This window comes from Pan paniscus, chromosome 1 (assembly GCF_029289425.2).
Source record: "Pan paniscus chromosome 1, NHGRI_mPanPan1-v2.0_pri, whole genome shotgun sequence".
Lineage (NCBI taxonomy): Eukaryota > Metazoa > Chordata > Mammalia > Primates > Hominidae > Pan > Pan paniscus.
The window spans coordinates 1,720,230-1,791,429 of record NC_073249.2 but is presented as its reverse complement, the minus strand read 5'-3'; the positions used below and the strand labels follow the sequence as shown (position 1 = coordinate 1,791,429).

The 71,200-nt window shown below is 48.0% G+C and overlaps 1 protein-coding gene and 1 long non-coding RNA gene across 6 annotated transcripts in view; both read right to left on the bottom strand.

The window, feature by feature from the left end:
- Positions 1-29,377: 29,377 nt before the first annotated feature.
- ZNF496 (zinc finger protein 496) lies at positions 29,378-63,188 on the bottom strand. 5 transcript variants are annotated; one of them, XM_008968288.6, is made up of 10 exons: positions 63,050-63,188; positions 61,577-61,692; positions 60,815-61,241; positions 60,309-60,492; positions 54,756-54,832; positions 54,300-54,407; positions 41,664-41,796; positions 41,039-41,146; positions 39,733-39,846; positions 29,378-32,506 (listed from the first exon to the last, which is right to left on the bottom strand). In XM_008968288.6, the coding sequence occupies exons 3-10, from the start codon at positions 61,202-61,204 to the stop codon at positions 31,749-31,751; spliced, it is 1,872 nt and encodes a 623-aa protein (XP_008966536.4). In that variant the 5' UTR covers positions 61,205-61,241; positions 61,577-61,692; positions 63,050-63,188; the 3' UTR covers positions 29,378-31,748. The 5 variants fall into 5 exon arrangements, with proteins under 5 accessions (XP_008966536.4, XP_034806230.3, XP_054948991.2 ...); XM_034950339.3 differs by having other exon boundaries at positions 60,815-61,194; XM_055093016.2 differs by lacking the exon at positions 54,300-54,407.
- A 4,610-nt stretch (positions 63,189-67,798) lies between these two features.
- The window catches only part of LOC134731166 (uncharacterized), a 12,405-nt gene continuing 9,003 nt past the window's right edge, over positions 67,799-71,200 (bottom strand). The window contains exon 3 of the long non-coding RNA XR_010113301.1: positions 67,799-70,364. This is a non-coding gene — a long non-coding RNA (uncharacterized LOC134731166). The remainder of the gene's footprint in view (positions 70,365-71,200) is intronic.

The following is a 71,200-nucleotide window of genomic DNA, read 5'->3' as shown; positions in this document are numbered from 1 at the left end:
TGCTATCTGGGAGGCAAGGACTAATGTCAAAAACCTTAGAAGACTACCTAGTGTAATACTGTTCTGCAGCTGAGCTAGTGCTCCAGCCACAAGATGTAGTTCCCATTCTTCCTCCCTTTTCCAAAGGCAGAGGACCCTCACCCCATGGCCACCAGCACAGGCCCACGGGCAGTATTACAAGACTGCTGCTGATGTCCCCTGAAGGCCCAAGGGCTCTCCATCCAGCTTGTGGCAAATTTTGCCTGACCTAGACTCACCCTTCAGGGCAGCAGGCTCCCCTGTGGTCCAGGGCACATCCAGAAATGCCATCTGTGTTAATTTATTCTTACATTGCAAAACATAATCATGCCTTCCCAACAGTGCCCCAAAGTCTAAACTCATCCCAGAATTAACTCAAAAGTCCAAAATCCAAATTCTCATCTATGACAAAGCAAGTCTCTTCCACCCATGAACTTGTAAAATAAAAAACAAGTTAGTTACTCCCAAGATACAATGGGGGCATAGGCATTGGGTAAATACTCCTGTTCCAAAAGGGAGACATTGGCCAAAAGAAAGGGGCTCCTAGCCCCATGCAAGTTTGAAACCCAGCAGGGCAGTCATAAATCTTAAAGCTCCAAAATAATTTCTTTTGACTTTATGTCTCAAATCCGTAGCACACTTGTACAAGGGATGGGCTCCCAAGACTGTGGGCAGCTCCACCCCTGTGACTTTGCAGGGTTTGCCCCCAGTGGCTGATCTCACGAACTGGTGTTGATTGCCTGCAGCATTTCCAGACACAGGGAGTAAGCTGCCAGTGGATCTACCATTCCAGGGTCTAGAGGGTGGTGGCTCCCTTCTTACAGCTCCACTAGGCAGTGCCCCGGAGGGGACTCTGTGTGGGGGCTACACATTTCCCCTCCACACTGCCCTAGTAGAGGTTCCCCATGTGGGATCTGCCTCTGCAGCAGGCTTCCACCTGAATACCCAGGCTTTCCCATATATCCTCTGAAATCCAGGTGGAGGCTCCCAGGCCTCAACTCTTGTACTCTGTGCACCCACAGGCTTGACACCACATGGAAGCCACCAGGCTTACAGCTTGCACCCTCTGAAGCAGTGGCCTGAACTGTGCCTGGGCCTTTTTGAGCCAAGGCTGGAACTGGAATGGGTGGGATGCAGGGAGTTGTGTCCCAAGGCTGTGCAGGGTGAGCCCTGGTCATGTTACATAAAACCATTTTTCCCTCCTAGGCCTTTGGGCCTGTGATGGGAGGGGCTCTTGCCAAGGTCTCTGAAATGCCTTTGAGGCCTTTTCCCTATTGTCTTAGCTATCAGCACTTGACTCATTTCTACTTATGCAAATTTCTACAGCATGCTTGAATTCCTCCCCTGAAAATGGACTTATTTCTTCTTTTAAAAAAAAAAAAGGAATACACATGCAGAATGTGCAGGTTTGTTACGTAGGTATACGTGTGCCATGGTGGTTGGCTACACCTATTGACCCATCTTCTAAGTTCCCTCCCCTCACCCCACAGACCCCAGCAGGCCCTGGTGTGTGTTGTTCCCCTCTTTGTGTCCATGTGTTCTCATTGTTCAACTCCCACTTATGAGTGAGAACATGCCGTGTTTGGTTTTCTCTTCCTGTGTGTCAGTTTGCTGGGGATGATGGCTTCCAGCTTCATCCATGTCTCTGCAAAGGATATTATCTCATTCCTTTTTATGGCAGCATAGTATTCTATGGTGCATATGTACCACATTTTCTTTATCCAGTCTATCCTTGATGGGCATTTGGGTTTGATCCATGTCTTTGCTATTGTAAATAGTGCTGTAATAAACATACATGTGCATGTGTCTTTATAGTACAGTGATTTATATTCCTTTGGGTATATACCCAGTAATGGGATTGCTGGGTCAAATGGTATTTCTGGTTCTACATCCTTGAGGAATCACCATACTGTTTTTCACAATGGTTGAACTAATTTACAGTCCCAACAATGTAAAAGCGTTCCTATTTCTCCACATCCTCTACAACATCTGTTGTTTCCTGACTTTTTAAAAATCGCCTTTCTAACATGAGATGGTATCTCATTATGGTTTTGATTTGCATTTCTCTGATGATCAGTGATGTTGACCTTTTCTTGTTTTTTGGCCACATAAATGTCTTCTTTTGAAAAGTGTCTGTTCATATGCTTTGCCCACTTTTTGATGGGGTTGTTTGTTTTTTTCTTGTAGATTTAAGTTCCTTGTAAATTCTGGATATTAAACCTTTGTCAGGTGGGTAGATGGCAAAAATTTTCTCCCATTCTATAGGTTGTCTGTTCACTCTGATGATAGTTTCTTTTGCTGTGCAGAAGCTGTTTAGTTTAATTAGATCCCATTTGTAAATTTTGGCTTTTGTTGCAATTGTTTTTGGTGTTTTAGTCATGAAGTCTTTGCCCATGCCTATGTCCTGAATGGTATTGCCTAGGTTTTCTTCTAGGGTTTTTCTGGTTTTGGGTTTTACATTTAAGTCTTTAATCCATCTTGAGTTAATTTTTATATAAGGTGTAAGGAAGGGGTCCAGTTTCAGTTTTCTGCATATGGCTAGCCAGTTTTTGGGCTTTTCTTTTCTACCACATGGCCATGCTGCAAATTTTCCAAACTGTTATGCTCTGCATCCCCTTTAAATGTAAGTTCCAACTTTAGATAATTTCTTTGCTCATGCATATAAGCATAAGCTTTTGGAAGCAACCACTCTACTTCTTGAATGTTTTGTTGTTCAGAAATGTCTACCACCAGATACACTAAATCATCATTCTCAAGTTCAAAGCTCCACAAATTTCTAGGGCAGATACACAAAGCAGCCAAGTTCTTTGCTAAGGCATAATAAAAGTGACCTTTGCTCCATTTCTTAATAAGCTCCTCATTTCCATCTGACAGCCTGGACTTTCATGTCCCTATCACTATCAGCATTTTGGACACAACCATTTAACCAATCTGTAGGATATTCCAAACTTTCCATCATCTTCCTGTCTTCTTCTGAACCCTACAAACTCTTCCAACTTCTGCCTGTTACCCAGTTTCAAAGTCACTTCACATTTTCAGGTATCTTTATAGCAATGCCCCACTCCTCAGTACCAATTTTCTGTATTAGGCTGTTCTTGCATTGCCATAAACAAACATCTGAAACTGGTTAATGTATAGTAAAAAGAGACTCAATTGGCTCAGGATTCCACAGGCTGTACAGGAAGCATGATGCTGGCAACTGCTCAGCTTCTGGGGAGGCCTCTGGAAACTTACAGTCATGGTGGAAGATGAAGGGGGAGCAGGCATGTCACATGGCCACAGCAGCAAGAGAAAGATGGGGGAGGGGCTACATGCTTTTAAATAACCAGATCTCATGAGAACTCACTCACTATTGTGATGACAGTACCAAGGGGGGATAGTGTTAAATTATTCATGAGAAACCACCCCCATGATCTAGTCACCTCTCACCAGGCCCCACCTCCAACTTTAGGAATTACAACTGAACATGAGATTTGGGTGAGGACACAGATCCAAGCCATATCACCATAAAAAACCCAAGTCCTTGAATTGAGGACCCCAAGAGCCTGCTTGGTGCTCTACTCCCCTGTTGCCAAGCTGGTACCTAAGGTGCAAAATAAAGTCCCCTTTACTTTTCCCTCTGCTTTTCTCAAGCAGGAGTCTTGCCCCATAGCCGCACAGATGGTAATGTGCTGAGTCTCACCTAAAACCAGAACATCTCAGAGTCTCACCATGACATACTGCCTGGGTATCATGCTCCTTATTCAGGGCCCAAGGGCTCTTCAGTTAGTGGGTGATGATTCCTGGCAGGCCTGTGTTCTTCCTTTCAAGGTACTGGGTTCCCTTCTGAACCCACGTGTGTCTAGAAATGTCCAGGAGCCAGGGCTTGGAAAAGGGGCCTCACAACTCTGACTGGTACCCTATTCTGCTGTGGTTGAGTTGGTATCCAAGGTGAAGACAAAGTCCTCCCACTCTTCCCTTTACTCTCCTCAAGTGGAAGTAAGGGTTCTCTTTTAGAACTACAAACTCTGCAGCCTGGGTGTGGGGAAGGGGTAATGCCAGCACTCCCTTAATCACTTTTAGAACTACAAACTCTGCAGCCTGGGTGTAGGGAGGAGTAATGCCAGCACTCCCTTAATTGCTCCAGCTGGTGTCTCAGTGGGTCATGTGCCCCCACAGCCCACTGGCTATGAGCCCAGTTCAGCACAGGAACTTGCCTAGGAGTTGCAGCCCTTGTAGCCTAGACTGCCTTTCAAGTTTATTTAGGGCCCTGGAGCACTTTAGCCTGTGGCAGTGAGGCTTGCAGGTTCTGACTGCTGGGACTGGCGATTTCCCTCTGGCTAGAGCTTGTTTATATGCTCCTTCCATTGATGGGCATCAGCTGAGTTTTGTTCCATTTTGTTTTCTGCTCTAACGGCAGCACTGAGTTCCATGCCTCACAGTTGTTGCACTTTGCCTCTCTCCAGTGCACAGAATCACTCTCCACACCATGCCACAGCTGCTTGGGAATGGGGGAGGGATGGTGTTTGTGATTCAAGACTGTTTTTCCTACCTCTTCAATGCCTCTTTCAGCAATATGAAGTTAAAACCAGGTACTGTGAGTTCACAGTTGATTTTTAGTTCTTATAAAGGTGCTTTTTTTTGTAGATGTTAAATTGGTGTCCTCGCAGGGAGAATGATTAGTGAAGCCTGTTCTGCCATCTTGCTCTGCCCTTCCCTTAATTTTGCTTCATGCTTAATTTTTACTTATGTTTACTTATAGTTTTACTACACTTAAATGTGACTTATGCTTAATATTACTAAGCAGATTAGTTTAAAAACTCTATGTAGTCAAATATATTAATATTTTCCTTCATTGTTTCAGGATTGGAGACATAGTGAGAAAGTTTTCCATGCTCCCATTTATACAATGATTCATCTATGCATTTTATTCTGGCATTTTTTTTTTAATTAGAATGGAATATATGGAACCTTTGCTATTTGCATGCATTTACTTTTATGGTTTATAATATGATTTAAGCTTTATTCTTATCCATATTACTATCTAGTTATTCCCACATGACTTGTCTTAATATGTCTTCCCCCATTGCTTTAGATATCACCATACATTTATTCGTTTTTCAAGTGGATCTATTTTCCTTTTTCTAGATTGGTTAATCTCTTTCACTGGAAAGTCTATTATTTTTAATAAGCTAATGGTTTACATTTATAATATTTTATAGAAGGTTTTTTCATTGATGTTAATAAATATGAATGATCTGCTGTTTTTTTTCTTTTGATACCATCTTTGTTAGTATTTGGTACCAACGTTCTATTTACTTCATAAAACATATTTGGAATTTGATTATATAAATGTATCCAATTATGACATCTACCCCAAAAATACACACATCTATTACATATCAATAAAAGGTAAAATTTTTTTTAAGTTTGGAAGTTTTCCTTTTTTTCTTTTCTCAAAAAAACCAATTTTATAATATTGATTTTTTTAAACAATTAAGGATTTCTTTATGACTAATATTTACTCTATTTTAGAAGTATTTTGTGTTACATAAAAATAATTTTATTTTTGTTTAGTTTATACTTATTCATTTGAGATTAATAATCATGCCTTTGAAAATTTTTAATGTCTAGGAAGTCTTATTTAGCTGAATATATCCATCAGTCCTTAGGGGTATGGGCTAAATTTTCTCCCATAGGCAAAAATGTGGATGATTCACATGGAGAAAAGCAGCTCATAACAGTCATCAAATAATAGTGACATGGAAGAGGACTCCTCCAAGGGAGCTGTGCAGTTGGCAGGCAAGCTTATGAGGATCACACTGAGAAGGGCTCAGCAGGCATGAAGGCCTGGAGTGCTTTTAGGCACTGTTGCAATGGAAAGGAGGGGGTTGCTCTCAGATGTCCCATGGTTTCTTCAGCTAGTGGAAGTCCTCAGAGGAGAACAGAAGATGGTCCCCACATCGTAAGGTGTGTAGGCCAAGTAATCCCCACATCGTAAGGTGTGTAGGCCAAGTAATTATATGCCTCCTTTATGTTTTCTTCTCAGTATGTTGAACTAGTGTGGTAACCTGGTTAATTATTGCCAACTCAGGATATAGGGAGGTTTAAACATCTTTGATTTACATAGAATCAGGGCAAGGATGAATCATGACTGAAAAAGTGTTGGGTCTAGCGTAAATATGTCTTGTGACTACGCAGACTTCATGTGAGAAAGTCTCTAAATAGGAGAGGTCACTGCAATAGGAGTTGCCATGTTTCTTGTGAATGCCATAGGCTGCATATTGTTGGTTATGTAGAATAGCTAATGGCTCTCCCCCATAGGACCATAGCTAGCTAAATCCTACTGTTCTGCAGGGACGTGGTGGCCTGTGATGTAGAATGTCCATTATGGAACTATTTCCATTCTATATGGGAGACTGAGGCGGGTGGATCACTTGAGGCCAGGACTTCGAGACCACCCTGGCCAACATGGTGAAACCCCATCTCTACTAAAAATACAAAAATTAGCCGGGCGCGGTGGCATGTGCCTGTAATCCCAGCTATTCAGGAAGCTGAGGCAAGAGAATCCCTTGAACCTGGGGGGCAGACATTGCAGTGAGCTGAGATCATGCCACTGGATTCCAGCCTAGGTGACAGAGTGAGACTCCATCTCAAAAAAAAAAAAAAAAAAAAAGCGAGTGGAATAGAATAGGAGACAAGTAGAGAGAATGTAATGGAATAGAATAGAAAGAATAGAATTGGGTTAAATTGAATTGAACAGAATAAGTGGAATAGAACAGAGTTGAATGAAATAGGAGTGGAGTGAAATGGAACAGAATGGAGTGGGATGGAATGGAGTAGGACAGGAGTGAAATAAAGCAGAATAGAGTTGACTAGACTGAAATATAATGGAATGGAGTGAAGTGGAATGTGGTGGAGTGGAGTAGAATAGAGTGGGAAGGAATGGAGTGCAATGAAGTCGAGGGAGTGGAGTGGAAATGAATGGAATGGAATACAGTGGAAAGAAATAGAATAGATTAGAATGAAGTGGAATGGAATATATTAGAATCAATTAGAGTGTAATGGAATAGAGTAAGATAGAATGAAATAGAATTGAATAGGAAGGAATGGAGTGGAATGGAACAGACAGAATGGAATGGAATGAAGGCAAGTGAAGTATAGTGAAAGACAATTGAATTGAACAGAATGATGTTGAGTAGAGTGGAATACAATGGAGCATAATGAAATAGAATGGAATGGAATAAGAATGGAGTGGAATGGAATATAATAGTGTAGAATAGAACAGAATGGAATGGAGTAAAATGAAATAGACTAGACTAGAATAAAGTGAAATAAAATGGAGTGGTATAAAACAGAATATAATTGAACATAATAAACTAGAATGCAAAGGAGTGGAGTAGAATAGAGTGGAGTCGAATGGCATAGAATATAACAGAATGCAGTGGAAGGGAATTGAAAAGAATGAAATTGGCCAGGCACAGTGGTTCACGCCTGTAATCCCAGCACTTTGGGAGGCCGAGGTGGGCGGATCACGAGGTCAGCAGTTCGAGACCAGCCTGACCAACATGGTGAAACCCCGTCTCTACTAAAAATACAAAAATTAGCCAGGCGTGGTGGCAGGTGCCTGTAATCCCAGCTACTTGGGAAGCTGAGGCAGGAGAATCGCTTGAACCCGGGAGGCAGAGGTTTCAGTGAGCCGAGATCGCACCACTGCACTCCAGCCTGGCAAAGAGTGAGACTCCATCTCAAAAAAACAAAAAACGAATAAAAAGAATGAAATTGAATAAAATAGAATAAATTGGAAAAATGGGATAGATTGTAGTGAAACAGAATATAATTGAATAGAATATAATAGAATGGAATGGAGTGGTGTGGAATAGAGTGAAGTAAAATGAAAAACAATGGAAGAGAATAGAAAGAATAGAATAAAATGTGATGGAGTGAAATGAAGGGAGTGAAGTATAATGGAAGGGAGGGGAATAGAATAGAATGGAGTGGAGTGGAGTAAAATGAAATGAAATAGTATAGAATGAAATGGAATAGAATAAGCAAAATGAAATAGAGTGGAGTAGAATGGGGTAGGATAGAATAAGACAAAATGAAGTAGAGTGGTGTGTAATGGAATAGAACAGACTAGAATAGACCAGAATAGAACAGAACGGAGTGCAGTGGGATGGAAACAAATGAAGTAGAACGGAATAAGTGAAATGGAATGGAGAGGAGTTGAGTGAGCTGGAGTAGACTGAACTGAGAGGAGTGGAGGGCTGCATCTTGTAAGGACCTTCTTTCTAGTGGAGACTCTGCAGAGTTCCAAGGTAGGCCAGGGCATCACATAGCAAGGGGGTTGAGTGTCATAGCTCAGGTCTCTCTTCCTTTACTTATTAAGCTGCCAGCTCCATTCCTATGATAACCCATTAATCAGGTAATCCATGAATGAGTAATTCATTCATGAGAGCAGAGGCCTCATGGTACAATCACCTCCTAAAGGTCCCATTTCTCAACACTGCCACATTGGGAATTAGGTTTCAACATGAGTTTTTGTGGGGACAAGCCATATTCAAACCACAGCACTGGGAGAGTACATTCTCCCTTTAATGTTGAAGGGATAGAGATTGCCTAGGACATACAGCAGAGAAATCCACCAAGAAGAAAATGGTTTTTTTGTTTGTTTTGAAACAGGTCTTGCTCTGTCACCCAGGCTGGAGAGTAGTGGCACGATCTCAGCTCACTGCAGCCTCGGACTCCTAGGCTCAAGAGATCCTCCTGTGTCAGCCTGGGAGTCAGGCTGATTTCCATTCAGTCAGTAACTGGGATTACAGGTGCATGCCACCACGCCTGGCTAATTTTCATATAAAAAAGTTTTTAAGGCTGGGCATGGTGGCTCACGCCCATAATCCCAGCACTTTGGGAGGCTGAGGTGGGCAGATCACGAGGTCAGGAGTTTGAGACCAGCCTGGCCGGCATGAAGAAAGCGCGTCTCTACTAAAAATACAGAAAAAAAAAAAAAGCCAGGCGTGGTGGCAGGCGCCTGTAGTCCCAGCTACTCAAGAGGCTGAGGCAGGAGAATTTCTTGAACCCCAGAGGCGGAGGTTACAGTGAGCCGAGATCACGCCACTGCACTCCGGCCTGGGCGACAGAGCAAGACTCCGTCTCAACAACAACAACAAAAAAAAAAAAAAAAAAAAAAGAGAAAGAAAAGAAAAGTATTTAAATTTAATTCAATGTTTAAAAATGTACTCAGGGCCGGGCGCGGTGGCTCACGCCTGTAATCCCAGCACTTTGGGAGGCTGAGGCGGGTGGATCACGAGGCCAGGAGATCAAGACCATCCTGGCTAACACAGTGAAACCCTGTCTCTACTAAAAAATACAAAAAATTAGCTGAGCGTAGTGGCGGGCTCCTGTAGTTTCAGCTACTCCGGAGGTTGAGGCAGGAGAATGGTGTGAACCCGGGAGGCGGAGCTTGCAGTGAGCCGAGATCGTGCTACTGCACTCCAGCCTGCGCCACACAGCGAGACTCCGTCTCAAAAAAAAAAAAAAAAAAATTTACTCAGGGGCTGGGCGCTGTGGCTCATGCCTGTAATTCCAGCATTTTGGGAGGCCGAGGCAGGTAGACTATCTAAGGTCAGGAGTTCAAGTCCAGCTTGACTAACATGGTGAAACCCCATCTCTACTAAAAGTACAAAAATTAGCCAGGTGTGGTTGCATGTGCCTGTAATCCCAGCTACTCGGGAGGCTGAGGCAGGGGAATCACTTGAACCCGGGAGGTTGAGGCTGCAGTGAGCTGAGATGGCGCCACTGCACTCCAATCTGGATGACAGAGCGAGACTCCACCTCCAAAAAACAAACAAACAAACAAACAAACAACAACAACAAAAAAACAGTACTCAGGCTGGGCGTGGTGGCTTACGCTTGTAATCCCAATACTTTGGGAGGCCAAGGCAGGCAGATCACTTGAGGTCAGGAGTTCAAGACTAGTCTGGTCAACATGGTGAAATCCCATCTCTGCTAAAAATATAAAAATTAGCCAGACGTGATGTTGTGTGCCTGTAATACCAGCTACTAGGGAGGCTGAGGCAGGAGAATCGTTTGAACTCAGGAGGTGGAGGTTGCAGTGAGCCGAAATCATGTCATTGCACTCCAGTATGGGCAACAGAGCAAGACTCTGTCTCCAAAAAAAAGAAAAAGGAAAAAAAAAAACAACCTTCAAAATTCAAAAGGAGAAACCAAAATAACATGAAAAATCTCCCTGTGACCTTTTATCACCTAGACCTTCAGTTCCATTTTCCAGAGGAAATGATGTTAACATTGCTATGTAAATCTCTCAAAAATATTTTATACATACAATAGCATGTATATATAGCATATATAACTATAGATGTGTGTTGTATTATTTCCTATTGGTGCTATAAAAATTACCACAAATTTAATTGTTTAAAATAAAATATATTTAGGCTGGGCATGGTGGCTCACACCTGTATTCCCAGCACTTTGGGAGGCCGAGGCGGGCAGATCACCTGAGGTCGGGAGTTTGAGACCAGCCTGACCAACATGGAGAAACCCGTCTCTACTAAAAATACAAAATTATCCGGGTGTGGTGGCGCATGCCTGTAGTCCCAGCTACTCGGGAGGCTGAAGCAGGAGAATCCCTTGAACCTGGGAGGTGGAGGTTGCAGTGAGCTGAGATCACGCCATTGCACTCCAGCCTGGGCAACAAGAATGAAACTCCGTCTCAAAATAAATACATAAATAAATAAAATATATTTATTATCTTGCAATTCTGGAGTCAGACATCTCACACGGGCCACAGTGGGCTAAAAATCAAGATGTCGGCCGAGCCTGATGGCTCATGCCTATAATGTCAGTGCTTTCAGAGGCCTAGGCAGGAGGATCGCTTGAGCCCAGGAGTTCAAGGCCAGCCTGTGCAACATAGCGAGACCCCCATCTCTACAAAAAAATTTTTTTTAACTAGCCAGGTGTAGTGGCACACACCTGTAGTCCAGAGGCTGAGATGGGAGGACTGCTTGAGTCCAGGAGTTCAAGGTTGCAGAAAGCCATGATCATGCCACTGCACTCCAGCCTGGGTGACAGAGGGAGAACTAGTATCAAAAAAAAAAAAAAAAAAAAAGAAAAGAAAGAAAAGAAAAAGAAGACATAAAGAAAGAAAAGCACATATGCAATATATGCAATGTTAGTTAAACAGATGAGTTGATTAGACATGTTTATTTATTTTTATTTATTCATTTTTGTTTGAGACAGAATCTCATTCTCGTTGCCCAGGCTGGAACGCAGGGGCATGATCATGGCTCACTGCAGCCTCAACTCCCTGGGCTCAAGCAATCCTCCCACCTTAGCCTCCTGAGTAGCTGACTACAGGTGCTCACCACCACAGCCAGCTAATTTTTTGTATTTTTAGTAGAGACTGGGTTTCACCACATTATCCAGGTTGGTCTCGAACTCCTGGGCTCAAGTGATCTGCCCGTCTTGGCCTCCCAAAGTGCTGGTTACAGGTATTTGCCATGGCACCTGGCCTGTTTATTTAGTTTTGAGATGAGGTCTGGCAATGTGACCCAGGCTGGACTTGAACTCTGGGCTTAAACCATCCTCCAGCTTCAGCCTCCTGAGTAGTTGGGACTACAGGTTTGCACCACCACACCCAGAATATTATTAAACACCCCCCAAATCCAGGTACTTTTTTTAGCCTGAGTGACAAAGACATGAGCTCATGATTATTACAGCATCCAGCCGAACAGCAAGGATTCATAATGAATATGGGAAGATATCTCTCCAAATCACTGTCTTATTTTATCTTATGACTACAGCATTTCTGATTCTTAATTTAGTCACAGACCACTTTCATTACATCGCCACTGCGAATACCACCTGTACTGTGTCAAGTACAAAAAAAACTCCAGACTTGGTAAGGAGTCACTTTATAGAAAAGGATTATTACAAGAGGAAGGGGAAGGGGCTGTTGTAATAGGAAGAGGGGGACTATTTCAATAGGGAGAACGCTCCTAAAATGAAATCTGCCAGCGTCTCAAAGGTTGGGTAGAAAGGGGTTTTTCTTCTAGAGGGAAGAGTAACTAAAGCTAAGAAGAATGAAGTGTGGGGAAATGGGAGGAGCCTCATGAAGGGATGGGTGGGAGGTGGGGTGAATGGAGAGTAGATAGAGAATGTTTTTTCCAGCGTCCAGCCTGTTCTCTGGAGGGGCTGTCTGCTGCTCCAGGCTGAGGGTAGGTCCAGGATCAGGGGCCTGGGAGAAGGAGAGTTTGGCTAACCAGCACTCTGTTCTGGTGGATCGGTGAGTACAGGGAGTCAGCCTAATCATTTGTGGGGCAATGAGTGGGAATTTGGAAGGTCTGTGTGTGGCCTTGTGCCAGGTCAACAAGGGGACATCTCTTAGAGAGATCTAGGTCATGTGAGGAAGGGAAGTTCTTTGCTGTGTCAACTAAATTAAGGCTGTGGAGGCAGACATAATTTGATAAATGTTTTGTAAATCAAAGAGTATCTGAGACAAGTCTCAGTCAATTTAGGAAGTTTATTTTGCCAAGGTTGAGGACACACCTGTGACAGCCTCAGGAGGTCCTGATGACATGTGCCAAGGTGGTCGGGGCACAGCTCAGTTTTATACATTTTAGGGAGGCATAAGACATCAATCAGCACATACAAAATGTCCATTGGTTCAGTCTGGAAAGGCAGGACAACTTGAAGCGAGGATGGGGCTTCCAGGTAATAGGTAGATAAGAGACAAAGGGTTGCATTCTTTTGAGTTTCTGCTTAGCCTTTCCAAAGGAAGTCATCAGATACGCATTTATCCCAGTGAGCAGAGGGATGACTTTGAGTTCTGTCTGTCCTCTGTCCACAAACTGTGAGGAAGGTATGTCATTTTTTTTACTTTTTTTTTTTTTTTTTTTTAAATCTTAGTAGCTATTTTTTTGGAATAGAAGGGGAGGCACGATGAGATTTGAGGAACTCAACGCAAAGATTTTTTACTCAAGGACAGGATGTAAGCCACGAATCATAAAACCTTCTCCAGGTAGTTAATTTGGACCTGTAGGTTATCAGCTGGAAGCCATTTCCAGGACACAAAGGGTAGGAAGATTGTTTTGATTCACACTCACAGGGCTCAGGTAAAAGTCACCATTGTCAACCAGTATACTTGATGTTCTTCCTTTTAATAACTGCAATCAAGTTCTTTAAAGAAACTTCAGATTGCTCACATAAAAGGACAACCGGTAGCATTTGCCATAAAGAAAGGGTGTCTAAGGGCCAGGCGTAGTGGCTCACGCCTGTAATCTCAACACTTTGGGAGGCTGAGGTGGGCAGATCACGAGGTCAGGAGATCAAGACCATCCTGGCTAACACGGTGAAACCCCGTCTCTACTAAAAATAAAAAAATAAAAACATTAGCCAGGCGTGGTGGCGGGTGCCTGTAGTCCCAGCTACTCAGGAGGCTAAGGCAGGAGAATGGCATGAACCCAGGAGGCAGAGCTTGCAGTGAGCCGAGATCAAGCCACCGCACTCCAGCCTGGGCAACAGAGCGAGACTCCGTCTCAAAAAAAAAAAGGTGCCTGAAGATGAACTCAAAACAAAGCAATGCTATTGAACTGTAGACACTGGAGTCCAGCTGGGACTATGAGTTTGAGGTCATTAAATAATGGAGATTAGTAAGTGTCAAAGAAGCCATGAAGACATCCTAGCACTGAAGAAGACTCACTGTGTGATCCCACCAGAAGAGGTGAAGAAAAGAATAACTTTTCAGTATGTAACTTTATGTTTTTAATACTATATCCATTTGCCAAACTAAAATTATCTCATTAATTCCCCACTTCGGGAATCCCAAACAACACATTAGGATGCCAGAGAAAATTTTCATATCAGTTTTTTAAAAAGTAAACTTTAGTTTTTAGAAGAGAGCTTTAGACATTCAGAAAAATTGGTAAGATAATGCAGAGAGTTCCCATAAACTCTGCACTCAGTTTCTTCTATTATTAGTATTTTATTAATGTATTTGTTGGGTACACGTTATAATTAATGAATCAATGTAGATACGTTATTAACTAAAGTCCATGCTTTGTTCAGATTTCCTCAGTTTTCACCTTATGTCTCTTTACTGTTTCGGGACATCAATCTAGGATGTCTCGTTGTACCCAGCTGTCCTGCCTCCTTAGTCTCTCCTTGACTGACAGTTTCTCAGACTTTCTTGTTTTTGATGACCTTGATGGTTTTGAGGTACTGTGGTACTTTGTAAACTATCCCTCAATCAAGGTTTGTCTGATGATTTTCTTTTTTCTTTTTTTAAATAGAGACGAGATCTCACTATGTTGCCCAGGCTGGTCTGGAACTCATGGGCTCAAGTGATCCTCTTGCCTCAGCCTCCCAAAGTGCTGGGATTACAGGCATGAGCCACTTTGCCCAGTCTGTCTGATGATTTTCTCATGGTTAGATGAGAGTTTTGGGGAGGAAGGTTTGGGGTTGGAAGACCACAGAGGTAAAGTGCCCTTCTCAGTACTTCATTCTCAAGGGTTCAAACTGTCAACTTGACTTATCATTGTTGATGTTGGCCTTGGTCACCTGCCTCAGGGAATGATTGTCAGGTTTGTCCATTATACAGTGACTCTTTCCTCCTTTCCACACTATATGGATGGAGAGGCAGTCACTATAAACAATCCACACCTAAGGACTGCAGTGTTATGCTACCACTCCTCGAGGGCAGATCATCTATGTAAATCATTTGGAGTTCTGCACAGATGATATCTACTCCCCATTTATTTATCCAACCCTTTGTTTATAACAGTACAAACTCCCTCTTGACTTTTAAATACCCAGCCAGCCCTCTGCATCCAGCCTCCCTTGTCTGTTTTTGTTTTTTGTTTGTTTTTGCTTTTTTTGCTATATGTATTAGTCCATTTGCACACTGCTATAAAGATACTACCTGAGACTGGGTAATTTTTAAATAAAAGAGGCTTAATTAACTCACAGATCCGCATGTCTGTGGAGGCCTCAAGAAACTTACGATCATGGTGGAAGGAGAAGCAGGCACCTTCTTCACAAGGCAGCGAGAGAGAGAGAGAGAGAGAGAGAGGGAGACAAAGGAGGAACTTCCAAACACTTATAAAACCATCAGATCTCGCAAGAGCTCATTCACTATCACCAGAACAGCATGGGGGACACCCCCATGACCCAATCACCTGCCCCCCTCGACATATGGGGATTACAGGTTCCTCCCTCAACACACGAGGATTACAAATTGAGATGAGATTTGGGTAGGGACACAGAGCCAAACCATATCAATATAGGTTTTTGCTCTGTCACCCAGGCTGGAGTACAGTGGCATGATCAAGGGCTCAGTGCATCCTCCGCCTCCTGGGCTCAAACAATCCTTCCACCTCACCCTCCGGAGTATCTGGGACTACAGGCATATGCCACCATACCCAGCTAATTTTTATATTTTTTATAGAGATGAGGTTTTTCCATGTTGCCCAGGCTGGTCTCGAACTCCGGGGCTCAAGTGATCCACTGCCTTGGCCTCCCAAAGTGCTGGGATTACAAACCTGAGCCACCGCGCCTGGCCACTTGTCTGTGGGTGCTTTCTTCCCTGACCACCTCATCTACTCTCACAACTTCAATTACAGCAACAGGGCAAGACCCCCAACATTTCCCCAGCAGCCTAAAGCTCTCTCTATTCTTTGGACTTGCATGTTCAGCTGTCTCCTGCCATGGCTACCCTTCCACTCTGCATGTTCCACACTGAACTCCTGCTGCAATATTCCTTCCTCCCCAAGACATCGCCCCTGTGCTCACGTAGAAACCTGGAAGTTTGCCTCCCAGCTTGCCGCCCAAATACTTCTCAAATCTCTGTACTTCTCTTCACCCATATTGTTGCCTCCAAACTGCTCCATGCTGGAATCTCACCTGTCCTAGCTCAGTGGCCTTGAAACTCACCTGAAATCCCCCAGTGCTGCCCTCTCCCCAGCATCCTACCATCTTCTCCCTTGTTCCCCACTGTCCCCTCCCCCCTGCACCCCACTATCCTCCTATACCCCATTTTTCTCTCCTCTGCACCCCACTGCAACAGGGCCACCTTTAAAAATACAAACCTCGGCCAGCAAGGTGGCTCACACTTGTAATCTCAGCACTTTGGGAGACTGAGGCCAGGAGTTCAAGACCAGCCTGGGCAACATGGTGAACCTTGTCTCTGCAAAAAAATAAATTAAAAAATTAGCCAGGCATGGTGAAGCATGCCTGTAGTCCCGGCTACTTGGGAGGCTGAGGTAGGAGGATAGCTTAAGCCCAGGAGTTCAAGGCTGCAATGAGCTATGATGCTGCCACTGCACTCCAGCCTGGATGAGAGAGTGAGATCCTGTCTCAAAAAATAAATAAAGTGGCCGGGCGCGGTGGCTCACGCCTGTAATCCCAGCACTTTGGGAGGCCGAGGCGGGCGGATCACAAGGTCAGGAGATCCAGACCATCCTGGCTAACACGGTGAAACCCCGTCTCTACTAAAAATACAAAAAATTAGCCGGGCGTGGTGGCAGGCGCCTGTAGTCCCAGCTACTTGGGAGGCTGAAGCAGGAGAATGGCGTGAACCCGGGAGGCGGAGCTTGCAGTGAGCCGAGATCGCACCACTGCACTCCAGCCTGGGCGAAGCGAGACTCCAGCTCAAAAATAATAATAATAATAATAATAATAAATAAATAAAGTACAAATGCAAACCTGGTTCTGCCACCTCCCTGCTGTGACAGGCTCTCAAGGTACATTCCAACAAGACCTGTTGCCACTCTGTCCCTTGTTCCCAAAGCTACACGGGTCCTCCTTAAGTCCTGCCTCCCATGGACAGCCCTGCCTCCTCCCTTTCCTGTGCTGCCTTTTCTTCATCTTCCACATCTGCCTTTCAAAGTTACTTCTCCTGGAAGGCTTCTCTGACGCTACAGACTAAGGGAAAATTCCTTGATACATTTTCTATGTATTCCTAAACCGTAGCCCTTATCACAGGGGTAATTTAAAAATCACTTATTAGTGTTCATTACTTTATGCCTGAAAGATTCTCCCCGGGGCCTGAAAGCTTAAGGGGATGAATAACTCCTCCCTCCTCAGGCCCAGTCCGGAGGCACAAGGCCACTTGCGCCAGCAGCGCCCTCAGCAGGACAGCAGAAGCAGGAAGAGAGCCGGCCGGAAGACACTCACCCTGGCCGGAAGACATGTACCCCTGAGGATCGCGAGAGGCCATCCGGTTGCTACGTAGCAGTCCCTTCAGAACGGAACACTTCCTGTTTACAGGACACTATAAAACCCCTGCCCAGCACTCATTTGGTGCTGACGCCATGTTAGGTCTCATACCGCCTGCACCCAGGCGCCCAATAAAACAGCATGTTGCTCCACACCACCTTGTGTTGTTTGTTGGCGCGCTCCCGGGGTTCAAACAGATACAAGAACCTTTAATCTGGTGCCGAAACCCAGGAGGGGCTCAGGTCTGTGTCCCCTGTGGGCCTACCCCTGCACCCCGGAGAGTAGGCCACAGCAGCCGGACAAGGGAAGCTCCTCAGTCTCCAATCGCCTCTCTGTGCATGCACATCAGTCACTGATCTTGCCTACCTGTAAGTTTCCCTGGAGCCCCGTTAACAGGGAAAAATCCACACGGCTTCTCTTGGTTTCTCTGGCCCGAAAATCCAACGTTGGTCCAAGAAGGCTCCGGCGTGTGCCAGGCACTCGCTGATCATCTGGTCTCAGGGGGTCGCCTCTAAGCCATTTGATCCCGTTCCAGGAATGAAAAAGGCAGCGGTGATGACTGCTTCTTTTATCGTCTCCCTCCAGCCGTGCAGGACGGTCTCCTTTTCCCTGTTCTCCTGAGCCTACCCTCTGTTATGGGAAATTCTCAGTCTTCCTTTCCAAAGGACAGCCCGCTAGGCTACCTCATAAAAACCTGCAAACCTCAGGCCTCAGGCAAGATAACCGCCCTAAGCGCCTTGTCTTTTTTTCCATTCAGTCTGGCCACAGTACCAATTAGATAACGGGTCCAAATGGCCCGCAAATGGAACATTCGACTTTACAGTTTTACCTGACTTAAGCAATTATTTCCGACGACTGGAGAAATGGGGAGAGATTCCTTATGTCCTTCTGTCCAGGCCTTTTTGCACTCAGATCACAGCCCGACCTCTGCTGTTCTTGCTTACCTGTTTCTCCTCCATTCTTCCACCTTGATCGCGTTTCTCCTCCCAACCCTACCTCTTCTTCCTCGTTTGATCCGGCAGACTCCTGCCCACCCCTCCCAGCCCCTTCCTCTCCCTCTCAACTGTCTTTTTTAAACCCCCAAGCCTCCTCTTTATCTTCTCAGCCGCCACCTTCCCAGTCAGCCGTATCCACTTCTCTTCCGACACCGTCCCCTCCTCAGGACAATTCTAGTATTGCCTGTCCCCACTCTCCTTCATCACCGCCCTCTCTCCTGAGGCCTGTAAACCCATCCCGCCACCTTACACCCCTATCTATCCTCCGCCGCCTATTAACTCAACCCCCTTCCCCCTTCAAACCCTCAGCAGGAACCACTTCCGGCTTTTCCTTCTCTCCCGCCCATACTCGCTCGGGCGCCATCTTCAGCCCATGCCCCACCTTTACTTCAGCGCCCCCTTCGGGAAGTAGCAGGAACTGAAGGTATTGTTAGAGTTCACGTTCCGTTCTCCCTCACTGATGTCTCTCAAATGAACAAAACACTTGATTCACTTCCAGAAGACCCCACCTCTTATATATGAGTTTCATACCTCACCCAGTCTTATGAACTAACCTGGCATGACCTCTACATTATCCTGTCTTCCACCCTCACCCCAGAAGACTGAGACCGTATCTGGACCCCAACTCCGGCACATGCTGATACAATTCATCACCAGGCTCCTGCGCAGCCTACTGGTGCAGAGGCAGTCCCCAAACAGGACCCCCTCTAGAATTATCAAGACGGGGCTTCTGGACGCCGCCATCGAGACCACATGATTGTGTGTCTCCTTGCAGGACTCAAAAAGGGTGCCCATAAAGCAGTCAACTATGAAAAACTTTCAGAAATCACCCAAGGTCCCGACGAAAACCCAGCCCTTTTTCTCTGTCGTTTAACTGAAGCCATGAGAAAGTATACCAACCTAGACCCAGCCAGCCCAGAAGGAACCACTATTTTAAACCTTCGATTCATCTCCCAATCCACCCCGATACCTGGCACAAGCTTCATAAGGTTGACAACGGCCCTCAAACCCCACAACTAGACTTCCTTAATTTAGCCTTCAAAGTCTTTAACAATCATGATAAGGAAAGTAAAAGGCAAAAACAGGGAGAGTTTCAAATGCTTGCCTTTGCCATCAGGGGCCCTGCAGGCCCACGGGGCTGTCGCTCCACACGGAAGCCTCCTGGTAATCCACCTCCACCTGGCATCTGTTTCAAGTGTGGCAATGTAGGCCACTGGTCCAGACAATGCCCAAACCCGGCTAAGCCCACCAGGCCGTGCCCCCTCTGCAGAAAACCCCACTGGAAGTTGGACTGTGAGCGGCCCCTGTAAGGACCGCCCCCATCCCTTCCTGAGCCAGACAAAAACCTCCTACTCTCATTGGCCTTGCTGCTGAAGACTGACAGTGCCCTGGAATGGATGCCCCAGCAACTACCATCGCTTCATCCGAGCCAAGGGTAACCCTGATGGTGGCAGGTAGGCCAGTATGTTTTTAAAATTAATACCGGGCAACCTACTCTGCTTTACCTAATTTTTCAGGACCCACCCAGTCCTCCCAAGTCTCTGTTGTGGGAATTGATGGACAAGTCTCCAAACCCTGAGCCACCCTCCGCTCTTCTGCTCCCTTCACGCCTTTTCCCTCACTCACTCTTAGTCCTGCCCTCATGCCCAACTCCGCTTCTAGGCAGAGACATCCTTTCAAAACTCTGCACTACTCTCCACTTCCACATTCCCCATGGTAGCCAACGCATCTGCCCAGACCCCTCTGGTACTTCTAGCTTTCTTCTACTCCTCCAACTTCCCACCCTAAAACATGCAACCTTTCCTTTTCCCCCATCCGTAGTTAACCTGGCTGTCTGGGATACTTCCACACCCTCAGCCGTAAAACACCACAGCCCCGTCCGCATTACCCTTAAAGAGCCCACCCAGTTCCTGTCACAGAAGCAGTATCCCATCCCCCAAGCAGCTCTTATAGGCCTAAAGCCTATCGTTTCCCTCCTTCTCGTCAGTCACCTACTCCGCCCAACAGACTCCCCTTTTAACATATAGATTCTACCTGTTAAAAAACCAGATGGAACTTATCGCTTAGTCCAGGCCCTCAGGCTCATTAACCAAGCTGTACTCCCAGTATGCCCAGTAGCTCCTCACCCATACACTTTACTTTTCCACAATTCCCTCCAACACCACCCATTTTTCTGTTCTAAACCTAAAGGATGCTTTTTTCACAATTCCTTTACACCCTGATTCCCAAAACCTCTTTGCCTTTACGTGGGAAAACCCCGACACCCTCGGAGTCCCTGCGTATGATAACCAGAGAAAAACAGTCCTTAAAGGTAGGAGGAAGCCAAAGACGGCGAGAGGACGAGTGGCCTCCGCAACGGATCATCGAATATTACGGTCCTGCCACCTGGGCTGAGGATGGTTCACGGGGTTATCACACTCCCACATATATGCTAAATAGAATAATTAGACTACAGGCTGCTCTAGAGATAATCACTAACCAAACCGCCCCAGCCCTGGAAATGCTCGCGTGACAACAAAACCAAATGCACCCAGCAATTTATCAAAACAGGCTGGCTCTAGACTACTTATTAGCAGAAGAGGGTGCGGTCTGTGGTAAGTTTAACATCTCCAATTGCTGTCTTAACATAGACGATAACGGAAAAGCGGTTCTAGAAATCGCTTCAAACATCAGAAAAGTAGCCCATGTACCAGTCCAAACCTGGAAGGGATGGGACCCAACAAACCTTCTAGGAGGGTGGTTCTTTAACTTAGGAGGATTTAAAACGCTGGTAGGGACAGTAATCTTCATCATTGGGGTCCTCTTGTTTCTCCCCTGTGGTATCCCACTGATAATAAAAGCCATTAAAACTCTTGTTGAAACTACAGTTGGCCGGGCGCGGTGGCTCACGCCTGTAATCCCAGCACTTTGGGAGGCCAAGGTGGGCAGATCAAGAGGTCAGAAGATCAAGACCACCCTGGCTAACATGGTGAAACCTCGTCTCTACTAAAATTACAAAAAATTAGCCGGGCGTGGTGGCGGGCGCCTGTAGTCCCAGCTAATTGGGAGGCTGAGGCAGGAGAATGGCGTGAACCCGGGAGGCGGAGCTTGCAGTGAGCCGAGATCACACCACTGCACTCCAGCCTGGGCGACAGAGCGAGGCTCTGTCTCAAAAAAAAAAAAAAAAAAAAAAAAAGAAAAGAAAAGAAAAGAAAAAAGAAACTACAGTTAACCGCCAGACAATCCAGACGATGCTCCTGCTACAATGACACGATGGATACCAACTCGTCTCTCAAGAATACCCCAAAAATTAAGTTTTTGTTTCCAAGGTATCCACACCACCCCCCACGTCACACCTGAAGTAGTTATTGAGAAAGTCGCCCCTTTTCCCTTTTTCTATAACCAAATAGACAGGAATGAAAGATTCTCCCCGGGGCCGAAAGCTTGGGGGGATGAATAACTCCTCCCTCCTCAGACCCAGTCCCAAGGCACAAGGCCACTTGCACCAGCAGCGTGCGTCAGCGAGAAGCAGAAGCAGGAAGAGGGCTGGCCGGAAGACACGCACTATGGCCAGAAGACACGTACCCCTGAAGATCGAGAAAGAGGCCGTCTGGCTACTACGTAGCAGTCACGTCGGACTGGGACACTTCCTGTTTGCAGAAGACTATAAAATCCCTGCCCTGTCCTCATTTGGTGCTGACACCATTTTAGGCTTCAGCCCGCCGGCACCCAGGTGCTCATTAAAACAGCATGTTGCTCCACACCGCCTTGTGTTGTCCGTTGGCGCGCTCTTGGGGTTCGAACCAATACAAAAACCTTTCAATGCCTTTAATTACCCTGTTAGTATATAGCAGCTCCACGCACTATGAAATGCCCAGAGTCTGGACAGGCTGCCGGAATTGAAATCTTGGATCCGCTGCGTGTCCCTCAGCAACTTCTATCACTGTATGGCCCATCTGTAAAATGGGCATGATGATTGTGCCTCCTCTGCAGGGTGATCATGAAGATTCAGTGAGCTGCTATGTGCCAAGCTCTTCCAAGAGGGCCTGGCGTTTCAGCAGGTGCCATGGGAGGTAAATGGTGAATAACGCAAGTCTCTTCTTCCCAGTCATAGGAAGGCTCCTGAGTCTTGTTCTGCTGGCCTGATCATCATCTACCACAGGGAGGGCAGGTTGAGGTACAGATAAAATCTTGAAGAAAAAGCGTCCCTCGCCACTCCCAGCCCTCACCCCTCCATCACCCCAGCTCAGGTTAAGGGCTTGCAGGCACAGCTGCACCTCTGCCCAGGCAGCCCCAGGGCGGTGCCCTGGAGCCACTTCTACAGACTCCTAGGAAATTGCTCAGAGCCACGCAGCAGTGTTGAGACTGGAATCCGGGCAGGGCCCACCGCTTGGTCTCCCTAGAGAGCACTTGCAGACCTCTCTGGAAAACAGACAGGCAGATTGGAGATTGGAGTTGGGAGAACTGAATACCCCCAGGTTAGTGGCGCACAAATGGTGTTTCCATGACTTATGCCGGAAAGTCAATACAGTTACCAAGACAACTATGGACTAGGACGCACCACCATACTCAGACCTGGACCCTGCCTGAGCCTCTGCTGCAGCACGGTTGGATTAAACCCATCCCAAAAGTGATGCTTTGGGATTGCAAAAATAGCTGCCCCTCTGAGGAGACAGGAGGGGGCTGTGAGGGTCACAGGACAGCAGAGCCACGGTGTCCTGGATTTTCCTAAGCCCCTTTCCGATGGGGCTGGTGGCTGCGGTGGCTCTTACTGGGCAAAGGAGAGGGCATGGGTGGCGAGTGGCTCCTAGGCATTTCCAGGCAAGGGAAGCCCTCCTCTCCCAAAGGCCCTTCTCCCCAACCCCATTTCAAAACAGACCAGGGTCTTCCTTTCAAAACCTTTGTTTTCTTCTCTGGGTGTGTCTTCACTTCACTGTTACCATCAGGCCTGAGGCTCAGCAGACGTCCTATCTTCAGCCACGCCCTGAGACTGAGCACAGCCTGGGGAAAGACCACCCTCTAGAGCAGCGCTCCAGGCTCCACCTGGAGCTGAGGGAGAGGCGCCCAGGTCGGGGAGGGAAACTGCCCGGCTTCAGCCATGCCTTTGTCATAAACTTGTTCCCAACCAGCCATAAGATGCAGAAAAGTAATTTGCTTCTTCCTGCTTCTTAAAACCCAGCTCAGAAAAATTTCACCCACCTCCATCCTGCCAAAAACAATGACAAAACCACTCACTCATTCAGTATTCTCAGACTGTCCCATCCGCTCAGAAACGCGACTGCGTCTATGAGGCTTACTCCTCCTCCAGCTTGAAGCCACTGTGAGGACTGTGGTGAGCAGCGTGGCTTCACCGCCGCCCTGCCGAGGCAGTCTGAGGGCAAGGCATTTACAGTCCCTGCCTCCGCGTCCTCACCTGTCTTGGCGACCACGGGATCAGCCCCAGAACTGAATGAGGTTGCAGGAAACTTGGTTCAGCCCAAACTCTGTAACCTTAGATAAAACATTTAACTAAGTTGTCCCCCCTGGCCAAAGGAGGGCTCTGGACAACTTACTGCGTCTCTTTCAGCTTTAACACTCTAGATTCTTTTTTGTTGTTTTTTGTTTTTAGACAGGGTCTTACTGTCACACAGGCTGGAGTGCAGTGGCACGATCAGGGTTCACTGCAGCCTCGACCTCCCAGGCTCAGGTGAACCTCCTGCCTAAGCCTCCTGAGGAGCTGGGACCACAGGTGCACACCACCACACCTGCTTAATTTTTGTATTTTGTTGTGGAGACAGGTTTTTGCCATGTTGCCCAGGCTGGTCTCAAATTCCTGTGCTCAAGCAATTAGCCTGCCTGAGCCTCCCAAAGTGCTGGGATTACAGGCATGAGCCACCACACCCAGTAACACTCTAGATTCTTGACTAAATGTGAGTAGCTGAGTTTCAAAATGCATTTTAAAACTTATTTCTTTCCTCCTTTCTTTCCAGTCTCAAGATACAACCTTGAAACAGACTGTAAAAACCTTTTTTCCCTTAGTCTTAAAATATAGCCTTGAAATGTACTTTGAAACTGCAGTCCCTTCCCTTTTCCACTGCACACTTCCTTACCCCAAGCACCTTTATCTAACCATATGCTTGTTAGGAAATTCCAGGGGTTGATTAAAAACACAGCAGGCATGCAGGTCCAGCTGTGAAATGCTCCCCCACTTACAGATTGCCTCAAGATGGATCATCTACAGCCCGACTGTAACCAGCAGAAAAAGGCTCTGGCTGGTCGCTGCTTGTGGAAAGAAGTCAGAATAACAACATGTTGGCCAAGCGTCGTGGCTCACGCCTGTAATCTCAGCACTTTGGGAGGCTGAGGCAGGCGGGTCCCCTGAGGTTAGGAGTTCGAGACTAGCCTGGCCAACATGGCGAAACCCCATTTCTACTAAAAAATACAAAAATTAGCTGGGCATGGTGATACATGCCTGTAATCCCAGCTACCAGGGAGGCTGAGGTATGAGAATTGCTTGAATCCAGGAGGCGGAGGCTGTAGTGAGCTCAGATCATGCCACTGCACTCCAGCCTGGGGCACAGGGCAAGACTCTGTCTCAAAAATAAATAAATAAAAAATAAATAAATAAATAAATAAATAAATAAATAATGAAGTTATTACAGCTTGAGACTAGACGGTTCAAGGAGGAAAGGAGAAAGGAAAAAAAAAAGTTTTAGAACATGGTTTGAGGCTTAGTTGCCAAGCTGCTCAGTTACATGGCCATTGCCACTGTGAAGATGGTGCCAGCCTGCGCTCCAGGTGGACCATAACTCAAGACAGGCATCAGGGCAAGACACAGCCCCTGCACCTGCACAACTCCAGCATGCCTTTCACATCAGGCTTCCCTTTTTTCAGCCCCTGCCCTCAGCCCAAACTTTGGAAATGGCTTCTTTAAGGCCTTGGCTTAAAAGATGGCTTTCCCATCTGCTAGCATTTCATTAGTAAAGCTGCTTTCCTTTGACCACACCTTGCTTCTTGTGAGCAGCTGAACTTGAGTTGGTTACATGAAGATAACTATTTCCTGAGGGAGAATCACTTTACTGTAGAAACCAGAACCTGGAGGGCAGCGTTAGTTTCCTGGAGTGGTAGAACACTATTGATTACCTAACTGGTTTTGAGATTTAAATCTTCCCTTAAAAGAACTGTAGTGGTTTGAATGGGGCCTCCATGAAGATCTTTTCCTGGGACCTGTGAATGTGACCGTATTTGGAAAGAGTGTTTGCAGGATATCTAGTTGATGCCAGAGAAAGAGTGTCTGCGGGATACCTAGTTGATACCACAGGCTGGTGTCTGAGCAGTGGCAGCTCTCCCCAGCACCTGAACATACTGGTTTCCAAGCACCTGCTTGGATGGGAGTTATGTTTCTTTTGGGAGGGCAGAAGTGATGGGGTGCAGCTCTATCCAACACATACCAAGCTCTCATTTTGCAGGAGCATGTTGTCTTAGACCGCAAGCTGGATGACGTAAGCAGACACAGACAGAGGTCTCTGCCCTTGGTGAGTAACCGTGGAGAAAGTGGTGAGAAAGGAATGTATTGGATATCATCTGTCCTCTTCTTCTCAACTATAATGCAAGTCTGTACTGACCATCTTCGAGCCCCAACACTGCACACCTGGCCATTATTTAATCTAACTGGGATCCACTCGTCCAGTGCAATAAGGACAAACACCCGTCCTGAGGTTTGTGGCAGGAGAAAGGAAGGTGTTTATTTGCAGGATGCCAAGCAAGGAGAATAAGGCAGCTCACACTTAATATCTGACCTCCACAGCGGCTTGCAAGAAAGGGTTTTTAAAGGCAGGGCGGCTGGTGCAAAGGTAATGAGTTATCACGATTGTTCAGTGAGTTACACATCAAACACCTTGTTCTGCTCTTCCCCTGACTCTCACTACTGCATCTGACTAGTCATTAAAAAAAGAAAAAAAAAAAAAAAAAAAAGAAAAGAAAAGAAAAAGAAAAGAAAGGAGAAGAGAAAAATCAAGGCAGGGGTAAATTTTAGGAAAGCAGAAATTACAAGCAAAATTATAAATCAATACATTGAAATTACTCATCGGTTTAGCCTCAAAAGGACAGGATACCTTGAAGCGGAGGCTTACAGGTCATAGGTAGAATTCACAGATTTTCTGATTTGCAGTAGGTTATAGAACAGAAGCTTTGTTTAAAATTTGGGGTCAGCAGAAAAGAATGTTAGGTCTGGCTCTTGGGAACGACTTCCTCCAGTCCCAGGAGGAAATTTAAGACAATACCAGTTAGAGTGCAGTCCATAGGCCCCCTTATCTGAGGTTTATGCGCCAGTGAACCCTTGCCCAGCAAGGAGCATGCCTTCGATACGCAAACTAACCCATTCGGACCCACACCCCCAGTATCTGACATGACACCCCAGGAGGCAACATTCCTGTCTTATGCATCCCAGAGCCTGGCGCCAGGCAATTAGTAACCATCCCTGTAACCCAAAGCCCACAGAAATTATTCAAACTAACCAATCCTAAACTGTTCACCTTGCCCTGCTTTGACTCTCTCAAAGGAAACCCCAATAAAGACGGTGGCCCAAACCTTCTCCTGTCTTCTGCTTCCTGCCACCTGGTGTCTTTCCCATGTGGCCCTGCCTGGCCTGCTGTGCCTCCTGTCTCTAGGACCTGTGAGTAGAATAAACTTCGTCTTTTCCTGAGACTCTCCTCTGTCTTCTCTTGTGGCTATACCTGACTGATCATCACGTAAAAAGGTAGAAAATAGCAGGTATCCAACCTCTTCGTATTTTGACAAGGTGTAGCAAGACCAATATAATGGGGCAGGACAGACACAACCATAGTATTTTTTTTTTTAAAGCAGGTGATGGAAAAAGGGTGGTTCTCCTGCCATTTGGTTGTGTGATTAGAAGATAGCCCTTTGTCACACAGTTGTCGGCCTGCCTGTGATATTCTCGGCTATGGCCAAGATGTGTGAGGTAAGCCCTGGGTTCCTCCCACTTCTGTGTATTCCTGAGGACTCTGCTTTCCCACACTGAGTTTTGCATCTTCTCACAGGGAATTTCTATGGCTTCTCTGTACTTTGCTAATTATATGCACATTAATCATGGTGACCTGGTTATAGGCTATGGTTTCAAGAGAAGATAAAGTTCCCAATTGGTATCTGATGGGCAAAACAGGTACAGATGGACCCCCTGGGCTTTGCCCCTGATGAGCTCATGATCGCTACTAACCACCCCCCAGATGCTGGGCCACTGGCACTCTATCAGCTGCCCTATACATGGGTCTGGGCTGCTAGAGGTACCTGGTCTTCCAGTGGTCCCTTCAACAGTCCCTTTCCTGTGGCCAGTCTGCCCTAAGCAAGTTTTCTAACCTCTAGCCTTGTTGCACGGACTAGTAGTGGGCACTGACCGTCACTTTCAAGACCAAACAGTATCAGTGTTTGTTGCTAATACTAAGTGTGTCTGGAGGCTGGGTGTGGTGGCTCAGACTTATAATCCCAGCACTTTGGGAGGCCATGGTGGGAGAAGCTCAGGAGTCTGAGACCAGCATGGGCAAAATAGTGAGAGCCCATCTTTAGGGGGGGGAAAAAAAAAAGTGGGCTTAATTGATGGAATTGCTGAAGTGCTGTAATCATCGCTGAATCGTCTATGTAACTCTGCAAGCAGAATTACTTCTGTCTGATCCAAACTCTGCTTTTGGCAGAGGAAGGGAAACCATCTCACAGGAGAAGAGTGACTTGGACAAGATCTCCACAGGCTTCAAAGCTGGCCTTCTCTTTCCTTTGTGCCACAGTATGATTTAGGACTGATAGGGACCCTCCCACCAATGGCCTCATCTTTTTTATTTGTTTCTTCTTCTAGCTGAGGCAAGAGTTGGGGAGATAGAGAAAAGAGAAAAACGACTAAGGTTGGCTTAAAGCTGTGGTGTGACCAGGAGTACAATCTACTCCCAGTGTATGAAACAGTTATTTCTTCTTCTTTATTTTGGGGAGGGGCCAGATCAGGTGACCAGAACTATCTAAAGCCTGCAGGTCTTAGAAAACATCTTTTGGCTGTGCTTCACATTTTACTTTTTGTTTTTTGAGATGAAGTCTTGCTCTGCCACCCAGGCTGGAGTGCAGTGGCGCTCCACCGTTCATAGCAACCTCCACCATTCACAGCAACCTCTGTCTCCTGGGTTCAAGGGATCTTCCCCCACCTCAGCCCCCAAAATAGCTACAGGCATGTGCCACCACGGCAGGCTAATTGTTCTATTTTTTTCTTAGAGATGGGGTCTCACTATATTGCTCAGGCTGGTCTCAAACTCCTGACCTCAAGCAATCCTTCTGCCTCAACCTCCCAAAGTGCTGGGATTACAGGAATGAGCCGCCACGCCCAGCCACATTTTACTTTTTAAATGAAAATGAAAAGCCTAACAGGAATATTGACTCAGCGAGTTTTTATTATGCACCTGTGGGTTTGTGACGATGCCAAGGGATCAGAGGAACAAAGAGAGAGGATGTTGCTCAGATGGGGGTCTCAACCTCCAGAGCAAGGTGGACACAAAGCTCCAGCCAGCTGCCCAGCCCCTGGGGTGGGAGGGAAGGATCCAGGGGTAGCTGTTGTCAGATAAGGCCAAAGGTATCAGTGGCCAAAAGGGAGACAAAGATCTCCTGGGTGCAGCCTCCTCCACCACTGTGGTGACGGGTGTTGGGCTGGAAGGTTGGCAGACCTCTCCTGAGAGCACGTTCCCCCTGCTGCTCCTGCTGCATGGCATCAACCTGGGTTTCAGTTACATTACCCAGGAGGATTTCCAAATCCAGAGGCAATGTGGCCTTCCATTTCCTGAGGTGCCTTGGTTGGCTCTGGATCAGTGGTGGGGACTCAAGAGACAGCCTCCCTGTGGCTTCCAGCCCCTCACATTCCCTTTCTCGCTTTCTCCTTCATGATGTGGTTTTACACAGAAAACACTCTGGTAAGTAGAACAGTGTTCTTCTCTTGAGTCAGACGTCTGAAGCAGGAAGGTGAATAACCTTCCCAAGACCTCAGAGCTACAGAGAGGATCCTCAGGACAGGTAGGAGCACACAGGTAGGTGGGGTAAACGTGTACAGAGAGCCTGGCTTCTACTTGGAATTTTCCCCTCCCTTGGCCTTAGGACTTAAAAATCGGATTTCTCCCTTTTCCAGATATGTTGATACAAGAGACAAACTATTTAGAAAGTAAAAGCCTCAACCGTTTATTTTGTGTTCAAAGTATAACCAAATGATTTTATTGCATTTACTGCTCCTGGGCATGCAGATGCATCTACACAGAAACAGCAGTTGTGGTTATAAAATCTTTTAACGAGTTTGGGGCAGAGGCTTTTTAATTATTTTTGAGACAGAGTCTCATTCTGTCACCTAGCTTGTGCAGTGGCATGATCTCGGCTTACTGCAACTTCTGCCTCCCAGACTCAAGCAATCCTCCCACCTCAGCCTCCAGAGTAGCTGGGACCGCAAACATCAACACCACACCCAGCTAAGTTTTTGCATTTTTGGTACAGACGGGGTTTTGCCATGTGGCCCAGGCTGGTGTCACTGAGCTAGGCGTTCCACCCACCTTGGTTTCCCAAAGTGCTAGGATTACAGGTGTGAGCCACTGCACCCAGCCCAGAGTTTTCCTGATGTGAAAATTACGTGAGTGACAAGGAGCACCAGGAGCCTTGCCTGGCTTACTGTCTGTTGGTAGGATGTGACATATGAATAATACAAAAATACCTGTCTGGTTTGACTTGCAGATTAAGTCACTGCTAGACTAAAGCCTTGATGCCCTCTCTTGCTGACCCTAGCCAACATAACCAGTCTTCCAGGAACAATACCATGTTTTAAATTGCTTGAGGTTTCACTACCTGCTGTCACTCAGTCCGGAATCCCAGCGGGAGACACAGCTCCAGCTGGCCTGCCCAGCCCCCATCAGAAGGCAGGGAGGAAGGGGAATTTGTCAGCGTTTAGGGCTATTGAGTAAGATTCTTCCATGCAGAGGACACCTGCCCTGAATGCTGAAACTTGGGTCTGAACCCTGCCTTTGATGGAATTGTGAGCAAGCTCACTCAAGTTTGTATTGACTCATCTGTAAATTAGGAATGATATAGCATACTTCACGTTTATCTGGAGTCATGGGCTGAATGCTGTCCCTTTCAAATTCCGATGTTGAAGTCCCAACCTCTAGTACCTCAGAATGTGACCTTATTGGTAAACGGTTGCTGCGGATACAGATGAGGTTATACTGGGGTCGGTGGGATGGGCTCTAATCCGATATGACTGGTGTCCTTAAACAAAGGGAGGTTTGGAGACAGACACGCACACAGCAAGAGTGCCATGTGGAGATGAAGGCAGAGACTGGGTGACGCTTCCGCACACCAAGGAATGGCAACTGCCAGCAAAGGCATGAAGCCGCTTCTCCCTCACAGCTCTCGGAAGGCACCAACTCTGAGGACACCCTGATCTTGGACGTGCACCTCCCAGAACTGTCAGGGAATACACTCCTGTTGTTCTAAGCCAGCCAGTGTTTGGTACTTTGTTACAACAGACCTAGAAAACGGACACACCAGCACTCCAAGCTAATGTATATATCAAGTGTGATGTCGGGCAAGGTTCTGTTCTGGAGCTTGGCTCACCCAGACAGGAGAACCCCTCACTGGGGGGCAGAGCTCCACATTCCTAGACAGGACAGATTGGAAGAAGGGACTTAAGTGCCTTTTAAACGATGACAACTCCGCTTCCAACCCATAAGCATTTACCAAGGATCTTTGGGGTATAAAGACATTATGGGGTGGGTGTGCAACACAAATTAAAATGTAAGCTTTGTTTTTGGTGAGCTCCAGATCCCTACTAATTGCCCCCCAGGAAAATCAACAGGTACCATGACTGTTTCCAAACCTCAAGAAGGAGCTCTGCAGACCCCTGCCACAGACGCCAGCCCAAAAGGGCTGCCTGATCATCTTGGATCTGCGGGGTGCTCCTGCCTACCTGATGGCCACGAACCTGGGGCTCAGACATGACATGTCTGGCTCAGTGTGCCTGGCCCTGCTCCCCACTGAGCCCATCAGTCCCACCCTGCCTTCTTCTTTCCTCTAGTCCAACACCCGCCAGCAGCTTCTCAGTGGAAATGCAGCCATCCTGGAGCTTCAGGAGCAGATCCTAGCGTTCAGACAGGGAAGGAGGGGAGGGAGTATACTGAGGTTTGGCTGGTGACCAGGGTGCCGCCCTGACGGGGGATAGCCCAGTTTTACTCCCCGAGCTTGGGGAGCATGGGCCAAGGGTCTCTAAGACGCAGAACACCTGGCATGTCCAACCTGGTGATGGCACATCCCCCCCGTTTTTTGGCACAGCAGAAACAGAACACTCCCTTGGCCACTCTTTCATTACCTGGGGGAGGGAGAGTGCTCCCATGGCACCACCCGAACGCTCACTACCTGAGAGCAAGGACAGGAGGGAGGTGTGCTCTCTATCCTGGGGAAGGTATGTCCTGGGTGGGGGCGCTGATCAGTACCAAGGTGAGGGGGCAGCACCAGCCAGGGTGAGGCCGCCCCAGGCGGAGAAGCTCAGTAGGAGTTCAGAGCCTGCTTGGAACGGCGCTTCATGTGCAGGCGCTCGTGGCGGAGGAGGTCATAGTTCTGCGTGAAACTCTTGACACAGTACCGGCACTGGAAGGGCCGGGCTTTGTCCTTCAGGTGAAAGTGGCTGCGGTGCCGAGCCAGGTGGTCGTGCCGCTGGAAGGCCTTGCCACAGTCACAGCACTGGAAGCTCAGTTTGGCCTTGCCGTTTTCCAGCGGCTCTTTGGGACCCCTGTCCGCGTCCTCGGATGCCTCCTGCTCTCTCTTCTCCACCGGCTGGAGTCTGTCCGGCTGCAGGTGTATCCGCCGGTGGGAGAGCAGGTGGGAGTTCAGGCGGAAGCTCTTCCCGCAGGCACCACACCGGTAAGGCTTCTGGGCCTCGTGGCTCTCTAGGTGCCCATCCAGGTCCTCGCTGTCGCTGAACAGCTCCCCGCACACCGAGCACTCGTGCGGCTTCTCTCGCTCCCTGCGGCTCCGCAGATGCCGGATGAAGTTGACCCTCCAGCGGAAGATTTTCCCACAGTTCGGACACACGTAGGACTTCTTGGAGGTCTGCACCTCGCCTCCGGCCTCGGTGCTGCTCCGGTGGGAGGCGGGGAGGCTGTGCTGCTTCTCTGTGGGGCTCCCCAGCTCTTCTGTGCAGTACGGGCCATGCTGGGAGTCCTCGTCCCCAGAGCTGGAGAGAACGATCTCGATGGTCACTTCTTCATCCAGGCTGTTCTCCAGAGATCGCGGGTTGCCGCCAGCTACAGGAAGGCAACATGCAGGTCAGCGACGCTGCACAGGCCACATCCCAGCCCCTATGACCGCGGCGGAGGAACACTCAGCTTGGAGTTTACAAACCCGTGTTTTTACAATGGTCCTCGGTGACCGGGGCGGCCTGGCCAGCCCTGCAGGGGCCACTGGTGTAGCCTGTGAGGAAGAAATCTTCAGCATGGGCCCCGCTGTGTCCAGAGCATGCTGGGCACCTTGCTCTCCCTCTTCCCAGCCATTTTCCCTTATCTCCACCCCCAACCCTTTTGTTCTCTACCCACGGAGACCACCCCATCCCCACAAGCTCTAGGAGTCTGTATTTATCTGGGTAAAGCCTTGACCATTTACAGATCATGCACTTAACAAGGCATGGGGGAAAGCTCTATCAGGATAGTGAAAGGACTTGAGAGAGGAAGACTCTACAACCTACACATATCATGTGCTGGGCACTTGCATGCTCCAGGGACTGTGCTAGACTTGACATGCACATTCCTATTTGCTCCTGGACGCAACCCGATGACCTATTGGTTGCCATGTTTACACATAAACTAAGGTGATCTGTGCCAGGAAGGAGGGCTGAAATGCTACTCAGCCTTGCTGGGCTGCTCAACAGTCCCAGACTGCCCAGAGTCCTGGGTCCCCCATAGCTCCCCGGCTCCCAGTAGCACCGCATTTCTGAGGCCACAGGTGGTGATGAATAAAGCTGCTCTGGACTTCCTACATCCTGAGTCTGTGATGTTGGGAAGGTGGAACCACGGGGAGGGGCTGGGTGGACAGTGCAGAGCCCGGCCTGAGGTCCCAGCTTATCGAGCAGAGCCCACCATACAGGTGGCCTGTTTCCTCACTGCTGTGAAATGCAGAACTCAAATCTAGAACTTGGGGGGAGTGAACCAGGCCCTCCCAGATAAGAGTAGGAACATGGTTAGTCTGGGCTTCATGACTGTGGGGAGGAGAGCCCTGGCTAGTCAGAGCAGCTCAGGACAGGAGAAGCTGGACAAACAGAAGCAGGGCAGGAAGACACAGAGGCTATGCAGAGCAGAGAGATGAAGGGCAATGGTGGAAGCGGAGGGGGCATTTGTCCCTCAGTCACAAGGGGGTCGGGGGAACATGAGTCTGGGAGTGGGTACTGAGTCTGCCAAGAACCCACGTAGTATAGGAGGGAAATCATCAGATGAAGACAGAGGTTGTGTGTGTGTGTGTGTGTGTGTGTGCGCGTTTTTAATTTTTTGTACAGATGGGGTCACATTATGTTGCCCAGGCTGGTCTCAAACTCCTGGGCTCAAGCGAGCCACCCATCTCAGGTGATCCACCTGCCTCAGCCTCCCAAAGCGCTGGGATTACAGGTGTGAGCCACTGCGCCCGCCGAGAGGCTATGTTTGACGCTTATCTCGACTCTTGGTTTTCAAGCTGCAGGAACCTCGTTCCAGCCAGGCAGCTTCTCTGAGCTTGGGTCACCTCGTCTACAAGGTGAGAATGACAGTGGCAGCCCGTTGCTCTAAGCTGCTGGTGGGGCAGGTGAGGTCATGTGTATGATGTACTTTGTGGACCTCATGGGGTGGAGACAAGAGCAAGGTGTAACTTTTACCAGGCTGCCGATGACAAGGTACTTGATCAGCAGTTGATTTCTGTTAATGGACTTGGGTGGAAGAAGAAAACAAAGTGACAAGGTGGACCGCTAAGATCTCTTACTTGTTAACTGGGCGAGGAGATGGAATTATGAGAGCAGACAGTGAATGTTATGGGTGAAATTGTGTCCCCCTGAAAATTTACATGATGAAGCCCTAACCCATAGGGCCTCAGAATGTGATTACTTGGAGATAGGGTCTTTCAAGAAGTAATTAAGTCAAAATGAAGTCAGATGGTGGGGCCAATCCAAAATCACTGGTGTCCTTCTAAGAGGAGGAGACTGGAGGCAGACTTCAACAGAGGGAAGGACCCTGTGAGGACACAGCAAGATGGGAGCCGTCTCCAAGACAACGAGAAAGGCCTTGGAAGACACCAGCTCTGCTGAAGCCTTGATTCTGGACTTGTTGCTTCTGGAATTGTAAGAAAGTAAGTTTCTGTTGTTTAAGTCACCCAGCCTGTGGTACCTTGTTATGGTAGCCACAGTAGACTAACATAGACTTTGGCACCAGGAAGTAGGGTGCAGCTAAAACAAAGACCAAAAACTGTCAAAGTGATTTTAGAACTAGGTCATGGGGAGAGGCTAGGAGAGTTCTGAAGTGCATGTTTAAAAAGCCTTGAGGAAGTGGCTGGTAGAAATATGGACGTTACAGGAAATTGGAGAAAAGGAGATCCTCCAATTATAAAGTGGCAAAGAATTTGGCCAAACCATATTCAACTGTTCTGTGGAAACAGAAATTGTAAGTAAGGAACTCGGATACTGAGCTGAGGAGGTATCTAAGCAAAGTGTCAAAGGCAAAGACTAGTTTTTTGCCGCTTATAGTGAAACGTGAGATGAGAGAGATAAACTGAAGGAATTGTTATAGCAAAAAGGAACCATGACTTCAAGATTTGGAAAATTCTGTCTATCCATACGGCAAAAAATAAAAAAGCGTGCACTGGAGAGACACCAAGAGTGTGGCTGGCTCATCATTTGTTAAAGAGATTCTGGGTATGATTCACGGATCCAATCAACCATCTCAACAGAAGCCAGGAACAGAGATGAGGTTATCCAGGAAGGTCTATGGAGGACACCCTCGTCTGACAGCCTGCAACCCTGTGAACTGCATGGAGGGCAGGGTTTCTGAGTATTATATACCAGCAGAAACACTGCCAGTTGGAACTGAAAGGAAAAGAGATGGGATGAAATAAAAGAAGGCTAGGACTTCTGGGATTCTACAAACTGGCCGATAGATCTATCTGGCTATGAATATGTACTATCCTTCAAGAAAAGGGAAGAATGACTCCAAAAGTGGCTCAGAGGTTACAGGACTGCCACTGTCATCATGGGACCAGAGAGTACAGGCTCAGGAGGTGAAGTCATTTCCTTCTGAGTTCCAAAGAGCAGGGCCAGTAGCCTGCTGGGCCTGGAGAACAGAGAACTGAGCCAGAGGTTATTGCTGAGCCTTAAAATCCCATGGAAATGACCTGCTAGATTTTTTTTTTTTTTTTTGAGATGGAGTTTCGCTCTTGCTGCCCAGGCTGGAGTGCAATGGCATGATCTTGGCTCACTGCAACCTCTGCCTCCTGGGTTCAAGCAATTCTCCTGCCTCAGCCTCCCGAGTAGCTGGGATTACAGGTGTGTGCCACCACGTCTGGCTAATTTTTGTATTTTTAGTAGAGAGAGGGTTTCCCCATTTTTGCCAGTGTAGTCTCGAACTCCTGACCTCAGGTGATCCGCCTGCCTCGGCCTCCCAAAGTGCTGGGATTATAGGCACGAGCCACACCACACCTAGCCCTGACCTGCTAGATTTAAGACTTGCTTGGGACCCATTACCCTTTCTTCTCTTGGATTTCTCTATTTTGGAATGAGAATGGTCTATGCTATGCTTTTCTCACAGTTGTATTTTGGAAGCAAAAAACATCTGGTTTCACAGTTCATAGCTGGAGAGGATTTTGCCTCAGGATGAATCATACCTCAAGTCTAACCCATACCCGATGGAGATGTTGATATTTAGATGAGATTTTGGACTTACAGTTGATGCTGAAACAGGCTGAGAATTTGGGGGCTGTTGGGATGAGGTGAATGGATTGTGCATGTGGGAAAGACATGAATTTTGAAGCTCCTGAGGGTGAGGTCTTACAGGGGATGAATTGTGTTGTCCCAAAATTTCATGTTGAAGTCCTAACCCTAAGGACCTCAGAATGTGACTGTATTTGAAGATAGGCTCTTTCAAGATGTAATTAAGTTAACATGAGGACATATGGGTGGGTGGGCTCCCACACATGGTGGGAGGCCGAGGCAGGAAAATTGCTGGAACACGGGAGGCAGAGGTTGCAGTAAGCCGAGATGGCGCCACTGTTCTCTAACCTGGGAGGCAGAGCTAGACTCCGTCTGAAAGAAAAGAGAAGAGCTATTGACCTAACCGCCAGCGCATGCACGAAACCATTTAATCCTCAGCTATAACTGTACAAGGCGGCTTGAACTATTATCTCTGTTTTCCAAATAAAAAATGTAAGGCAGAAAATGAAATTGCCCAAGGTTTCAGGGGAATTGAGCCAGTGGAGATGGGACCAGGGCTCGTGGCCACATAGCTAGCAGGCAGCCAGGCTGCTGCAAGTGCTTGTTGCAGGCGGAGCGGCAAAGGCATGCAGCATGCAGGTAAGTCCATGACTATCACCTCAGGAAGGATGCTCTGGCCAGGAATGAATGACTTCCTGCGAGCTGAGGGGATTAACGGGAAAAGCAGGGGAGACTAGGAAGCTGGATGTGAAAAACCAAAATGATAAAGGCATTATTAAAAACTGTAAAATATTCTTGTAAAGTTAGAATGGGGAAGCTTTCTTAAGCAAGGCATAAAACCAAAAAGATGACGAATAAGTGTACCTACATTTAAAAACTGTAAGAAAACATTTAAGCCAGGCATGATGGCACACGCCTGTAGTCTCCCCAGCTATTTGGGAAGCCAAAGCAGAAAGACTGCTTGAGCCCAAGACTTCAAGACCAGTCTAGGCAACATAAAGAGACCCCATCTTTAAAAAACAAAACAAAGCAAAACAAAACATTTATATGCTGCAAGACACATAAACAAAGTTGAGGGAAATGGAAGAAACTATGTATAAATACAGCAGAGGCAAGGGATTCAGACCCAAAACTACAACGACACGTGGGTTCAGGTAAGAATCAGAGACTTGGATTTGGTATTTAGAAGAACCTATGAAAGATGGCAGTTTCTATGAATCCACAGAAAAAGCAAACCGTGGTTTGGTAATGTAGAGTAAAAGCCATGGGTCTGAAGCCTGACAGCCTGAGTTCAAATCTTTTTTTTTTTTTTAAGATGGAGTCTTGCTCTGTGTCCCAGGCTGGAGCGCAGTGGCGTGATCTTGGCTCACTGCAACCTCTACCTCCTGAGTTCAAGCAATTCTCTCTGCCTCAGCCTCCCGAGCAGCTGGGATTATAGGTGCCCACCACCACGCCCGGTTAATTTTTATATTTTTTAGTGGAGATGGGGTTTCGCCATATTGGCCAGGCTGGTCTTGAACTCCTGACCTCAGGTGATCCACCTGCCTCAGCCTCTCAATGTGCTGGGATTACAGGCGTGAGCCACTGCACCTGGCCGTTTTTTTTTTTTTTTCTTTTTCTTTTTTTTTTTTTTGAGACAGAGTCTCGCTCTGTTGTCCAGACTGGAGTGCAGTGTCATGATTTCTGCAGCCTTGACCTCCCAGGTTCAAGCGATTCTCCTGCCTGAGCCTCCCCAGTAGCTGAGACTACAGGTGTCTGCCACTGTGCCTGGCTAATTTTTGTATTTTTAGTAGAGACAGATTTCGCCATGTTGGCCAGGCTGGTCTTGAACTCCTAACCTCAGGTGATCTGCCCGCCTCGGCCTCCCAAAGTGCTGAGATTACAGGCATGAACCACTGCGCCCAGCCTGAGTTCAAATCTTCACTCCACCACCTACAGCTTGTGAGCACTGGACTCTGGGCAAGTGACTTCAGCTCTCGGGTGCCCCAGCTGCAATACAGAGACATCATGCCACCTATCTCAGAAGGTGCCATGAAGATACAATGCACAGAATCATGTCATCATGTAAATCACTGAATCCTGGTGCAATGTTTAGGACATAAAGAAAACAAGTATGAATGCAAAAATAAATAAATAAGGATAAATGAATACTAACTAGGCAATTCATAGAACACAATAAACAAGAAAAGGTATTCCACCTCAGTGGCGGATGTAGCAGCATTATCTGATTGGCACAAACTGAACATCTGGGAGTGTCCTGCGTGGGCATGGATATAGAGAAGCAGACCTTATCACCAGCTATCCGGCATCAGCTGGCGGGAAAAGCCTTTTAGGAAGGCAAGCTGGCAGGAGCTACCAAAATAAGTACAGTGCCCACTCTTTGAAATATATCGTCTCTCCCCTTTCTCAGTAGCAACCCTTGGCTTCTGGCTGTTTCAGAGCAGTCTGTGTCAGAGTCCAGCAAGGGAAGAATGGAGTTGAAAACTCCTGTGTATAAATGAACATCCATCCATCTTCTAAAAGTATATTGATGGGGCTGAGAGACATGCTATGGGCAGAAAGAAGCTAGAGAAGATTCAAAGTGCACCACAAACATCAGGCCTGCGCTTGAACTCCAAGTGGACCCCAAATGAATGCATCACTCTTGGCACGCAGAGGTGGGCTTCTTAGAAAACCAGGGGTGGGCATCCATGCTTGTGGAGCAGGATCTCATCCTTTCAGATCTCCCACACTAGAAAAGCCCCTTTGTCCATGCATGAAAGGGGGCCAAGTACAAGATGCATGGAGCTGGGTCAAAATGGCATAAATCTTGCCTTCAAAAGCATCACAGGTAGAAGAGATAATATGTGTGAGTTGGTCTCCATAGCTGCAGAAAACTACAATGACACGTGGGTTCAGGTAAGAATCAGAGGCTTGGGTTTTGTATTTAGAAGAGAAAGATGGCAGTATTGTAGCCTCTGCTTCTGGAAGTGGTGGCTTTTACCAAGACGACTCAGAGTCTACACTGTGGCTATTTCTCTGAAAGCAGGAATGGAACATACACTTTCCAAGAGTCCTGTGCAGCTTCAGTATGCCAGAAACCTGCTCTTTAATCCCAGTTCCAAGATTCTGTGCCAGGATGCTGGCCATCCATGCTGAGAGAAGAAAAACACTCACCGCATCACCAACAGCACTACAGCAGCACCCTGCTTTGACACACCCTCCCCGGCCCCCGGGAAAGGCAAGGAGGGTGAGCCTGGGATTGGGAGTGAGCTGGAGAATGACCCCAGCACAACGGAATCAGGGCAAGCAGCTAAGAACACCACAGCAGAGGTCAGCGGGGATCCTGAGGGGTTCAGTTCCTAACTGTCCCATGCCGTCACCACCGCACATTTACATCACACACCCACATGCCCCCAACACACAGGTGCACCCGTGAATGCACACACTCACACATGCAGCACACCACATATGTGTGTGCACGCACACATGCATTCAACACAACCATCCCCCATGCCACACATGCACACATACATTCATGCGACACACCACAGACACACATGTGCACACACAGACACACAGGCACAAACCCACACCTCCCTGACCCTTCTTTACCTGGGTAGGTGTTTTGAGGCACCATCGTCTGTGGGCAGGCCTGGAACTCTGGCACCTGCAGCTCCTCACGTTTCCTTCTTTCTTCTACCTGGAATGGCTGGAGACTTGGAGAGTCTTTCCAGAGGAGGAAATGGAAAAATTGATTTGCTTTGCACCTACAGCACTACCTGGGAGGGTGCTATCCGAATAGATGCCAGGCTACGGTCTGGGGGCGGCCCTGGGCTCCCTCCTGGGGACTGGCAGGGGGTGGCCACTCAATAAGTGTCTGCTGAGTGAATGAACCTGAAGGCAAAATGGGCCAACTCCACAAACATGAGCTCTGACGCTAGACAGAATCGACGTAGATCCGGGTTCTACTCCACCTACTCTATGGCCAGAGACAAGCACCTCCCCCAGCCCCACATTTATTCCCACTTTCTGTGGTGGGTTTTCTATAGTCATCACCACAGGCTCCTGCACACTCCGCACATCCTGCACAAACAGCTTGTGCAGAGCCTACAGGGTAGAGATGGTACAGGAGCTACTGCGCCACGCCAAGTCTCTGAACGCTTGTTCCAGGTGGGGATGGTGCGTCGAAACCTTGTCTGCTTCATGCCAGCTCTAGGTCCCAAAGGGGAAGGAGGTGTGGAGCTGCTGATGATTCTGTACAAAGCTATTTCCTCCTGAAGGAGCAGATGCTTCGAAGCACCATGGCATGGAGATCATGGGTGCAAGTGCTGGCGACACAGCCTGAAGGAGGGCTGGAAACTGCTGCTGCGGAGCCCCAGCACCTCCCCACACCCCAGTGTCCTCACAGCACCCCTGTACCAGGCAGAGGGGAAGACGGAAACTGCTGCTGCTGAGCCCCAGCACCTCCCCACACCCCAGTGTCCTCACAGCACCCCTGTACCAGGCAGATGGGAAGACTAGACAGGTGAGGCACCTCAAAGGGCTGTGCTCGGTGCCCAGTTAGGAGACACTCCCTCTGCAACTAGGCTTGTCATAAGTATCTGACTTCACTCCTGGAGGGGCTGCTGCATTGTCAGCACAAACCAGATGTTACTTACAGGCAGAGGAGAAAGACATTCCTATTATTTCCCAGTCCTTGGCCAAGGGAGTACAATCCCAATGCCTGGCAAAATTAAGATCCTCCATTCTTTCTATGAAAAGTCAGGGACAAGGCAAGACATGCAAGACCCACATAGAGTCTGGGGAAATGAAGAAGGCAATTAGGGGCCGCAGAGAGAAGCCAGAGAGTGGGGTCACCTCCGGCTGCCAGCAACCCTTCCCCCTACTCTGTCTACTCAGTTCTGGAATCATTACTCACCCAAGTAGGAGACCTGGGGCACTTCTTTGCCCTGGAGATCCTGCAACTCTGGAACGCGTGGCTCATTCTCCTCTCCCTGGGAGAGATCTGGCTGGGCAGCTAGGTCGTCTGTTCAAAGAAAAAGGCAGGGTACATGTTTATTAGTAATCTGATCCTGCAGCAACCAGGGCTGGTCCAGAAGACAGAAGGCGGAAGGATGCCCAGCGGGCATGGCACCATCAGGGGCGAGAAGTGAAAAGGCCAGAGCTGGCAGTGCAGGGGCAGTGGGGGCAGCACACGCAGGGAGAGCTATGGGCTTGGGGGTCTCTCTGAGGCTTTTGGGTGTAAAGCAGACATAAAGGGACAAAAGGGTAAGAACGATGGAAGAGAAATGGACATACAGCACATGTTCTATTTGGTTCTGATAAGCCTGATGTGGTGAGACAGCAGGTGATGGTCAATCGGACACACTGCCTGTAGGGCCGCTGTGTGCAAATGACCTCCTGTCCAGGTTGGGGGTGAACAGAGAGATCTGATGCAGGCCCCGCTTCCCTGATCCTATGGGACGAAGTTGACTCTTACTCCAAGTGAGAACTCCCCTGCCCAGTTCCCTGGTCTTGAGGTGTGGGGGGAAGTTAAGTCTTACTTGGAGGCATTGAGACCCCGTAATCCTCCCCAATGATGAACTCTCCATAGAAGCCAGTCTGGGCAGGATCTAGAAGGGACCAATCCTCTTCAGAGAAGCATAAAATCATGTCCTTGAATGGAGAAACCCGACTCTGAAAGCACAGGAGAACAGGGGTGCCTCAGTCTGGGACGAGCTAGGTGTCTCAGTCTTAGTCCACTGAGGCTGTGACAACACAACGCTGTAGGACGGGCAGTTTCTACACAACAGAAATCTGTTCCTCACAGTTCTGGAGGCTGGACGTCCAACATCAAGGTGCCAGCAGGCTGGGTGCCTGGTGAGGGCCCACTTCTTGGTCAAAAGACAGGCATCTTCTGTGTCCTTACATGATGGAGAGGGCAAGGGAGTTCTCTGGGGCCTCTTTTAGGAGGGACTAATCCCACTCATGAGGACTTTGCCCTTGTTACCAGATCATCTCCCCAAAAGGCTCCACTTCCTAATACCATCATCTTGGGGATTACAATTTCAACACAAATTTTGGGGAGATATAAACACTGAAACCATAGCATTCTGCCCCTGGTTCCCCCAAATTCATATCCTTTTCACATGCCAAACAAATTCATTCTATCCTAATAACCCTCGAAGTCTTAATTCATTCCAGCATCAACTCAAAAGTCCGGAGTCCAACATCTCATTTAAATATCATCTAAATCAGTTACAGTTGAAACTCAAGGCACAATTCTACCTGACACAAAATTCTCTCCAGCTGTGAACCTGTGAAATGAAACAAGTTATGTGCCTTCCAAATAGTGGTGAGGCCGGCGCGGTGGCTCACACCTGTAATCCCAGCACCCTGGGAGGCCGAGGCAGGCAGATTACCTGAGGTCAGGAGTTTGAGACCAGCCTGGCCAACACGGTTAAACCTCATCTCTACCAAAAATACAAAAAGTAGCCAGGCGTGGTGGTGAGCACCTATAATCCCAGCTACTTGGGAGGCTGAGGCAGGAGAATCATTTGAACCCGGCAGGCGGAGTCTGCAGTGAGCTGAGATCATGCCACTGCACTCCACCCTGGGCAACAGGGTGAGACTCAGTCTTAAAAAAAAAAAACAAAACACACACACAGACACACACACACACACACATATATAGTGGTGAGACGGGCACAGGATAAACATTCCAGTTTCAAAAAAGGGAAACAGAAAAAAAGAAAAGGAGTAACAGGTCCCAAGCAAGTCCTGAACCTATGGGTCACAGCACATTATGGTTTACGGCTTGAGAATAATCTGCAGAATAATCCTTTTTGTCTTGATGCTGTGCTCCCCAGGCCCACTGTGTTGGGAGGTGACCCCGCCTTCCAAACCCACAGGTGGCAGCTTCACTGGGCAGGAGTTGAGTCCCCAAGGCCCTGGGTGGCCCTGCCCCTGGCTTTTGGTGGTCCCGCCCCATGGCAGCCCCTGGTGAGGGCCTGCCCTTGAGGTGGTTCTCTGCAGTGGCCCCACCTCTGTGGCAGCTCTGTCTCTTTCAGAAGCCCAAGGCTCTCTTGGGCTGGAACTTCGCTGATGGCCCCACCATCTAGGGCTTCAGGGGTGACTGAAGCGGGGCTCTCTGCTGTGGTCCCCTGCTTGCTGCGGGTCTTGCGCTCTGGGCCTGTGATGGGCAGAAGAGCCCTGATGATTTCTGAATTGCCTTTGGGGTCATTTTTCCATTTTCTTGGACTAGTTCCTAGCTTCAGTTTCAATGGCAAAACCTTTATCTTCTCTCCTAAACAGGCTGGCTCACTCTTACCAACATAGGCTGACAAATATTCCCGATCTTTAAGTTCTGCTTCCCTTTTAAGTAACAATCCCATCTTTAAATCACTTCTCTCTTTTCACATTTCACAAGCTGCACCTTCAAAACCTTGCTTAGATATTTCTGCAGCCAAATATCCAATTGCAGTGGCCCGTAAGTTCTACCTTCCACAAAACACTAATACATAAGCACAGTTCAGCCAAGTGATTTGCCACTGTAAGAAGGATGGCCTTTCCTCCATTGCCCACCACACGTTTCTCATTTCCATCTGAGACCTCCTAAGAATAGCTTTACTGTTCACATTTTTACCAACATTCTGGTTGAGGATTTCAAATCTCCTCTTTTCTTTTGGAGCCTCACTAGAAATCACCCGTAATAGTCTGTTCATGGGCTGGGCACGGTGGCTCACACTTGTAATCCCAGCACTCTGGGAGGCTGAGGCTGGCAGATCACCTGAGGTCAGGAGTTCCAGACCAGCCTAGCTAGCCAAAATGGCAAAACCCTGTCTCTACTAAAAATACAAAAATTAGCCAGGTGTGGTGGTGCACATCTGTAATCTCCGCTACTCAGGAGGCTGAGGTTGCAGTGAGCAGAGATCGCGCCACTGCACTCCTGCCTGGGTGACAGAGCAGGACTCCATCTCAAAAAAAAAAAAAGAAAAAGAAAAAGAAAAAATTGTCTGTTCATGGCAACACAGGCTTTTTCTAGCCTGCACTTCAAAACTCTTCTAGCCTCTACCCATTACCCGGTTCCCAAGCTTCTTCCACGTTGTATTTGTTAGAGTAGCACCCAAAATGTTCGGTGCCAATTTTCTGTCTTAATCCATTTGCGCTGCTCTAACAAAATACCGCAGATTGGGGACTCATAAACAACATAAATGTATGTCTTACAGTTCTGGAGGCTAGGAAGTCCCCAGCTGATACCAGCATAGTTGGGTTCTGGTGAGGGCCCAGTTCCTTGCTCCATAGATGGTCATCATTTCATTGTGTTCTCACATGGTGGAAGGGGCAAGGCTGCTCTCTGAGGCCTCTTTTAGAAAGGCACTAATCCATTTATGATGGATTTGCCCTTATAACCTGATCATCTCCCCAGTGCCCCACCTCTTAATGCCAGCAGCTTGGGGGCTAGCATTTCAACATGTCAAAGCTGTGGGGAGGGGAACACAAAAACATTCAGACCATAGCATTAGGGGAGGGGGGTGGTGTGGAAGCTGGGGCTGAGGGAAGAGCCCAAAGCAACATATGCAGATAGAAGAGACAGAAAGGAGACCGACTACCCCAGGTCCAGGCGCAAGTGGACACACTGCTTTGTAATTTCTGCTCTTGGATCCACCTCATCCCTATCTTGTTTGGCAAAATCCACATGGCAGCTACCTGGCTGGGTGGCCAAGGATGTGGAGAAACAGGTCTTTCTCCTCAGTGCTGGGGAGGCTGCACATCCACCACTCCTATGGTGGGCTGCTGGGCAATGTCCAGAGGTCACCAGCGTGGTCGCCCCTCAATGCAGAGATTCCTAAAGTTTATGTTGCACGTTACCAACATGCCCACCCTTCCGTGCAGAGATTTCTCAAGTTTATGTTGCACATGTGCAACGTAAAGTCTACAAAAGCTGCTTCACTGAAGCATTGATCTAATAAATACTGAAAACCTTGACACACGTCAACAAGACAGCAGATTAAGTAAGCTACAGAAACCTCACAAGGGATGATCCTACACGCACAGAAAGAATGACGGCCTCTCTGTACTGAGAAGGAATTCTCTTCAAAGCGTGTTGTTGCAGGAAAACACCTGTGCATGATGGAATCCGGATGGCCACCAAGTGCAGGGCGTCTAGGAGTTCCGAAGGTTAGCTGCTTCTCAAGAGGTTCCTGGGACTCTGGGGTTAGGTGTAACAGGGAGATTTTTTTCATAAACTTTGAATCATGGACCACGGGAATGTGTCAAAAAACTGATTTTAATTTCTATTTTTATCTTTATATTGTTTTAGACAGGGTCTCACTCTGTCACCCAGGCTGGAGTGCAGTGGCACAACCACAGCTCACTGCAGCCTCAACCTTTGGGGCTCAAGCAATCCTCCTGCTCAGCCTCCCAAGTAGCTGGGACTACAGGAGTGAGCCACCACGCCTGGCTAATTTTTTATTTTTGTAAAGATGAGGTCTTGCTATGTTACCCAAGCTGGTCTCAAATTCTTGGGCTCAAGCAGTTCTCCCACCTCAGCCTCCCATAGGGCTGGGATTACCAGTATGAGCCATGGTGCCTGGCCTAATTTTCATTACTTAATCCGCTGTCTTGTTGATGTGTGTCAAGGTTTTCAGTATTTATTAGATCAATGCTTCATTTTAAAATTTTCATTTTAAAATTTCATTTTAAAATGATGGTATATCCATATAATACTAGGAAACCAGGAAAATAAAGCAGTTCTTTATATAATTGGAAAGGACCACAAAATAAAATTTTTGTGGAAAAAAGAAAAGTAACTCAAAGGACTTTTATATTACTAGTATCTATGTGACAAGCAAAAAAGGAACAGAATAATTTTTAAAACATGCTTTGCATCTGCCTACCTCTCTGGAAAACTATCAGTTACTGTCAGATGGTTTCCCCGGGTGTTGGGGCCAGGCACCCAGGACACGGCTGGGAAGGAGTGATTTTCTTTCTTTCTCTTTTTTTTGAGATCGGTTTTTGCTCTGTCGCCCAGGCTGAAGTTCAGTGGTGCAATCTTGGCTCACGGCAACTGCTGCTTCCCAGGTTCAAATAATTTTTGGGCCTCGGCCCCCTAAGTAGCTGGGACTCTAGGCATTCACTACCATGACCAGCTACTTTTTTTTGGTATTTTTAGTAGAGATGGAGTTTCACCATGTTGCCAGGCCGGTCTCGAGCTCCTGAGCTCAAGTGATTCAACCACCTTGGCCTCCCAAAGTGGTAGGATTATGGGTGTGAGCCACCAAGCCCAGCCTTGACTAGTCTTTTTTTTTTTTTTTTTTTTTAAAAAGGCAAAAATATAGAGGGCAGAGGGCACTTAAAGGAATCATTTTGGTGAGAAGTAAAAGATGTTAATATAAAAAAAAACAGCTATGGAATAATTATGCATCAATTGTACATGTGTATCCCAGTGACCACAGCTGACGTGACCCATGCAGGACACCTCACCTTCAATGCCTCCAGATGTGCTGCATGGGGAGTGCACAGCCCAGTGTGGTTCTCCTGCAAAACGCGTGGCCTGAGTGCCACTGTGAGTCTAACCCCACCTGAGGGAAGGAAGCTGTATCACCTATCACGATATTCTACTCTTCAAAACTAGCCACAGCATGACAAACATGGAGAACCCAAGGAGGAAGTGTTAAGAGATGGGACAACTAAATAAGAAGCAACGATGCTGGATCATTATTGTTTTAATGTGAAATTTCCTCAACGTGATAACTGTATTGTGGTTAAGAGCTTGTCCTTGTGTTTAGGAAATACGCTCCTTTGGCATGAAGAAGGGGGCACAAACGTCTGCATCTAACTGAAGATTTGGGGAAAAATAGAATGAGGGGCTGGGAGTGGGTAAGGAAGAGAGAGAGAGAACGGGGAAAGTGAAGGAAAGGGTATTTGGAAGTCTCTGTACTGTTCTTGCCATCTTCCCTAACTTTAAAATTAATTCCAAAGAAAAAGTTTAAAATAAAAAGAAAGAGAATACCTCAAAAATTCTAAATTTGAGTCACGGTTTTGGAATAAGGACTCTTGCCTGTACATATGAATCACAGGCATCTTAGTAAAAACTCTGACTCAGTAGGTCGGGGTGGAGCCTCAGAGGCTGTATCTGAATGAGCCCCTAAGTGGATGTGCTGCTCGGAAGAGGTCAGTGTGGAAAAGCCTGTCTTCCCAGACTGTTCCACAGAATCCAAAACAGGCCTCGGGAAGCCACTGGATTTCATTACAAGGACCTGTGGGAGACAACTTGATGTTGGTTTCTTAAATGGGGAAAAAAATGGTAATTGCCCCAGTGACAAAAAATACAAAAGAATTCATCACTCTGACATGACTTCCTGGGAGGGGTGTGTGTGTGTGCGTGTGTGTGTGCGCGCGCGTGTGTGTGCGTGTGTGTGCGCACACAGCGGGGGTCCCGAGTGAAAAACTGAGAGTATATATTAACAACAGATTTGGCTGCTTTTTCCTTTGAGCCTTGGTTAGGTGTTTGAGGATCTACTTGCTATACTTTGAATGTGGCCCTCAAATTTCAGGTGCTGGAAACTTGATCCCCCATGTGGCAGTACTGAAAGGTGTGGCCTTTACGAGGTGATGAATAGGTTGTCATGGGAGTGGAACTGGTGGCTTTGTAAGCAGAGGAAGAGAGACCGGAGCAAGCGTGTCAGGACACTCAGCCCCTCGCCATGTGACACCCTGCACCCACCTCGGGACACCACAGAGCCCCCACCAGCACGAACGCTCTCACCAGATGGAGCCCCTCAACCCGAATCTTCTCAGCCTCCATAAATATGAGAAGTCAATTAATTTTTTTATAAATTACAGTTTCAGGTATTCCGTTACAAGCGACAGAAAACTGACTAGACAGTCATGGCATCACAGAAGCAAACCCAAGTCCAAGCACCAGGCGGGTGGACAGACAGTGCTCCAGTCACCTCCAGAATCTGACACGGCCACTTAGCAGGCTCCCCAGGGAGCTTTTAGAACCATATGGACCAATGCTTACATGCTGGGGAGGAGCATAAAAACAGGACATTGATTAACAGCGGGATCCTTTTATTTGTGATCGATTTATTTGTGAGGCACACAAATAAATTGGCAGAGAAAAGTCCAGAAGGAAGTTCACTAGACCATGCAGAATCTTCTCACATGACTGGGGATGAGTGGTATCTTTTCACTTCCTACATTTTGTTAATTTTTCACGAGAAGGGATGGGCAAGATAGATAAACATGTCTATTTAAGATTAAATCTTCAGAGGAGATTTTTCTTTTTCTTTTTTTTTTTTGAGACGGAGTCTCGCTCAGTCGCCCAGGCTGGAGTGCAGTGGCGCGATCTCGGCTCACTGCAAGCTCCGCCTCCCGGGTTCACGCCATTCTCCTGCCTCAGCCTCCCGAGTAGCTGGGACTACAGGCGCCCACCACCACGCCCGGCTAATTTTTTGTATTTTTAGTAGAGACGGGGTTTCACCGTGTTAGCCAGGATGGTCTCGATCTCCTGACCTTGTGATCCGCCCGCCTCGGCCTCCCAAAGTGCTGGGATTACAGGCGTGAGCCACCGCGCCCGGCCCAGAGGAGATTTTTCTAATGCTTCCCACTAAGTACAATGAAAACCCTGGACATTGCATATAAAATGAGCACAGGAGACTCTGAAAGGTGGAGAGAGGGTGGCAGAATGGCCAGGGACCTTAGAACAATATGTGCTAAGTTCACTGGTTTTTCTTTCTACCACATATTCCCCTGACTTGAAGCCGAAGGAGCCAGCTACCAAGAAATACCCATGGGCACAGACCAAAAAAAGCTCCAACAAAAGCCACAGGACCTGGACAGGGGCAGCCCAGCCAAACAGGTAATAACTGCTCTACTCCACTTAATACCACATAAGAAAACTGTGGCCCCTTCTTACCAACACCAGCAGAGAATGACTGGGGAGCCTAGACTTCCACCCTCACCAGGTGCAATGAGGTGCCCTAACATCCCTGCTGGGGTGGTCTCAGAGAAGGCCAAATGCGGAGCTGGGACCTCCATCCCTGCTAGCTAAGAACAAGCCCCCCCCCCGCCACCGCCACCAGTGGAGACCATGTAGGGAGCTGGAACTCCACTCCCACTCAGGCGTATGAGGAGCATCCCCACTTTGATGCCCGTGGAGATCCAGGAGGAAACCTGACGTTCTCTCACCAGGTAATAACAAGTGGTGGCCCACCTGCCCTTCTCTTGCTGGAGCTATGTCAAAAACAACACTGCACAACCAAACAAAACCAGCCACACCAAAGTTAAGGTCCAGAGTCTCATCATATAAAAATATGCAGGCAGAAAATCACTCACTATATCAAGATCTGAAACTGAATGAAAAAAGATAACCACCAATAGATGCCAACCCTCAGGTGACAGATACGTTAGAACTATCTGACAAAGAAGCTGTCATAAAATGCTTCAATGAACAATTATAAGCACACTCCAAACAAACGAAACAATAGAAAGTGTCTGTAAAGACACAGAAAGTCTCAGCAAAGAAACTGAAGATACAGAAAATAACTAACTGGAAATGTGAACAGTACAAACCACAATATGAAATAAGAAGCTCAGTGAACAGGCTCAGCTGAGGAGGGGACAGAAGAAAGACTCAAGTCAACTTGAAGACGGAAAAATAAAGTTATTCAATCTGAACAACAGAGAGAATACAGGCTGAAAAAAAATGAACAGAGTCTCAGGTACCTTTATAAATTACACAGTTTCTAATGAGACATCTAAAACCTGTATCCTTAGCTGTCTGGAGAGGAGAAAGAGAGAGGGACTAAAAAAGTACTAGAAAAATCTAGCTTAAGAATTCCCAAGCTTGGAAAGAGACATAAACCTAGAAATGTAAGAAGCTGAGCAAACTCTAAACAGGTTAATCTAAAGAAATCCATAACAAGACACAGCATAATTTAACTTCTGAAAACTGAAGGCAAAAGAAGAAAAAAATCTTAAAGGTAGCCAGAGTAAAATAATACCTTCCTTACAGGGAAAAAGTTTTTGAATGACAGCAGATTTCTCATCAAAAGCCATGGAGGCCAGAAGGAAGTAACATAATATTTTTCAAGTGCTGAAAGAAAACTGTCAAGTGTGAATCTTTCATCTGGTGAAAACATCCTTCAGGAATGATGGGGAAATGAAGACCTACTAAGATGAGGAAAAAATATGTAAGTCTATCACCAGCAGATCTATCTTAAAAGAATGGCTAAAGAAACACTCTAAACAAAAAGAAGGAACCTTGGAACATAAGAAGAAAGAAAACAGTAAGCCACAATATGGGTAATAAATAGGTTTTCTTTTTCCTTTTGAGTTTTCTGAATAATGTTTGACAGTTGAAGCACAAATTACAACACTCTATGATGCGGTTCTAAATGTATGTAGAGGAAATATTTAAACAACTGCATTATAATAGGGGAAGAAGGATGAGGGTATGTAAAAGGAGGTATATTATATTTCTTTCTTTTTCTTTTCTGATGGGGTCTCACTCTGTCACCCAGGCTGGAGTGCAGTGATGCAATCACAGCTTACTATGCAGCCTCAACCCCCTGGGCTCAAGCAATCCTTCTGCCTCAGCTTCCCAAGTAGCTGGCACTATAGGAGCACACCACCATTCCCAGCTAATTTTTTTAGAATTATTATTTGTAGAGACAAGGTTTCGCTATGTTGCCCAGGCTGGTCTCAAACTCCTGGGCTCAAGCAATCCTCCCACCTTGGCCTCTCAAAGTGCTGGGATTATAGGCACAAGCCACGGTGCCCGAACAAAGGAAATAAGCTTCTACACTTCACTCAAACTGATAAAATGATACTCAGTAGATAAGTTATGTATATATAATGTAATACTTAGAATAACCACTAAAAAAGCTATACAAAAATATACATACACTCAACACCACACTAGGTAAATCGAAATGGAATTCTACATGTTCAAGTAACGCACAGAAAAATAGGAAAAAGGAAACAGAGAAACAGAAACAGAGCCAGAAAAATAGAAAGATTTAAGCCCTAACATGTCGGTAATGACATTAAATACAAATGGTCTACATACATCAATCAAAACACAGTAACTGGCAGAGTAGATTAGAAAACATTATCCAAATATATACTATCTAGGCCGGGTGCAGTGGCTCACACCGGTAATCCCAGCACTTTTGGAGGACGAAGCAGGTGGATCACGTGAGGTCAGAAGTTCAAGACCAGCCTGGCCAACATGGTGAAACCCTGTCTCTACTAAAAATACAAAAATGAGCCGGGCCTGGTGGTGCGTGCCTGTAGTCTCAGCTACTCGGGAGGCTGAGGCAAGAGAACTGCTTGAACCCAGGAGATGGGGGTTGCAGTGAGCTGAGATCGCGCCACTGCACTCCAGCCTGGGTGACAGAGTGAGACTCCGCCTCAAACAAAATAAAACAACATATATACTATCTAAAAGTAACTCACTTCAGATATAATAATATAAGCAGGTTGACTGTAAAAGGATGGAATAAATATATTATGCAATTATTAATCAAAAGAAAGAAGAAAAGCTATATTAACATCAGATAAGAGTACTTTCTTACAAAACTTACCAACTTTTGTACTTACCAACGATTGCATACCTGGGCATTTATCCCAGAGAAATGAAGACTGATGTGTATATAAAAACCTGCACACAAATATTTACAGCAGCTTTATACAATAATGACCCCAAAACAACCCGGATAGTCCTCAACCAGTGAATGGTTAAACGAACTGTTGGACTTCCATGTGATGGAATACTACTCAGCAATGAAAAGCAATGGAATAGTAACACACGCAACAACCTGAATGAAGCTCCACAGAATTACGCTGAATGAAAACAGCCAATCCCCAAAGGTTACATATTATATGAATCCATTTATATAACATTCTTGAAATGAAATGACATCATAGAGCTGAAAAACAGATCAGTGGTTGCCAGAGGCTGAAGAGAGGGTGAGGGTAGGAAAGAAATGAGTGTGGACATTAGGTAACAGGAGGTATCCTTCTGGTGAAGCACCTGTTCTCTATCTTGCATGTATCAATGTCAATACCCTGGGTGTGACATTGTACTATATTTATAGAATATAGATTTTTACTCTATATTTTACCATTGAGGGTTTAAAAAGTTCACAGGATCTCTCTGTGTTATTTCTTACAATGGCATGTGAATCTACAATTACGTAAAAATGAGAAGATTAATTTAAAAAGAAAAACAAAACTTCACGTGTACCATGTTCGTAGCAGCATTATTCACAAAAGCCAAAATGTGGAAGCAATGTAAATGTCCATCGACAGATGAATGGATAAACAAGGTGATATATACACACATGGGAGTATTATTCAACCTTAAAAAGGAAGGGAATTCATGGCCAGGCATGGTGGCTCATGCCTGTAATCCCAGCACTTTGGGAGGCCGAGGCAGGTGGATCACGAGGTCAAGAGTTCGAGTTCAAGAGCCTGACTAACATGGTGAAACCCCGTCTCTACTAAGAATACAAAAATTAGCCAAGCGTGATTGCGGGTGCCTGTAATCCCAGCTACTCGGGAGGCTGAGGCAGGAGAATTGCTTGAACCCGGGATGCGGAGGTTGCGATGAGCCGAGATCGAGCCACTGCACTCCAGCCTGGGCGACAGAGCAAGACTCCATCTCGGGGGAAAAAAAAACACGGAAGGGAATTCCGACACATACTGCAACATAGATGAACCTTGAGGACATTATGCTGAATGAAATAAACCAGTCACAAAAAGGCAAATAGTGCATAATTCCAATTATATGAGGTATTTATAGTCAAATTAATAGGGACTAAAAGTAGAATGGAGGTTGCCAGGGGCTAAGGGAAAGGGTAAATGGGGAGTTATTATTTAACGTATAGAGAATTTCAGTTTGGGAAGATGAAAAAGTTCTACAGATTGGGTGTACAACAATGTAAATATACTTAACACCACTGAACCGCACACTTAAAAACAGTTAAGATGGAAAATTTTACGCTATGTGTATATTACCACAATTAAAAACAGAAATTAAAAAACACTTATAAACAACATCTTCATGATGGTGACTTTTAGTGCACTGGGAAGAAACTATCACTGGGAAGAAACTATCAGAGTAATAAAACAGTACTGACTTATCAAAATCTCTGTACTGTGCTCGCTATGGCATTTACTAGGGACTGCAGGAATTGAAAGATGAAGACCAAACCTCATTAGGTACTGGATTAACAGCATCCCCTTATGTGTTAAACTGGTTAAATGTCCAAATTTTAATAAGAAATACTGGTTTTACCTCCTTTGTGTTTGGAAATGGTCACAGTACACAGCAGATGCTGACATGTATGTGTTGAGCATCAGGGTAAACAGGCGTGTGCCACATTTTTGGTGGGGCAAAAGCAAGTTATGGAGATGCCCCCTAACTGGGTAACCTGGCTAACTCCTTCCCATCCCTAGCCCTCCCTTCTCCAAGTTTAAAGTCATGTTGGCTGGGCACAGTGGCTCATGCCTGTAATCCCAGCACTTTGGGAGGCTGAGACAGGAGGATCACTTGAGGTCAGGAGTTCGAGACCAGCCTGGGCAACATGGCGAGACCCTGTCTCTACAAGGAAATACAAAACTTAGCTGGGTGTAGTGGCATGCACCTGTAGTCCCAGCTGCTCAGGAGACCGAGGTGGGAGGATGGCTTGAGCTCAGGAGTTTGAGGCTGCAGTGAGCTACGACTGTGCCACTGCATTGAAGCCTGGGTGACAAGGCAAGACCCTGTCTCTAAAAATAAAAATAAAATAAAGTCATGTCAAATGAACTGTGCAGAAAGCAAACTGCTCAGCTTCTGACATTCTGCTGAGATATGATAATAAGAGTGTCTACTGTTTTTCACAGTTTTCTGTTGGGTAAGGAGCAACTAAACAAAAGCAGGAGTCACACATCCTGTTCCCATGGGAGGGGATGATGCTGTCATAACTAAATCTCGTGCCAGCCAGTGGAAAGTGTTAGGAGGGAAAATGAAGGAGATATGGCCAGAAAACATGGCCAAAGACAGCAACTGGGCTAGAGAGAGGCGAGTAAGATCACCTGCTGAACCAGCCCCCAGCCCTGACTCTGACTCCTCAGAGCGCCCGAGTAAGCAAGTCTTACACAAAAACACGAACGAGAACATTCGAGGAAATTCTGGAATGACTCACCACGTAGATCTGTGACAGGACTGAAATTATCTGTGCTTTCTTCCCTCCACTTCCTAACATTTCTAAAATATAACCATTGCTGCGATGATTATTAAATTGAAAAATTCTCTGTAAAATAAGAGAGCAGAGAGATCTCCTTTTTCACAAGAGGGGAACTTAGACACGCTGAGAGGCCCATCAATGGGGACTCACGGGCCTTTGTTTCCTGCTATCGTCTGCACAAAGCTTCCTGAAGGTGGCCTGATGACAGTCAACCCAGTGGGCGGCTGGGACCACAGGGAAGGAGGAGAAATGGGGCGTCTCTTAAGCTCACGCTCTGCCTATTTTAGCTTTTCTGGGCTGGGATTGAACATCCTGTGTGGCAGTCAGAAAGCTGGCTGGGGTCCTAAGAAAGCTGCCCTGTAGCCTACAGAGGCAAACATGGGATTTTCAAGGACTCCTGTAGAAACCACTCACCGGGGGTAGCTGGAGGGTGGTCACCTGCTGTGTGTCCCGCACATTCTCTTCCTGAAGAAGGAAAGCATCTTGCAGAACTGAAAGAGATCAGAAAATGGTGTCCTAAAGTGGGCCAGGGCCAGGCCCGGTGCTGATACCTTCTGAGCTTCCTGCGGCTCTTCATTTCCATTTTGGTAGCAAGGAAAATCACAAGAGAGGCACCAACAGGGAACTGTTTCATGGTGCTTTTCATAAAACCCCAGTCTCTGTTCTTAACTGTAAAATGAGGATTACAAAATGACGCACATGAAAAGCACTCTGTAAACCACAAAGATTGCTGCGACTTTGTTTCCAGATATAACAAGGGGGGCTGTAACAGAGTGTGCCTGGGTTCATGATGGCACGGTCAATTAAATGAACTCTTTCACCTCGGGTAGGTCCCCGGACCTCAGCATTGTTATCCAAACTATGGGAAAATAAAGGTTAAAACTCTATAATAGAGTTCAGCCGTGTGTGGTGGTACATGCCTGTAATCTCAGCTATTCTTATTTTGGGGACTGAGGTGGGAGAATCACTTGAGCCCAGGAGTTCCAGACCAGCATGGACAACACAGAGTATTTGTTTCTTAAAAAGAAAAAGAAAAAAAAAGAAAGAAGAAGAAAAAGAAAAAGCCGTAGAGTTGAGGAATCTATACGGACTCTTAGGGTCTGGATGTGGTGGCTCATGCCTGTAATCCTAGCTCTTTGGGAAGCCAAAGTGGGAGGATTGCTTAAGCTCAGGAGTTCAAGACCAGTCTGGGCAACATAGGGAGACCGCATCTCTATTAAAAATAAAAAAACTGGGAAGCTGAAACAGAAGGATTGCTTGAGCCTGAGAGATGGAGGCTGCAGTGAGCCACAGCTGCACCACTGCACTCCAGCCTGGGTGACAGAACATGGCTCTGTCTCAAATGAAAAAAAAAAAAAAAAAGGAAGGGCTGTTGGCAATCAGAATTACTGTGGAACTCCATAAAAAAAGAAGGAAAATCCTGTCATTTGTGATGACATGGATGAACCTGAAAGACATGCTACGAGCAATAAGCCAGACACAAAAAGAAATACTGCATGTTCTCACTTCAATGTGGACTCTAAAAAAGTTGAACTCATAGAAGCAGAGATCAGAATGCTGGTTACCAGAGGCTAGGGAATGAGGGGACTGGGGAGACATTGGTCAAAGTGTACAAAATTTCAGTGACGTGAGAGGAGTAAACTCAGGAGTCCTATTGCACAACATGGTGACTATAGGCAGTAACAACGTACTGTGTACTTGAAAATTGCTCAGAGGGTAGATCTGAAGTATTTTCACCACACACAGAAAAAGGATAGGTATATGAGGTAATGCATTATATTAATTAGCTTGACTTTTTTTTTTTTTTTTTTAAGAAACTGGTCTCACTAGGTTGCCTAGGCTGGAACAGAACTCCTGAGCTCAAGGGATCCTCCCACCTCAGCCTCCTGAGTAGCTGGGACTACAGGTGTGCCACCATGCCCAGCTAAGTAGCTTGGTTTAATCATTTCACAATGTGTATAGATATCAAAACATCACACTGTACACTGTAAATACGTACAATTTTTTTTTTGTCAATTTGAAGACAGAAATTAAACAAAAAAGAAACTGTTACCACTGTAGGTACTCCTGAAAGAGCATTTGACACAGTGTCCTAAAGACCCTCATACAAAATGTAAAGTGTGGCTTTGGGACCATCTCACCAGCCTTATTTCGGGCTACCAGGGACTCTGCCACTCTTCTCTCCTGGAATTGGAAACTACCCTTTGTTCAGGCTTCTGCCATGAGCCACATCCCCTGCCAACAGTGCAGCCATGTAAAAATGAGCTGTTTCAAAAGGTACTCCTTTCTCAGAGTAAGACTTGGAGAGCTGTGCTATAGTCTACTGGTTAACCCCAGGTCACATGTTAAGTCATTATCAAAGCAAACCCCAGAGGCCAGTGTCCCTGGCCTTTCAGACCCGGAATACAAAGCCTGCAGGAAACAGCAGCTGCAGGAGTGGCTATGTGGAACAAAGGACGGGGCCAGGAGCCCACACAGATGGCAGTGCCATTCTAGGGGTCTCAGTGGAAGGCAGCCTCTTCACTGTGTCTGAAGGGGAAGCTCAGGCTGGATGGGCGTAGATTTGAGGAGGTGGTATTTTTCTGTGTGTATGTTCCATTTTAAGTTTCTATCTTCATCTTTATTTAACTTACTTTTTACCTCCCAGTTTTATTAAGCTATAATTGACAAAAATTGTATGTATTTTGTGTACGAAAACTGTACAATGTGATAACTATACATTGTGAAATGATTAAATTAAGCTAATTAACAAATCTATACCTCATATATTTTTGTGACGAGAACATCTTATTTACTTTCTTAGCAATTTTCAAGTATAAGATGCATTATTTTTCATCAACCTCACCATGCTGTACCATAGATCTCCAGAATTTATTCATCTTACCTAACGGAAACTTTGTACTCTTTGACCGATGTCTCCCAGAGGGGGTGTTTTATTTTTTAGAGGTGGGTTCTCGCTATGTTGCCCAGGCTGGTCTCAAACTCCTGGCCTCAAGCAATCCTCCTGCTTCAGCCCCCTGAGTAGCTGGAACTATAGGCATGAGCCACCATGCCTGGCTAGGAGGTGGTATTTTAGTTCTGCTTCCTCACACCTGCCACCTTCTGGGATATGTAGCTATCCCAGATATTCATATATATATGAATGGAGATGCCCCCTAACTGGGTAACCTGGCTAACTCCTTCCCATCCCTAGCCCTCCCTTCTCCAAGTTTAAAGTCATGTTGGCCGGGCACACTGGCTCACGCCTGTAATCCCAACACTTTGGGAGGCTGAGACATATGTATATATATATATATATACACACATACATATATACACACACACACATATATATACACACATATATATACACACATATATATACACATATATATACACATATATATACACATATATATATATACACACACACACACACACATATATATATATATATGAATATGTAGTCCCACCCTACCTTTGGCCCCGATAAATGAATACATGGACCCTTTCAAGAATCACTTCGGAGAGTTGCAGACCCTACACAAAATCTAGCTTTTGGGGAAGATCTTCAAGATGAGGAACTATACAGCTCTGATAGATAGTGCATTCCAATGATGAATTGTCCCAATAGTTAAGGTTTTCCTGATTGCTAACTCTCATCATACCTACTTTGCCTATTGATTATTGCTCATGGAAATGGGAGAGCTGGCCCTGTTTTCCTAAAGCCCATCTGTGGTTGCTGGCTTATCTCAGAACTTTATCAAGAAGCAACTGCACAGGCTACTGTAGTTCCTGAAACTTCTTCCTCTCCACCTGCATGCCTTCCCAGACCCCACTACAAGGCCTCTCACAGCCCCCCACTTCCTGCATAACCCAAGCTACTTGCACGTGCATTATGTGGGCGACTGGCTGCTTCCCTTATACCTGTTGTTACAGGCTAAGTTATGGCCCTCTCAAATTCCTATGTTGAAGCCCTAACCCTTAGGTACCTCAGAATGCGACTGAGTATTTGGAGATAGGGTCTTTAAAGAGGTCATTAAGATAAAATCAGGTCATATGGGTGGGCCCTAATCCAATAGGACTGGTGTACTTATAAGAAGAGGAGATTAAGACACAGACACACACAAGGAAAGACCACATAAAGAGACCCAGAGAGAGAAGGTGTCTGTTACACCTGCTCTGCAAACTTCTCTTAGTGTAAATATCTTCCTCTTCCTTTCCCTGAAAGAAAACCGCTCGTCATCAAGAGTCCTGGCACAAAGCTTGTTGTCAGCTTTCAGAGCCGGATATTCATAGGTTTTTACGGGTCCCAAAGAGAGCCAGTGGCATAAGAGACTTCCCCTCCTAGCTCCCTTTTTTTTTTTTTTTTGTTTTGTTTTGTTTTGAGATGGAGTTTTACTGTTTTTACCCAGGCTGGAATGCAATGGCGTGATCTCAGCTCACTGCAATCTCCGCCTCTCAGGTTCAAGTGATTCTCCTGCCTCAGCCTCCCGAAAAGCTGGAATTATAGGCACCCACCACCACACACAACTAATTTTGTATTTTTAGTAGCGATGGGGTTTCACTATCTTGGCCAGGCTGGTCTCGAACTCCTGACCTCAGGTGATCCGCCCGCCTTGGCCTCCCAAAGTGCTGGGATTACAGGCGTGAGCCAACGCGCCCAACCCCTAGCTCCTTCTAAATGTCTATCTGCAAACTTCTCTTAGTGTTAACATTAGACATGCCTACAAGCCAAGGAGAGAGGCTTCAGAAGAACCCAAGGCTGCTGATACATTGACTTCAGACTTCCAGCCTCCTGAACTGTGAGAGAATACATTTCTGTTACATAAGGCATCCAGTCTGTGGTACTTTGTTATGGCAGCCAACAACACACCAAACTTGATTTATAAGCAAGAAAAGGCTGAAGAGTTTATGTGATTTGTACAGAAGTCAATATAGTTTTTCCACACACAGAAATTTAATAGGGATTTTGGTTTTATTACTGAAAAGCTTATCATAATGCCAAATACAACTTCTGCAAGTCATAAGAAAGTCTCCCCTGGCCCCCCAGACACTCTCTTTCCATTGTACCTATAGAGCACTATGGCAAGTCCACCCAGAGTCATAAGAAAGCCCCCCTGGCCCCCCAGACACTCTCTTTCCACTGTACATATAAAGCACCGTGGCAAGTCCACCCAGAGGAACCCACGTGCCAGACTTCCTTCAACCCAAGGGCGCTGGTTTCCCATGATATGTACTTAAAGTTTTGGGCACCTCAGGCCTTGTGCTCAACCTTTTATAGGTTGTATCTCATTTAATTGTCCAAAAACCCCAAAAAAGGTAATTACTATCTCTGCTGGACAGAGGAAGAAACTGAGGCTTTCAGAGCTTAGAAGCATGCCTCAGGTCATACCCAGAAGATTCAAATCTAAGTTTATCTGACGAAAAAACTACTTTCCTGTAGCTACCATGTACTTCATATACATACTCAAACTACGTGTAGCTGATGTTCTGGCCCCACACACTAGACACCACCCTGTGTCCTCCTAAGTATTTCTACATCTCTTCGCAGCATCACAATACTCCTGTAAACAGGAGTTGTTTAGCCAAGGAAACAGAGGTTCCAAGAGACAAGAAATGGCCATGCTCCAGTCATGCAGCAGGCCCCAGCTGTACACTGGCAGTCCCCAGCTGTCATCAAACTGACAAATCCTGCAGAGATGCACCCTCGAAGAGATGAGAGGGCACCACCTCAGTGACACCCACCTACAGAAGAGTTAGCTCTGAGAGGATCTAGAACCATGAAGAGGACAAACATCCTGATGAGGTTCTCATTTAATTGCTCTAGGAAGGGACTCAGACCCTGACAACAGCTCACAGCTCCTCGGGGACACGAGAACACTGCTGATGTAAAAGCCATCAGCTTAACAAAAACCACACCCAGTGCACAGTATGGGGTGTGCGCTTCCCCAGATCACCCCTGCTACACTCCCCTGGGCTGCATACCTGGGTCCCCGCTGAGCTGGCTTGGTTGTCTGCTTGGGAGCCCCAGGCACTGTGCCAGGGTTATGGGCTGGGCATCCTGGTTCTTTGCAAGGTCGCTGTGAGGCTCTACCGGCAGCTGCTCCTGCTCCTGGTCCAGAGGGCTGTCCCCATCATCAATCACCACAGGGTCTTCACAGTGCTTGAGCTGCAATCCCAGAGACAGCTTTTCAGGGCTAGGGGAAGAGGTCCCATCTCTCCCTGGGCCTGGTGACCATCCACTCCACAGCTGACCATCAAAGGCTCAACTTAGGCCTTGAACTGGGCTGTAAAGGGGCACGACACTATCATGCCCAAATTAGAGCCTTCAGTGAGTAAAACTGGCTTTCTTAGGAAACTCTAGTCTGGGCCTAACCAAAGCACATGGCTCTCGATGGAACTCCTCATTCCCCAGCCAGCACATGCACGGCCCAGCCAAAGTGTCTAAGTACCAGATCTCTACCCGTCCCAGCCCCACCTCTTCTACTCACCCACTGCCAGGGTCTCCCGGGCTCCCGTTCCAGTGCCTCCACCGCGGCCACAGCCTGCTCTCCGCTCTCAGGCTCCTGCGCCCGCACCCAGCTCTGGATCTCCCGGGGCAGGATGGCCAGGAACTGCTCCAGCACCAGCAGCTCCAGAATCTGCTCCTTGGTGTGCCTCTCAGGCCGCAGCCAGCCCCCGCACAGGTCCCAGAGGCGCTGCAGGGCCTCCCGGGGTCCCGCCGCCTCCTGGTAGCGGAAACGGCGGAAGAGGCGCCGAGAGGACTCGGGGCTGGGAAGCTCCCCCTGGGGGCTAGGGTTCTCTCCAGGTGGGCTCCTCATTTTCCTGGGCTCCTCACTTTCCTTCGGAGCCAAGACTCGGGGGCACAGGGCTGTGGGCATGATGGGATTTGATGGGGGTCAGCAGCAGAAGACGACCCTATTTCCAAACAGAAATCACTGGCTTCAGTGTTCTGGTCTCCTGTGGTCATTTCTGGGGGACAGTGACAAGGAAACTGTCAATGCCCTCAGAGACCAGCCCTTTGGAGAAGCCCTGGGAAAGGTAGGGAGTGTTGGTGTGGCTGGTCTTTACACACAGGATGAAACAGACAGAAAGATGCCCTCCCCCCATCAGTACCATTACATGTGGATGACTGGATGAACAAGACAGGAAATCTGGGAGAAAGTGGTGGCATTTCAACGTGACACTGCTGTTTTGAGCATCCCAGGAAACCAACAGCGCCACATGCAGATGTAATCAAGACGCTCTGGTACCTTGAGTGGCTGGGTCCTCCTGGAGAGATCCGAGATGGGCAGGCCAAGCAGGCCACTATCTTGAAGCTCCGGAGCCGAAGTCACTGTTCCTGTTATTAAGACCTTTACAAATGGAGCTGGAATGACAAAGACATGCATCGGATGAGCCTTCAAGCACATCCAGGAATGGAAAATCCACCCTTCTGGTGGCAGAGGGCTGATGGTGCTGCGTGCTGGATGGACAACCCAGCCAGAATCAGCTTTGCCCAGCAGAGTCTGCAATGGGAGGCAAGGGAAAACATCACATGAGACAGCTACATGCAGTCTCCCAGGGACAAATAACACTGCATCTAGAAGTATCAGTGGTTTCCTATGAGCCTTCTGCCAATTCTGCCCTGACCTTCAACCTCGCCTCCACCCTATTCTCTATCCTTGCCCTCTTCAAACCACATTGAAGGCAACTGCACACCCGCCAAAGCCCTTCCTCGGCCAGGACAGAAAAGTGGGTCCGTCACTGCACAGCTCAGCCCTCAAAGAACCCCTGGACACTGCAGCTGCCACACCCCCAAGGTGGGACTCAGGGGTCCCTACACCTCCCCGCTGGTGTGCAGACAACTAGCCGACACTTTTGCCACAACTAGGGTGGCAAAAGAGACCAGCAACCAGTATACCTGGCTGGTGTTCATGATTCCCACTTTAGAACGCTGGGCCCGTGAAAGGGCACATGGGGACACTCACAGTCCCCTTCTCTGCCATCAGGTCTCTGTGATCCTTAGGACCGGCAGTGCCTGCCACTCCCCGATCTGCACGAGGTTGTCCAGCGTGGCCGCGTCTTAACCTCCAACAGCTCACAAGGTGGGAAGGGGGACTCGGGCCTCACTCCCATTTCACAGAAAGACAAGTGATGCCAGAAAAGCTACGAAACAACTGAGTGGTTCCAGAAACACCCACTGCTCTGAATCTCTTTGCTTTCCAAAGTAACAACATACACAGAAACCCATATGGGGGCCGTGGAGGCGTCGGGCTGGACGCATTACAGCGCTCCCCACCACCGGATCGCTTCCAGGGCGGCTCCGGCATCTGGAGCCCGGGGTGGGCCCCGCCCGCCCTGCTCGGCGGCCCCCTGCGGCGCCCATCACACACCTGCAGCGCCCAGGACTACTCAGGTCCGCCCCCCCGGAGCACCGGCGCCCACCCGGGCTGCCACTCGGATCGTCTCCAACCAGACGGCCGCGTCCGTCTTTGTCACGGCGGCACCTGGCGCGTGGGAGGCTCGGAGGAGATGCCTGATGAATGAACTAACGTGAGTGAGGCGGAGGAGGGCCCCGCAGGGGCGGAGCGAGCTCCCAGCCTTTCGCGGAGGAGGGACCGAGCTGGATCGGCAGAAAGGGAAGGAGAAGGTCGCTGTGGGCCAGGGAAGGGGGAGCCCGCCCTCCGCGCCCTCGGTCTCCCTCACACGCGCGTCTCCCGTCTCGCCGGCTCCGGGCTCCTCACCTCACAGCCTGGAGCTCCCTCCCGGCGTCCGGCCGAAAACCCTCCTGTGGCGGCGGAAGTCCAGGGCAGCCGTCCTCATCCTCCCAGCCCGCCCGGCCGGGCGTACTCGCTGAGGCGGGGTCTCCGCAGGCGCCCGGCTCCTTTCCCGGCCCGTCCAGACCGCGTCTCCCGATCATCCGGAAAGCCACGGCTCGGCTCGGGGGCAAATGGAGGCGCCTGAAAAACAATGGTGTTGCTTTCTCCCCCGCCCGCACCTTCCTGAGCGCTGGGCTCTGGGCCGGGAGGCGGCGCCGCGGAGGCCGGGCGCGGGCCGAGGAGGGCGGGGCGGGGCCGGCCGCGGGAGCCGGGGTGCACTCACCGCCGCGGCGCGTCCCTGTTGGCGGGCGGCGCAGGCCTGGCCGCCGCGGGAGCCCGCCGGACGCCGAGGAAAGGAAAGGCCGGAGCCCTCCGGCTCCCTCCCCTGGGACACTTCCTGCTCCGCTCTAGGACTGGGGAGGTCTCCGCATCTCAGTGGTTCGCTCCCCCGCCCCCCGGCCGAGGTGTGCGCTGGGGGTGACATCCGACACCCCCGGCCCGCCCCGCTCCGCGCGCGCCTGGGCCTGGCCGCCGGGCCGGGGGCTTTGTGGGTCAGCCACGTCGCCGCGCCCGGGCCTCCCCGCGGGCCCGCCGGTCCGGAAGGTGGGCCCGGGGCTCTTTTCTCCGCTGTTCTCCTTCTCTGGCGCCCCCAGGACACGCGGCCAGTGGACGCCCGGAACGGCCGAGCGGGAGTCGCGGCTGGGGATGGAGCGGAGAGAGGAGGCCCCGCGCGCCGTCGGCCGCCTCATTTCAGACTCCCCTGCGACCCCCCCCCCGCCGCCAGCCGAAGGCCGGGCCGCCCAGCCCCTCCTGCCGCTGCGGGACGCCGAAGGTAGCGCTCACATCGGCGCCTTCCGGGCCTGGCGCCCACGTGCGCAGTCCCCGGGTTAGGAAAGGCCGCGCATCCGGAGGCCACGCAGAGCCTCGGGGCTTGCGCAGAGGGGCTGCGGTGAGTCCTGACCCTGAGTGGGGGTCACGGGGCTCGTTGCTCGCTGAAGTGAACACGGTTGCCGCTGTGCACAGTGGCGGAGGGAGAGGATGAGGGACTCTGACCCAAGGTTATGTGGCAGTGAGGGGCAAGCAGAAATGAGGGCCTCCGGACCCCACCCCGAGACAGGGCTGCTGGCCGCTGCCCTATGCTGAATATAGCCCAAATTCTTACATGGGTCGTCCCCGGGGAATGCTCATTTTTCAGGCTCCAGAGCTTGAGAGAAAGTGCGAACCCGGTCCCTGAGCAGGTCTGATTCCCATGGCCCCTTCTCCATCTGCTCTGCACCGAAATTGGATTCTTCTACTTAGAGGAGAAGGTAGAGAAGATTCTCCGTCTTCCGGAGGGTAGCTACTGCCGGTAGCTCCGATTTCCTTCGGATCCCCTTTCAAGGGCAAGCAGAAGGAAATCAGTTTCTCCAAAGAAAGTGGCCCGGCTGAGTAAGTGGGAACAAGGTGGTTGGACTGAGGCACGGGATCCTTTAGCTCCGTTGCTCTTCTAATCCCGTGGCCCTGGGCACCGCCACTTCCTCCTCTGAACTGCTGAAATAATCACTTCTGACTAGCAGAGTTACTGGGAGCCGCTGTTTGTCGGTGTTCACATTCTGACTTTAGCAGGAGATGGAGCGAGCGAAGGAGTGAAGCCCTTGTTTGTGAACAGTGATTGTTTCCCGGATGACAGCCAGATGCCGGGCAGGGCCACGCAGATCTTAGCTGGAGCCTACAGGTACAAGTGAGAGCCACCCCCTTTGACGTAACTGGACTGGCATTTACAGAACTCATGTACAGCCCACTCTCAGGAACACCAGCCAGGAACCGTGACATGGAGGAGAGGAATTGGGAGGAACCGAGGGGTCATCAAAGGCTGGTAGGGCTTAGGTGCTCTGGCAAACATCCTAGTCTGTGGGGTTCCAGAGCTCTGGTGCTACAGCTCCCAACCCTTTGATTGGCCCAGGAACTGGCTGTTGAGTGGGCATCCGTGTTCATAGCTCTGCCCCTTGCAACCCTAAAGCAGATCAAATGCAGGAGGCAGAAATTGCTGGCAGACAGCATCCAGTTAACCCCCACTACCCAATTCAGTTTCTTCCCCTGACCTGACACCCCTGCCCAGCTGTGCCTCCCACTGTTCACCTTTTGAGGCACAAAACGGGCTGTTTATGCTGCTGCTGCATTTAGCTCAAAACAGGGCTTCAGAGTCAAGGTTCTGGACTCAGGCACCCGGATTAAATACTGCCCCATGAATTCCTAGCCAGGTGACCTCAGGCCTACATAACCTTTCTGTACCTCAGTTTCCTCACCCAGAAAACAGGGATGATGCTGTCTACCTCATTGGATGGTTGTGCAGGATCAAAGATTCAGTCATTCAGCAAACCTATACCGAGTACCTACTGTACATTCATGAGTGCTAGGCAGCCAGCCTTCCAGGTGCTCAGGTACATCTGTGAACACAACTGGCTATTGGAGGAAGCAAAATCAGTAACATGACCTGCTGTCTTTGATCTGTGCTACAGAAAAAAAGGAAAGTGGAGAGGCATCAGGAAGTCAGGAGTGCTGGGGAGGGACTGGTAACGGTCATGGTATTAAAGAGGAGGGCAGGCAGGCCTTACTGTGAAGGTGGTATTTGAGATGAAGTAGTTGGTCAGAATCCCTGTTTGACACATGGAGACCACCTTGACAGCAAAGGCCCTAAGGGGGAGCGATGCAAAGCAAGGTGGGCTGGTGAATGAGAGGAGAGGGATGGTATAGAGCTGGGTGGGGGCACAGGAGCCCGTGGGGAAGGTGTTCGCCTCTGGATGAAGTGGGGTTGTATCAGATACCACGGGTGAAGCATCGGGAAGAGGATCCTGCCTGTAAATCCTGCTCAAGGACTGCACCATCATCATGCCCAGTGTGTGCGTGTATTAGGTTTGTATGAATATAATGTTGCCAATTGTATCTGTTTTTATGAAATGTTTGCTATGTGCCAATGATTATTCGATCCATGGGGAGACCATAGAAGAATGATCCAAGGAGTTGGGAGGGGAATCAAATAATAAATCAGTGATTCTGCAATATAACGCCATTGGTGATCGGTGTCATGAAAGAAATACAACATGGTGGGGAAGACTGTGCTGGGGATGTTCAGGTAGGGCCTCTGTCAGGAGGTGACATTTGAGTGGAGAGCAGGTGGGGGGCTCCTGAGCAGAGGTGTGTGGGAAGAGTATTCCAGCAGAGGAAACAGCGTGTGCTTGCTCAGCTGGGCAGAGGAATAGTGAGAGAATGGTGAGGCTGGAACCAGGTCACCAGATTTTATAGTCATTAGAGGGTTTCAAGTAGGAGTGTGGCCTAACGGAATCTTGATTTTATCAAGATCACTGTGCAGAACAGATGAAGCAGAGTCTCTGTTAGGAATTGCTGTAGAGATCCCGGCAGGAGATGCTCGGTTCCTGGAGTTGACTGGTGGAGGCACAGCTGGTGAACAGTAGGCCCAATCCAGGCTCTGTGTTGAAGGCATGCTGCCTGTGTTAGAGGAGTGAGGAACGGCTGTGACTGGGGCTGAAACTGGGTGACTGAACAGGCCCTCTAGAGATGGCAGATGCAAGGAAGCAGGTTTCCAGGAAGGGGTTGGGTTTGGGGTTGAATTGGTGGATTTGGGACTTGCTGGTTTTCAGATGCCCAGGAGACAAGTGGGGATGACCCTCTGGGATAGAAAGCTGTGGCTGGAGGTGGAAATCTGGAGTCACCGTATGTAGCAGGAGCTGGGACTTGAGAGGGTTGAGTGTGTTTTGAGAAGCAGCCCCAGGGAGGGCAGACCCTGCGAAATGCCAGCCCTGGACCGTGGGAGCCCAAGGGGTTAGTGGAGGAGAAGGGAGAGAAGGGGAAGTAGGAGGAGGAAAGTGAGGGAGGACAAGGGCAAGAGAAGCGGGTAGGGAGAGCCGCTGCCGCCTTGAGATAAAAGGAAAACTGCAGGTGTGGAGCCCTGGAATCCAAGTGAGCACCTGTGTTTCAAGGAGAGAAAGAGGTCAGGGGGATAAATCCTGCGCCAAGATCAAATCCGATGAGGAAAGAACACTGCCCATTGAATCTGGTAGACAGGCCCCTGAGCAAAGCAGACCGTGGAGCTCCTGAGCTAGGGCACTTTCTGGAAGAGAAGGGAGATGAGAGTGGACACAGCCCTGTGGAGAAAAACGGTCTCATCTTAAAGATGGGAGAAATTGCAGTGCATCGCCTGGAGGAGGGAGGGCTGGCACCCAGGGCCCACGGGGAGCCGGAGGGCAGGGAAGGCTGCCTCTGGACCTGAGGCATGTCCACAGCATCTGGGCAGGGAGAGCCTGGGGCAGGCTTCTTCCAACTTTGCCAACACTCCAGTAAAATAAGGAGCGAGTGTGACGTTTTATTTTATGAGCCAGCTTGGCTAGCTGTGGTACTCAGTTTTTGCTCACACGCCAGTCTGGTGTTTCTGTGAGGCTGTTTTTTAGATGTGATTAATAGTTTAATCTGTAGACTTTGAATGCAGCGGGTTACCCTCCATAGCGTGGGCGGGCTTCATCCAATCTGTCGAAGGCCGTAAGAGCAAAGACTGCAGTCTCCTGAGGAAGGAACTCCCCCTGCGGCGTGCCTTCCGACTTGCTGCAGCCTCGGCTTTCTGGATCTGCAGCCTGCCCTGCAGATTTTAGACTTGCAAGCCAATCAGTTCCTTAAAAGAAAACAGTCTCTCTCATCTCTCTCTATTGATCTCTAGCTCTCTATCCCCCACCTCCTTCCCTCCCCCTACTCCACATGCTATTTGTTCCGTTTCTCTGGAGAACCCTGACTGCTCACAGGGCCCTTAAGTGACAGGGAGAAAGAGGGGGTGAAATGTGAGAGCAGGAGGAAGAGGGCGTGAGACGGCCATCTTGCAGAGTGGAAAGGTGAATGGACGATAACAAAGGAAAGGGTGAATTATATATAACCTGGAAAGTGAAGTGTGCACAAGGAAATGTGATGTGTAACCTAAAGCCCCAGTGCTTTGCAGGTGGGCAGCCGTTCCACTGTGACATCGCCCCCTAGGTGGGCAGCCATTCCACTGTGACATCACCCCCTGCAGAGGAGGTCATCATTCCGCATAATATGCTTGTAGACTGATGACAAATACAGGTGTGCAAATATGTGAAGCCCCATCAGTGGACCAACCACACCTGCCTTCTCTGGGAGCTGTCAGCACCCACAGGCCCCAACCACAGCTTGCGCGGCTAACCAGGCACCAGGGACTTGCATGCTTTTTGCAATGTGAGAAGCTCTGTTGTAAGCTGGGCATAGTAGATACTCAATAAACTGTGGCTTTAGGAACAGTCCTAGGAATAGTAGTGCTAGTTCTTACTGTGTTAGTCACAGACATCTAGGGGGCATGGACAGCAAGGCATTAATCTGATCCCTTATTGTGGCCTGTGGAAAGGGGTCAGTGAGAAGCTGTTCAGTGAAACAGCTTTGCATGATGACATTTTCTCACTATAGAGGCCTCCCAACTGTCACAGAGGCCTGTTCATCTATTTTATTTTTTCTTTTTTTGAAAGCAAAAACACTTTGAGATTTGCAGGTAGGCCGACATAACCCACTCTCAGGGGCTCCAGTGAAAGTACCTCTTTTAAGTGGCCAAGTTGTCACTAAAGAGATGACATCTTTTTCCTTGAAATCAGCGTTGGATGCTACAGTCAAGAAAATAAAGACCCCAAACATTGGTATTTGGAGCTATTCTTGAGCATTGGGTTGTTCATGTTTATTCAGCTGGACCATCAGGGACAAGCTTGTGCCTTGACAAATTCAGATTTGCAGAAATGACCAGATTTATCGTCTTGATTCAGTGAGCGGGGGAGGGCACCCAGAGGAGGCTGGAATATGGCTTGATAATGGGAGAAGTATTTTTGCGAGGTTTGCTCCGGATGGAGGAGGAGAAGGAGGAAGGGGGGGCGGGGAGGAGGAGGATGGTGTCAGGTGTGAGGTAAGTGTGGGAGTAAGTCTCCCTTGTGGGATCTTTAAGAATCACTCCCAAGTGGCTGCAGCAATTACAGTCCAAGAATGATATGAAATTACAGGATTTATGCTGCTCCAAGGTCCTGGAGAGGGAGGCACCACATGCGTGCAGCGGCCATGTTGGATGAGAGCCAAGGGCCCAGGCTCTGCAGTGCAGGTGGGGGGTCGAGAAAGAGAGAGAACCCGTGGGCGAGTACCTGTGTCGGGGGGTCAGGGTGGGGCACACAAGCAGAAGGTATGAGGGGATTTTACTGGTGCATTGGAATGTCGCTGGGTCACAGTCGGGGGAAGGCAAGAAGGGGACCTGGAGGCAGAGACCAGGCTTATCACACCAGTGTGCCTAGTTGCTTGGGGGACTCACAGCCTGTGTGTGATACTGAGGCCTCATGGAAGTATGAAGTTTTAATAATTGATAATGTATCAGGGAAGTGGGAGTCGCATCTGCACTGGTTGTTGTTTAGAGGTGGGCTCAGAAGAAGTAGGGGTTCACTGAGGGTGATGGGCCGTCAGGAGGCAAGGATGCCTTGGTTGTTGCGTTCCCCCAGTCATAAATGAGTGCAGCAAGTGGGTCTAGGGCGTTCTTGGTTAGAAAGCAGGAGTCCATCTGTCAAGCGGGCGTTGTGGCGTTTCGAAGCTTTGGCAAGACCTTGGGGAAAACCATGTGTCCTGTGAATGCACAGTGGGTTACTCGTCTGTCTTCTTAGCCTGATGAAAGGCAGGGCTGCCTGTTCTCTTTTCTCAGTCCTTGCAGATCTTGTAGATTTTCTCACATTCGCTCCTGGAGAGGTTTTTTTTTGTTTTTGTTGCTGTTGTTGTTGTTGTTGTTGTTTTGAGACAGAGTCTCGCTCTGTCCCCAGGCTGGAGTGCTGTGGTGCCATCTCGGCTCACTGCAACCTCCGCCTCCTGGGTTCAAGCGATTCTTCTGCCTCAGCCTCCTGAGTAGCTGGGATTACAGGTGCCCACCACAACGCCTGATTAATTTTTGTATTTTTAGTAGAGACGAGGTATCACCATGTTGGTCAGGCTGGTCTTGAACTCCTGACCTCGTGATCCACCTGCCTTGGCCTCCCAAAGTGCTGGGATTACAGGCGTGAGCCACCGCGCCCAGCCTGGAGAGGTTTTGATGCTCTTAGGAGGGAAACGCCTTGATGTTACAGTTCCGCAGATGTTTCCATGAATGTAAGTTTGATCCTTTGTGATCGTCTTTGTTGTCTGCTCCTTAAATGCATTGAATCCTAGCATCCTTGGAATTTCAGGAGGGAAACTGATGTTCAGAGAAAGAGGATAGTGGTCAGGTACCCAGTGTTACAGGGGTATGTGTGTGTGTCTGAATGAGGGAGGGATGGGGAAGTAGACTTTGTACAGAATATGTTCAGCATTTGCTAGGTATATTATCTGCATATTGCCTAATTCTCACCACCATCCCAGGAAGTTGGAGCCCTGAGTAGTGTTTGGACTCTGCCTTCCAGAAAAGAAGGGTTTGCTGCAGGCCTCAAATGGGGTGATTGGTTCTTGGGCGAGTAAATACCAGAGTAAACTCCTCTGGTATTGTAGGACAGTGTTTTGGTCGATCTAGTAAAGGGGGAAAACATCCTTACTCACAGTTCTGGAATTTTATGTCCAGCTATTCCTTGTATGCCATGTCACTTAGGAAAATTTAAAAAGTATCTGGCTGGGTGTGGTGGCTCACACATACCTATAATCCCAGCACTTTGAGAGACCAAGGCAGGAGGATCACTTGAGTCCAGAAGTTTGAGACCAGCCTAGGCAACATAGCAAGAACCCATCTCCACAAAAAATTTAAAAATTAGGTGGGCAAGGTGGCACATACTTGTAGTTCCAGCTACCTGGGAGGCTGAAGCAGGAAGATCACTTGAGCCGAGGAGTTGAGCTATGATTGTGCCACTGCACTGCAGCCTGGGCAACAGAGTGAAACCCTGTCTCAAACAAAACAAGTAAATATCAATTCTGTTCAGCTTCCTGCCACCTTACTCTTTCCATAGCATTTTCTGAAATTCAAGTCACCTCTGACAACTCCACATTTTTCTCCTCACATCTAGTATTTGCCAATTGATAAAAAGTCTGGGAGCCTCAATGTGT

What these genes read in the sequence shown, in the direction of transcription:
- ZNF496 (XM_008968288.6), bottom strand. Translation starts at nt 61,204, where the DNA reads ATGCCCACAGCCCTGTGCCCCCGAGTCTTGGCTCCGAAGGAAAGTGAG. An exon ending in CCAGCTCAGCGGGGACCCAG is followed by an intron (nt 54,833 to 60,308) that starts GTATGCAGCCCA and finishes GATCTCTTTCAG; the next exon opens with TTCTGCAAGATGCTTTCCTT. An exon ending in TCCTGTCACAGATCTACGTG is followed by an intron (nt 41,797 to 54,299) that starts GTGAGTCATTCC and finishes CTGTGCTTTCAG; the next exon opens with AGTCGGGTTTCTCCATTCAA.